Genomic DNA, 72,089 nt, shown 5'->3' on the forward strand with positions numbered 1-72,089 from the left:
ACCGACAAGCCCGGAAGTTCCGCTTTATCGACGTCCTGCCAGCCGTCCCAATAATCCTTGGCGCACACTGGACAACCGATCAATATGTTATTACTGTGGTCTACCAGGGCATGTCGAGCGTTTCCGCCACCGCGTGCCTCGTTCAACTGCCGTTGAAGCCAATTACAGCTACGACGATACGGAGCCGCAACAGCCAGTACCCTTGCATTCTCCTTCAAACACCTCATCGTCGAACCGCCGCACCTCCAACTCGTCTCGATCACCGTCCCTGCGCCGGCGCTCGCTATCGCCAATGCTTCGACGAACCGCGCCCGTCCACACGGAAAACTGCCCACCGCAGTTCCCGAGGCAAAAACTGCGCCACAGTCGAAATCTACAAGGCCTCATTCCCTACCTGCAAACGAAATCCCAATCTTCATTGAAGGTGTTGCCGTGTCCGCCTTAGTCGATACTGGAGCTGCTGTGTCCGTGTTGAGCGAAGCAATCTGCCGCAAGTGGAAAAAGACTACGACTCCGCCTTCTGGTGTTTCTCTCCGTACGGTGACTGCACATCACATACAACCTTCCGTCCCGTGCACAGCTCGTCTACTCATTCAGGACGTTTTGTATGTGGTTGAATTTGTAGTCTTTCCGCACTGCTCGCATGAAGTTATATAGGGCTGGGACTTTCTTTTTATGCATCATGCCGTTGTCGATTGTGCCCGTGCCGAGCTTGAATTACCAGCGATCTCGGACATCGCTCCTGCCAAGTCATCGTTTTCTTGTGTCGTCATCGCCGAGGACAGGGACATCCCACCTATGTCGTCTGCTATTGTGCCAATCTCCTGCGACTATGCTTTCTCTACCGCCTTGTTTGCGCCGTCAGCAAAATTAACTTCCCGTAAGCACGTTCTTCTCCTATTTGCTGTTATCACGATCGAAAACTCCTCCGCAACCATTTATGTCACGAACCTGCTTTCGGTCCCTACCACTATGTTCCGCGGAGAATTTATAGGGCAGCTTCAGGACATTGATTCAGTCTGTCCTAACTAGCTACCTAGTCGCACAGCCAGCCTCCATGTCGCGAGCGTTAATCTCGACACCATGGCCAACACATCTACCCAAGGTGCCTTCCTTTCATTCAATGCTTCGCACCTTCCCAGCGTCCAGCGGAGGCAACTCTTGAAGCTTCTCGGCTGCTTTCGGATGTCTTTTGATTACAACCAACCCAGTTTGGGCAGAACAACTTCGATCGCTCATCATATAGACACCGGCAGCCATGCATCCCTGCGCCAGCGTCCATACCTCGTCTCTCACGCTGAACGTTGGGTTATTGAAGACCAGGTGGCTAACATGCTTAGTCGGGGAGTCGTACAGCCATCCCACAGTCCCTGGGCATCCCCGGTGGTGCTCGTGAAAAAGAAGGATGGCAGCATTCTCTTCTGTGTTGATTATAGGCACCTTAACAAGATCACGCGTAAAGATGTTTATCCGCTCCCCAGAATTGATGACGCGCTCGACTGTTTGCAAGGAGCGGAGTTCTTCTCTTCGCTGGATCTTCGGCCGGGGCACTGGAAGGTACCCATGGATGAAGCCGACCGCCCCGAAACGGCATTCGTAACTCCTGACGGCTTATACGAGTTCAACGTGATGCCGTTCGGACTTTGCAATGCCCCGGCCACTTTCGAACGTCTTATGGACAACATACTTCGAGGTCTCAAGTGGCATACGTGCCTTTGCTATCTGGCGACGTCGTGGTTTTTTCAAAAGACTTCGATACCCATCTCCAGCGCCTCGCAAGTGTCCTGGGATGCTTCAGACAGGCTGGTGTGCAAGTAAATTTAAAAAAAATGTCACTTCGCCGCACGAAAGCTCGCAATCTTCGGGCACGCTGTCAGCAAGGACGGCATTCTACCAGAACCAGACAAGCTCTGCGCCGACACCGAGTTTCCTAAACCGTCGACACTCAAAGAACTCCGGAGCTTTATAGGGCTTTGCTCATACTTTCGACGATTTATTTGTAATTTCGCATCTATATTGATCCATTTAACACGTCTACTTGCTGACAGGCAAGGTATCTCGGCATGGTCGTCCACCTGTTAGGACGCATTTGCGAAATTACGTCATCTTCTGACATTGCCGCCGATTCTCCGTCCCAGACGCCCCTACCGCAATCCACACGGACGCTAGTTGAGTCTGCCTTGGCGCTATCCTTGCGCAGCCAAAGTCTCGCTTCCACGAGTATGTCGTTTCTTACGCGAGTCTAACTCTGACCAGAGCAGAAAAAAATTATTCAGTCACAGATAAATAATGTCTAGCCATCGTATGGGCAATCGCTAAATTTAGACCTTACATAAATGGTCGAATATTTGATGTCGTGACTGACCATCACACCCTCTGCTGGTTGTCGTCTCTAAACGACCCTTCTGGTCGCCTAGTTTGTTGGGCATTACGACTCCAAGGCTATGACATCCGCGTCGTCTCCAGGTCAGGGCGCACACATTCAGACACCGACGCTCTCTCTCTCGATCTCCGCTTCCCCATGACTGTGGAAATGCGCCTGTTTCTACCTACAATTCTGCCTCCCTCACACACGCTGACATGCCATCCGAGCAGCGTCAAGACCCTTGGATAGTGTCTTTAATGGAGTTCCTATCGAAGCCATCACCGAGTACCGCCAGTCACTCGATGCGGCGCACAGCTCGCTATTTCACCATGCGCGATCGGCTACTTTACTGCCCCAATTACCTCAGTGAAGGTTGCAAGTGGTTGTTGGTGATTCCTCGCCATCTATGTGCTAATATTTGCGCTCCGTTTTATGCGGACCCCCAATGCGGCCACGCTAGTGTAATAAAGACGTATGCACGCCTCCGGTTGTAGTACTACTGGCGTGGAATGTACCGATTTTTCCGCCAATACGTGCGTTCATGCTCAAAATGTCAATGCCGGACGAGTTCACCGCATGCCGTCACAGGACCGCTCCAGCCGTTGCCCTGCCCATTTCGACCTTTCGATCCCACCGGAATTGACTTATACGGCCCACTTCCATACACACCTGACGGGAATCACTGGGTGGTTGTCGCTATTGATCATTTGACACGGTATGCTCAGACTGCCGCGCTGCCAGAGGCTAGATCACGTGAAGTCGGCTTTTTTATTCTTCACAAACTTGTTCTTTGCCACGGTGCTCCTCACGAGTTACTCAGTGACCGCAGATGCACGTTCCTTTCAGAAGCCGTACAAGACTTCCTGCGTGAATGCAATGTTGTTTATTGAACGACCAGTGCGTACCATCCCCAAACCAATGGCATGGCTGAACGCTTCAATCGCACATTAGGCGACATGATTTCCACGTATGCATCTGCTGACCACACCAACTGGGACCGCATCCTACGATTTGTCACCTATGCGTACAACAGCGCCACCCAGTCCACAACTGGATTTTCTCCCTGCTTTCTTCTATATGGCTGTGAACTCTCCTCATTTATGGATACCATCCTGTTGTATCGCCCGGATACTTCAGAGTCTGCAACTCACTCAGAAGTCGCCACCTATGCGGAAGAATGCAGGCAGCTAGCACGTTCGTTAACTACACAAGACCAAGCACATTAAAAGGACCGCCATGACGCCAACCTGCATCACCAATCATATTTGCCTGGAACATTGGTGTGGCTTCACGTTGTCTCCTCAGCTCCAGGCCTTTCTTCAAAGCTGCTGCCTAAGAATGAAGGCCCCTACCACATCCTGTGTCAAGCATCCCCGGTAAACATTATTGTCGAGCCAGTGCAGTCAACCACAGACTGCCGCCGTCGCGGCCGTGAGACTGTTCACGTCGACCGACTGAAGCCGCACTATGACCCACGAGTCATACCTGTGTCTTAGGTCCCCAGGATGGCTCCTTTTCGCGGGTGAGTGATTTGTAGAATGGATAGGGTGAAATTAGCAGTGCCTGCAAAAGACGAGGAAGAGGACCGTGGTCCGTGCTCGTGATAGCTCTGATTCGGATCGCTGAGCGCTTGACCTGTGTTCGTTTTTTAATAAAGGCGTCGCGGACTCAAAGCTCAACGCGTACTATCATATAGAAGACGATCGGTTTCAATAACAGAGTTTGTGTTGCGTGGTAAAGAATCGCATATGTTTTTTATACCTCTACCTTTAAAAGAATTTTTCAGTTTCGATATCAAGTGGGTGGCTTCTCCGTGACATGACAAGGCAGTGTGCCGTTGCAGGAACTTTGCTGTTTGCAACGTACTAATAGCAGATAAGCGATTTGCTCGTGGCGCATGTAAACAAAGAGTGCATTGTCCCTATTGACCATGACAGTGATTTCTGTGGTTCAGGCTGCATGAAAATTGCGTTTCAAAACTCTGAGGAACCTTTTTCACTCGTCACAACAATGTCCACTCCATTGCTTCCCAATACTCTGGAACGAAAACTCTAAAATCAAAGTAACTATCTTATGCATGGTGGCTGACTATTGTGTGGTAAGTGGTAATACTACTTGCATACCGAGAAAACTAAAAATGTCTCTTTTGCGATGTCTCAAAATTGTCTCGGTACACCTTCAAAAAACGCTTAAACCAAAAACATTTTTTCGCGTATTAGTGACGTACAATTCCTTAATCCAGGAAAAACTACTTGTACCGCGAAACGACGCTTCGTAAGCGAGATAACGCCAAAAAAATGTGAGTGAGGATGCTGCCTTGATTTCGCATGAAACCACGTGATATTATAAATTTAATTGCGTAAATATTAATTCATCAAAATTAGGTACACTGTCGTCTGTTGGTGTGATGGACCTAAGATACGAAGTTTCAGAAATATTCATCAAACCAATCTTGCAAAAATACAATCTATTCCCGAAGTTTCAGCATCACGAAATTAAAAATTACACTTCAGCCCTAGTTTTCTCCGCCGATGATGAACTTGTGGCATGAGAGGTCTCTGTGTGCAGCATGCCAGTATAACCTGAGACATTGGTTCTTTTAGTGTACCTTTAAGAAAATATTGCCAACTGCTGGTGAAACACCAGTCACTGCAAACACTGCTTTGAAGCAATATTTGATTTTATTCAAGTAAAACATCAGAAATTCACTGACATTTTAGTCCTATAACTTCGTTGAACTGCCTTGTCATTGACCTCGTGTTGTAGCGCCTTAACAGCAGTCATGACTTCTTTTTGGGGCATGGCGTAGCGTTATGATCCCTTTCTTGTGCCCAATTCAGGGGCTTACGTGATATTTCTGCGGCAGGGTGATCCGAAGACATGCAGTGAATTTAGCTTAGATGTCAAGGACCTGTACTACCGTGAAATGGGCTTACTTTGTGACAGATTTTTCATGCTTTTTCCCTTGCTGGAAATCGTCAATATAAAGGCGAATGAATATTGGCAGAACATTTATAAAACCTTCCCTCGCACTATGGAGTGTTCCACTGATCCGCAATTTTAATACAAATGGCTCTATTGAGGTGGGGCAAATGACTATACATCGTGTGTGGCAGCTTTGTGGCAAAGTTGTTTTTGGCTGAATATGATTGGGAAAAAAAGGCTAGCACAAAGTTACACCATCAGAAGTTCATTTGAGTTATCTACAACTGGTTTCTGTTGTAGCAACCTCACAGTTGTATGAAAATTTATTCATTCATGTACCTCCTCAATCAAGATGTTTTACCTCAAAGATACCTTTTTTGCCAAATGAATTCAATTGAGTACAAAATTGCGTCTTCACTGTCCGGCCATCTCCAGTTCTTTAGGGTCCTCCCCATAGTGCTGATGATGTGCCTATCAGATTTGACTTCTGTCACTCATCCCAGGAAAAGGGGTCGTTTAAAGTTTGCTATGTTGAAGTTATCCTTCTCGAAGGTTTTTTCTCTGGAACCCGCACCATCGAATCCTAAAGGTTGCTGGTATAGAGAACCATTGCTATAGTTTCCACAGCCACCCTGGCGGTGAGAGCGCGCACTTTTTAGCTGCTCCTTCAGACGAGAGTGGCGGTTGGTACAGATGGGGTGTGCGCGCATCGCCATAACAAAACCAAAGGAGTGGCTACTGGGGCTGGTTGGTATTGCAATTTTTTAGAGAAATATACTTCCTTAGAGCGCAGAGATTGTTTCAGAGGGAAGATATAGCAGAGAGATAGGACAGAGCGCACACTTACAGCCAATTTTATTGCACAGATTTCGGGAATATAAATACGGTCAAGACGGCGAGGAGATCACGCTCAGAAAAAAAGGGCAAATAGTGGCGCATATGCAAGGCCACCTTATTTCAATCTTAAAAGTCAACTTAACTAAAAAGATACCTCTCAATCTGTCGAATAATAGATACAGGTATCTTTTCAGTTAAGTTGTCATTTTAAGACTGGAATAGGAAGGTTTGGCGCATGTGCAATCATTTTTCCTTTGTTCTGATTGTGATCTCTTTGTCCTCTTGACCGTATATATATTCCCGCTATCTCTGCAATAAAATTGGCTGTAAGTGTGTGCTCTGTCCTATCTCTCTGCTATCTCTTAGTTTTCCGATGGAGGCGGAAATAGTGTGGGCCCGTGTGCTCAGATTTGGGTGCACGTTAAAGAAACCCAGGTGGTCGAAATTTCCGGAGCTCTCCGCTATATGATGATATACGGTGTTTTTCGGCGCAAGGGCCATTTGTTGGCCAAAGAGCGCCATTTCATCTTACTAAAAATATGGACAATGATTGTGATAAGCGGCTGTATAAGGGCCATAAAATTCCTCGCGATAAGGCGGGTAAGAACATACAAGTAATAAAATGATGACCATGCCGTGAAAGGTGTGTGTGGTGTGAATGATGACAAAAGTTGGTGGTAATAAGACGATGGTGGATATGTATGGCATTAGCACAAGTGCCTCACTCGTTCATACCCTTGCGTCCAAGGGCCGTGAGGCAAGTGCTTTCTTGTGTAACCTCCGCAGCAAAAACCTCTCTAGAGAGGTCGTGCTACGGATTGCCCGGGTATATGATATGAAAATTATGAATTTCTTTTAAAAACGCTAACAATGATTTATGACTAAAAAGCGGTTCTCTACCGACGTACATAGCAGGGTGTAAAGGTATATGCTGTCGGTAGGGTAATGGAAAATGTCGTTTTCTTAGAGTTTCTAAGTGTTTGCACTGGATTAATATGTGAAGGACTGTCAATGCTTCACCACATCTGTCACACAATGTGGTGGATCACCACCAGACAAAAGATATGTGTGTGTCGTGTATGTGTGTCCTATCCTGAGTCTTGTTAGTATTACCTCTGTATGACGTGATTTCGATACGGGCAGCCAATGACCAAGGTGTAGCTTAATAACGTGTAGTTTGTTTTGTGTGTGTGTATCCCACTTGCTCTGCCAGTATACCCTGAGGTTTCGTTTGAGAGACGGCTTAAGATCAAGGGCCGGGATTGATATGGGTGTAGGGGCAGTGCTTTTGTGGACGGATGCAGCGAGCTGATCCGCCCTCACGTTGCCTTGAATCTCACGGTGCCCTGGCACCCAGCACACTACAACATGTTGGTTGAGTGTGTAGAGCGTCCATAAAATGGAGTAAAGTGAAATGAGGACAGGGTTTTTTTTGTTATTTAAGACTGTGCAGAGCCGTTACCACACTGAGGGAGTCTGTAAAAATTACTGCTTTTTGTATATGTAATTTTTTGATGTGTTTAGCTGCCACAAATATCGCGTAAGCTTCCGCTGTGAAGATACTTGTGCCTGGATGGAGAGGGCCACCATCCGAAAAGGAAGGGCCAACAGCAGCGTAGGACACAGAGGAGTTAGACTTAGAGGCATCTGTGAAGAACTCAGGACGTGTGTATTTGTGTTGAGATTCCAGGAAGCATGTTCCAATATGGGCAATAGGCGCATGTTTAGTAATTTCTAGGAAAGACACATCGCAATCTATAGTCTGCCACTGCCACGGTGGAAGGTATGCTACAGGAGCCATTAAATTGTGTTCGAGTGACACTCCAGTGTCCTCAGCTAGACCCTTCAGGCGAACTGAGAAGGGCTGCCTCATTGAAGGCCCGTTTTGAAACAGAATGGAGCTCGACAAATCAATAATAGTAGAGTATGAGGGGTGCCTCCTGTCTGCTTTCACCTTAAGAAAATATACAAAGGACATGTAAGTTCTTTGCAGATGAAGCGACCACTCATTTGACTCAACGTAAAGGCTTTCTACGGGGCTGGTGCGAAAAGCACCCGTAGAAAGGCGGATGCCTAAATGGTGCACGGGATCCAGCATCTTTAAAGCGCTTTGAGTCGCAGACTGATAACCAATGGCTCCATAATCTAAGCGGGTTCGAATGAGGCTTCTATACAGATTCATGAGGCATTTCCTGTCACTACCCCACGTAGTACGTGACAACACTTTTATAAAATTCATGGCTTTTAAACATTTTGTTTTTAAATACTTTACGTGTGGTACGAAGGTCAACGTGTTGTCCAAGATGAAGCCTAGGAATTTATGCTCCGCATTCACAGACAGACGTTGGCCGTTCAGTTCAATGTCGGGTTCTGAGTGCATGCCTCTCTTTCGGGAGAACAAGACACACGTGTTTTTTCCTGGGTTCAGCCGGAATCCGCTTTCCTCTGCCTATTTGAAGACCTTGTTTAAACCTAACTGAACCTGCCGCTCACACATTGCTAGGTTGCATGTCTTAAAGCCAAGCTGGACATCATCGACATATGTGGAATAGAACATGTTGAGGGGAATGGACAGGTGCAAGGAATTCGTTTTAATAATAAAAAGTGTACAACTAAGTACACCACCTTGCGGTACTCCCGTTTCTTGCACAAATGTTTGCGAGAGAATACTGCCCACACGGACACGGAATTTCCGATTGGACAAGTAACTCTCGATTATGGAAAGCATTCTACCGCGCACACCCAGGTGAGACAAGTCTCTTAATATGCGAAAACGCCATGTTGTGTCGTAGGCCTTCTCGATATCGAGAAACACTGAGAGAGAGTATTGTTTGTGGACGAAAGCGTCTCGGATCTGTGCCTCGATACGCACCAGATGGTCGGTGGTGGATCTACCTTCCCGAAACCCACACTGAATTTGGTCGAGCAGATTGTGTGTTTCAAGGAAATGTAAAAGTCGCCGGTTTATCATTTTTTCAAAACGTTTACAAAGGCAGCTGGTTAGTGCAATGGGCCTATAACTTGAAACTTAGGAAGGGTCCTTGCCCTGTTTCAAAATTGGGATAACAATAGCCTCTTTCCAGGAAGCAGGGGTGGTGCCTGAAAGCCAGATAGCGTTGTATTGAGAGAGTAAAGTTTTTCGCGTTTCGAGCGGCAGGTTTTTCAACATTTCATATGTGACACGATCGTAGCCTGGAGCGGAATTATTGCAAAAGTTTAGTGATGTTTGTAGCTCAGCTAAGTTGAAAGGTTGGTTGTATTCCTCGTTATTTGTGCACTTGGATTCTAGTTTCTGCTTTTTTATCTTTGCTTTGTGTCTTTGGAAAGCTTCAGTGTAGTGTGGCGAGCTAGACACCTGCTCGTAGTGTGCACCGAGGAAGTTCGCTTGATCTTCCAGGCTATCACCCTGTGTGTTTACGAGTGGGAGTGAGTGTACTTGTCTTCCTGCTACCCTACGAACCATGTTTCGGACTTTAGCTTCTTGTGCATATGAATTTATCCCTGATAAAAACTTGTGCCAGCTTTCTTTTCTGGCCTGCCGATGCGTTCTCTTGCCTCGAGATTTTATTTTCTTAAAGCTCTCAAGGTTTTCCGCTGTCGGCGAGTTCCGCAGCAACCTCCATGCCCTGTTCTGTTCCTTTCGCGCATTCTGCCACTCAGTGTTCCACCACGGAACGTGTCGTTTGCCGGGCAGTCCAGATGTTTGTGGAATGCACTTGGCTGCTGCGTCAGTAAGAGAAGCCGTGAAGTACTGCACAGCTTCATCTATGCCTAATCCGCATATGTCAGTCCAATTTAAGTGAGTAAGCTTTTGAAATTTTTCCAGTTGGCTTTGTTTACCAGCCATTTGGGAACATGTGGAAGGCATTCATTTATTATTGGTGTACTCAAAACTAAAGAGAAATGGTTACTTTCGTATGAATTATTTATGACTTTCCACTGAAGTAATGGTACAAGTGAAGGAGATGCGATACTGAGGTCTATGAAAGAGTAAGTTTTGTTAGCAAGGTTATAGTATGCTGCCTCTTTCCTCTTCAACAGACAAGCACCCGATGAAATGAGGAATTGTTCAGTGAGACGACCTCGGGCATCACAGCGAGAGTCACCCCACAGACCATTATGTGCGTTCAGGTCCCCAAGGACCAGATAAGGTTCAGGTAGTTCGTCTATTAAACACTCGACTTGAAGTTTTTCGAGACGGTGGTGCGGAGGTATGTACAAAGAGCAGACAGTGACAAGTTTGTTTAGAATAACTGCTCGGACAGCCACCGCCTCGAGGGAAGTTTGAAGGGGTAATTGTGTGCATGCTATACCTTGACTTACTATAACCGCTACACCACCGGATGGTAGCATGGCATCATCTCTATCCTTTCGGAAGATTATGTAGTTACGTAAAAAGTTTTTGTTAGTTCGTTTTAAGTGCGTCTCTTGTACACACAGCACTCTTGGATTGTGTTCATGGAGGAGTTCTTGTAAGTCATCGAGGTTTCGAAGAAGGCCTCGGATGTTCCACTGTTATATTTCTGTCTGCATATATAAACAAGAGAGATGCTGCTGTGTGTACAAAGAGCATCCTGTGTTGGAGTGAGCTCGTTAATTCAGGTAACAGGACGGTCGTTCGGCCCCGTTATTGGTTTTTTAATTTTCTTGGTGCACTCCAAGGTGGTGCACCGCTCTTTTGGTACCAAGGGTACCGTTGTATTCATTGCCTCCTCAGAGGCACTGGGTGTCCGCACATGCGAGCTGGTGGTTCGGATTTTAGGCCTCGCCTGGTGAGGAGAGGCCTTGAGACCAGAGGACCCTGGAGTCTCCGGCCTCAATTCGCTAGGAGGAGGAGTAGACTGAACTACTGCCGCTTTGAGGGCAGGTGCCACAGCCGTCGGCTCGCTCTGCGCTGGCCGAAAGAGTGACGAGGGATGGTGCGGCGTTGCCCCCTGACGCGCCACATCAGCATATGTAGCGCCATAAAATGGCGACACTCTTCGTCTTGCTTCCTTGAATGTGATATTTTCTTTATTTTCAATGTGATGATTTCCTTTTATTTTTCCAAAATGAGCAAAACCGTGAGTATGCGGCATGATTTCCGCCACAGTTCACACAGTGTGGTGGTTCTTCGCAATTGTCAGAATTGTGGATTGACACTCCACATTGTGCACAAGTTTGGTGACCACGACAGCTTTGTGAGCCGTGGCCATACTTCCGGCATTTAAAACAACGACGTGGGTTAGGTATGTATGGTCTGATCGACGTCTTAGTGTACCCTGTTTGAATACTTTCAGGCAGATTACTGGAAGCGAACGTGAGTATTAGGTGTTTGGTTTGTGTTACCTTGTTGTCTCTTCTAATGGTGATCCTTTGTACATTGGTCACATTCTGACTCTTCCACCCCTCCAGAAGTTCCTCTTCAGTCAAGCCGAGCAAATCAGCATCAGATACTACTCCACGGGTTGTGTTCATGGATCTGTGTGGCGTTACAGTGATGTGAGTGTCACCAAAAGTTGAAAGATTCTGTAGCTTTTCAAACTGTTCTTTTTCTCGAACTTCAAGGAGGAGGTCTCCGCTGGCCATTTTGGTAACTTTGTGCCCGGCTCCTAGAGTTTCTGTGAGACATCTGGCTACTACAAAGGGGGATACAGTTCTGGCTTGCTTGCTGCTTATCTCACTATGTATAACACGAAAATGGGGAAGTTTTCAGTTGATCGGTTGAAAAATCCCAAGTCTTCGGTGCGTACGCGCTTTAAGGTGGTACGATCACTTAATAATGGAAATGCTCTATGCCTGCCAGTTAAATTTTCTTCACAAGCGTTGGCAGCCACCCAACACGGAGCCCAACGAGGGGACGCTACAAGTTTGCGGGTGCTAAAACCTGCAGACGCCAGCCGTACAACGCTACTATAACCCAATGCGCCTAGACCAAGGTAGGCTATTTGCACAGGGTTAACCCTAGCCACCAGGAAGTTTGGAAGTAAACAGAAGAGAGGAGAAGACAGGACCGATAAAAAGTGAGAGATAAAGACGAAGATGTAGGGAGAGAGAGATAGGAAAAGGCGACTGCCAATTTCCCCTGGGTGGGTCAGCCCAGGGGTGCCGTCTACGTGAAGTAGGGGCCAAGGGTGTGTGTTGCCTCTGCCGGGGGGGCCTTAAAGGTCCAATCACCCAGCGTCGGCTCAACCCCCAGGATTCCCTTTTCTCCGGACACGGCAAAGCCACGCACGGCTAGGCGTGGGAGGGAGTAGAAACTTCCCCGCTAGCTCGGGTCCGTGGCGTCGCTACACACCAAACGCCTACTTGTGCAGGCGCCCCTACGGGGAGCCCTCCACTACGGCGTCTCTCATAATCATATGGTGGTTTTGGTACATTAAACGCCACATATCAATCAATGCTATATATCCCTTCTGAAACGTTTCCTGCGCACTAAAGAAATATATAGCTCTAAAAAAACCCCTTAGGGCGCTGGCGGTACTGCTGCGTATTTAAGTGCAACAGCATGTAAAAAGGAGGACGTATAGAGGAAAGGGAGAACGCAGGAAGCGGAGGCAGCGTTACATCCAAGCAATCAGCCGAGCGAAATTCTGCTCTAGCTCTTCTTTCCAGTGCTGTTGGGCTCGTTTCTGACACGCAGTTTCAGCTTTTTCAGCTTGCCTGTGTCGGCCTAAAATGAACTTGTCTTTTCAAATCGATAATTGCTAGGCTCAATGTGCCAACAAGATATCATTCTGAGGTACGCTGTAGAGTGTGTACCAAGATTGTGACCGCTTGGGGTTCTCCAATGCGCACATATCGTTTGGTTCACGGGTGTTTTTTTTTATATTTCGTCCCCATCTAAATGCAGCCATTGTGGTCGGAGATCCATCCCGCGCTATCAAGCACAAGACCACGACACTACCCGTGCTATGCTGGCGCAGTGGTTCGCTTGATAAACGTCCACCTACATACATACCGCAGACAGGATGTACATATGCCGCCAGAAAGGAAAAAAGTGATGCCGCAGCCATTACATATTCGTTTTTTTTACTACAGAAGTGCGCATTGTAGTATCGTCACCGCACGGGCATATGAGCTGGTACTACCATAGCACAATATCCCAGCCAGAAAATGATCACGAGGGAGTCGCCATCACTGCACAACGCTGCCTCTTCAATGCCACATGCATAGATGCAGCCAAGTCAAGTCAAGTTTATTTCCAACAACATCAAGTCGGAGGTCGTTTGGCGAAAAGATGTCGGAGACATCTTGAGAGAGCCCAAGAACCCTTCAAGAGCAGCAGGCATTTTACAAAACTATCGCGTAATTCACTGTACATGCATTAACAAAATAAAAGCTTAGTTCTTTTTTCTTTTAGTGAACAAAATAAACATACAATTTCGCATGGGTCACAAATCTTGTACGCACATGCGCAAAAACAACAATTTTTATACAAAAAAAGAACACGTAAAAAACATGATAACATAAGATAGCTAGGGCTATTTGAGCAGTTTCTATATCTGTATCAACATACTTCGCACATGTTTCTTGAATTTACGTTGAGGCAGTTCGAAGTCAATACCAGTTAAAAATTTGTTCAATACTGCTGGTATCTGCTGGTGTAGAAGGCATTCTCCGTAACGGGTGCGAGAAAAGGGAACTGGTCTTAGTTGATTTCGGAGGGTGTATTGGCATGAGCTCTCTACTGAATGCCGATGAAGTTTGTTTTTCTGAGTATAATGTATTAGTTTATATACGTAAAGGCCACGTGCTCTAATAAGATCATGATTTATAAAGAGCTGATGAGTATGTAGTTCGCTAGGAAGCCCATAAAAATTTTCGGATATTCTAAGAACTTTTTTCTGTAACATCTCTAGTTTGTTTAGGTTCTGAGCAGACGTTTTTGCCCATAATAGGGCGCAGTAAGATAACCTTGAATAGAAATGGGCGTAGTATAAAGCCTTTTTAAGCCATAATGGTACAAGGTCTGATAGCTTATACATGCAACCTACAGTTTTGCCTAATTCAGAGACCTGTTTTGACACATGCGTGATCCACGACATGTTTTCCTCAAACCATACTCATAAACATTTTTGCGTTTTAACACATTCCAGCGTGGTGCCCTGAAAGGAGACCTTTAGATTATTGCATGGCTTATTAGGAGGCCTAAATATAACATATTTTGTTTCACTTGCGTTTAAGTCAAGCTTGTTTGCATGAGCCACAGTTCCAGGTGTCTTAAATAACTAGATACAGTAACTTCAAGATCGGCCATTGTATCAGCACTGAAAAGTCATTCGTGTCATCTGCGTACATTACTAGTTTTTCTGTGTAAGAAATATTGCATATATATTATCTATATAAAGTATAAATAACAAGGGTCCTAAGATAGAACCTTGTGGAACGCCTTGCTTAAGTTCTGTTGCTGCTGACGCTAAGCTACCGAGTTTAACATATTGTTTTCTATCAGATAAGTAATTCATGATTAGTTTAGGAGCAGCGCCACGCAATCCGTAGTCAAATAACATTCCTTCTAGAATGTCGTGTTTTATGCTATCGAAAGCCTTCCTCAGGTCAAGGAACAGTCCAACTGTATATAGTCTTTTTTCAAAATTGTATAGTGTCACCTCTTTTACGTTTATTAGGGCTAACTCAGTAGACTTTCCTTTCTGGAAACCATACTGAGCAGTGTTTATTATTTGATACTTTGAAAAAAAGTTCCTTAGCCTGCAATTTATGGCACTCTCAGATACCTTCGATAGCACTGGTAAAACAGAAATAGGCCTATAATTTGAAATGTCATTCAAAGCACCGCCTTTGTGCACAGGACATACGCGCGCAAGCTTGAGTTCAGGGGGGAAAATACCAGAAACTAACATGCAATTATTATTATGAGCCAAGGGCTCCGATATAAGGTCCGCAACGTGCTTCAAGGGCCCTGCGCTTAATTCATCAGCGCTTGTTGCTACATTGTTTCGTAGTCTAATTATCAAGCTGTGAACCTCAGAAGGTGTTACTGGACTTAGACTGATTGTGTTAGGATCTCTCGTTCTACGGATAATCCTTTCTTGCGTACAATGTCCTGAAGGAGGCACATAATCACCAGAATGGGCGAAATATTCGTTCATAGTCGTAATAGCTGCCTCGTCGCTCATATCTCGAGAGAAGGCTTTTACATTAATACGCATTTGACAGTCGGTAAATTGGCCCAGATTATTCACTTTGTTTCACAGTTTACGAGGATCAATCTAAATCTTCGCGAAAAGGCATTCATAATAAATCTTCTTAGCTTTGCGTATGTCGGCATTTAGCTTATTGCGATACGTTTTGAATTTTTTCAGCACCTCTACGTCACGTGTTTGAACAAACTTATGATACATTTTGTTTTTCGTTTTGATACTTTTGTGAAGATTAGTGTTGATCCATGGTTTACGAATTTTCTTTTTCTTTACTGTGTGCGTCACCATGGGAAAACTGTTATCATAACATGCTTTGAGATAGCACGAGAAAGCGCTATATGCGCGATCTGAATCTTGCTCTGCGTTCACGAAAGACCAGTTCGTAAGGGCTATTTATGAGTAAAATTTTTCTAGGGTGAGCTGGTTTATGACGCGGTACGTTGTTTTTCCATTGTACCTAGGCTTATTCGTTGCAGTGGAAAAAAGAGCAAAAACGGGTAAGTGGTCACTAAGGTCAAGTGAAAGTAAGCCTGTAAAAGTCTTATTCGTCGGCACGTTTGTGATACAGACGTCCAGAAGGGTCGCGCTACGGTCTGTGATTCGGCTTGGTAGACCGATAGTGTTCATGACACAATAGGTGGACAGAATATTTTCAAATTTCATAGTGGCAACGTCATCGGTTAGCATGTTGATATTTACGTCACCCATCAGAAAAAATGGCACGCGGAACAAGTGATGCTTAGATATAATGGTTTCAAAAGTAGCGAGAAAATCAGGGCCCGGATTCACAAAACTCACTTACGAAAACATTTTTGCACAAGAGAAATTTTGTTGCGTAAGTCGATTCACGAACCGAAAAAACGTCGTAAGAGGCCATAGTTGTCACATCGGCCGCTTCGAATAAAGCGCGCTGTGACTGCCCGGGAACATGTCAGCGATGGTGATGCAGTTGCTATATTTGCTTACGTCACCGAAAAGTGCTCGTAAGTGGATTCACGAAGCGAAATTGTGCGTAAAAACAGCATGGCTGAGAGAAAATCCCAAGAGTGGTCCGGACCACTCTTAGGAACAATGTGGCTACTTAGAACCTGCTGCCGCAGCGGTATACTTTGGTGCCCTGGCTGGTTTGAGTTAATTCACACCCACTAAGGGCTGCCTGATGACTGCTGGTGCGTTTTTATTTCTTTCGGCGCTTTGAGCTTCGCGTGTTGTTTCCCTTATACGCAGTGGATGGTGTTGACAACCACCACTGTCCAATAAGTTTGAAGTTGCAGTAATTGAAGAATTCTATTGGGCGTCAATGGCATAAAACTACGCATGTAAAGATTTGTGGTTGGATGAAAACCAATGTGATACGTGAATGGTCGGTGCATTCGAACGCGACATGACATAGGATCAACCTTATTTGTTATGTTGTTGTGTTGCGCCCCATCTCATTCAATTAAAAGTGCGACTCGAGATCCTTGCCTCATTGGTGGAAATTACCACCAAAGAGGTTAATGGGAGCACATTCTTTGCACGCTATTGGAAATAAAAATGAGAGGAAGTTTTCAGTGAGTGGTTCCTAAAGTTTGTGCTCTAGTGTACTTTCATTGGCTCTAACTGTCCAATGGTTGCGATCTCTGAAATACAGCTGTCGATACACTTTAGGACGATCTGGAACAAAGCGTACTTTGTAAACCAAAGCGTATTAGGGGTGCGCGTGATTACGCATGGAACTACAAACAAATCATGCATCTTCACCTTCACTGTTCAGACATCGATATGGAGCGTGATATTATGGCAAACAATCGGAATGAAATGACCCCAGTAACTTTGTATGACACCGAAAATATGCAAACCCTCACGATTCTGGAGCAAACCTTGGCTGAATTCATCTCTGCGTCAATTACCAGCCATTCAACTTGGCGCACGAACATCATTCAAAGGTAGAGTGAGCCACTGACATGTATTTTGTGTGACGTAGCGACCACTTGACCTGAGAATAATAGCGTTGCGAAGGCGAATCCCCTGTCGCATGCTCTGATCGAAGCAGACGACAAACGCGAGCAGACGACGGCTTGGCCGACAAGCACAGCTTGTGATTGGTTGTGAAGCAATACCCTCGACATCAGCTCACTCCGTGACGTTGCCAAAACACTTCTTTCATCTGGCACGCCTGTCGTGTTCATCATACCACCCCCCTCGCACATAAGAGAAAATTTTGTCATGCCGTGAAAATTGTGCAAGTACTTTCTAAGAGCTCTCTTATCATCTTATGTGCTGCGCAGTTGTCGAAAACAACATGGCGTCGTAAACAGCATATCGGTGGACTTTCAGCAAACGCTTCTCGCACGAGTTACTTCAGCGTTTGACCGGATGTGTTGTGATTACAGCAGCTTTTTTGGTGCGTGTAAGCAGTGCGGAAAGCTGTGGCAGTGCAATGGTGTACGGTGAAGCGCAGCGAAGCCTGTGCGTCGGTGTGGTTATCAAGCGGGGATCGGCGTCGATGTGTCGACGGCAACTAGCACTCGAGAAGCTTGCAATGTGTGTTTGTGTGCCGGTAACAGTTCGTTCGCTTGACTTTCCAGTCTCTCAGTTTGGTGCTGTGCGACATTTCGGATTGACAGCGCTTTGACACGTTACTTGAGTGACCCCAAGTACGTACGGAAACGTATGAACTACGCGCTCGGTTCTTGCTTCGCCACTAGTTAGCCCGTACACTTCTATTTACTTGAGAGCAATGTACTGTTCGGAGGTGAAACGATGTTCGTTGTGAACAGTGGTGCTGTGTTGATGTTCCAAGACTTGTGAACAAGCTGTGCTCGTGTGACCGAAAATTGAAAGACAGCGTTGATAACTGTTTTGCCCTGCGAAGTCATGGTGGGGCAGCTTGGCGCTTTTGTTTGTTAAGTCGTCACTTCTCCTTTTTGTGACAACCATAGTCCTAGCGCTGTGATGTGATCAACCAAAACTGCGAGATGCTACAATCTGTTGTGGATCGTGTTACTTTGGAAGCGCGCCTAGACTGTTCTTCGGTAACAAATTGAGAGTTCAATGTGGCAGCGAGAGGCCGTGAACGCCAAGCTTCCCTCCAGCCCCCCCAAAAAAGCAAAGATTTCACCGGTGCCTTGCTTTGGATGAAGTTGTAGGCCAATATTGCCTAACTACAGGTTTCCGAGTTCGTCTGACCATCGTTTTGCACGGCACTAGAGCCTTGACAACAGCCGGTCATGGCCAGTTCTTACACTTTATCAATGGACGTGCACGCCTGGCCAGCCCTTCATTGCTGTCATTGGCAGCTTCCAGTCTGCAGATGCCCTTTGCCTGTTGGCCGTACTTGGTTCCTTATGACACCGACGGCTACTAAATGCTGCCATCGGTGAGTTCACCTTGCAGAACTAAATTTCACCGGTACTATAATTCACGCAGTTCTATAACGTGTGCAAGTTTTTAAGCCCATCAGATGTAATGTTTCTCTATGGTAAGTTGAAGCATGAAAAATTTACTATGGCTGTTATATACATACATATATTATGGAGCAAATACATAAAAAGTTTTTTTGTGATTTGATACAAGTGAGCTCTTGTTTGATTATGAGGTTGGGCCTGTCGATTGACCACGTTTGGTAGTTGGAAAGTTAATGTGAATTTATTTTTCAGGAGCCAGGTTGCACTTAAAAAATTTATGTTATTTTGGAAAATTAGTTCTATAGACGATTACCACTGTGGTAGTACTATACTTCAGTAGGACATATATATTGCGGTACGTAAATTTTACATGAGGCTTCAGTTTATTTCAAAGTGAATATAGCAGATTTTGGTCACTTTAACGAAGTGATAGCTTCCTGAAATAAGTATTAGAAGTGAGTGCTTTTAAAGATTGTTTTTAATTAAATATCTCATTTTTGGCTCTTCACAGATCGCAGAGATTGGTTTGTTAAGGTCCTGTGATGCATCGGTTGCACATTCTGGCACATCATTCCTCATCATTACTTGAAGCACCTGTACAAAAATAGGAAGGACACGTTCTCCCTAACTGTGCAAGCCTATGTCACTGCAGGGACTGTTATCATTCAGCGGATGTGGCGTAGAAGCATGCATGGCAGCCTCGTCTGGAAGGACTGCAATCTGCTTGGGAGCTTCGAGGGCACAAAACTGCCTAACGGCTGGCTGCAAGGTTAGTTTTTCTTTAATACATACGATTACGTGAACACCACTTACTGTGCACAAATTGAACACCCAAGCATGGTTGCTTTCAGTGGATACCTGTAATATTCTTACACATAATTCTTATTCAACATTTATAGTGTAGCGGAAGCTGCTAAGCACCACCGCATTCTTTTCTATCCCGTCTGCAGCCGGCCGTCGACAGCGCGCCTACTCGACATTCCCGGCCGCTACAATAGAACTAAATTGCAAGATAATTGAGAATGTTGAAAGCTGCAAGCCTCTAGCTTATGAATGAAACTCCAATAATCTGAGACTCAAAAGCTTGTGCTTTGAAACGAGCACAAATACTTTGATTCCTTATTGAGCTCTCGAGCTTGTGACTCCCTCTGTAAATCAAGTGCTCTGGAAGGTAATAGCAAGTGGGTGAAAATTGCCTGGCTGTTCACAACTTGCAAGGAGAAAGACCTATTGAAGAAGCCTCAGATGACATAGGGCCGGTAACTGCATCTTTTACCTAATGTAGCTTTTTCTCTCTGAGTGCTGTTGCTTGTGTTTCAGCCGAACATGTTCACCACGATTGCATAGTGATATATATTTTTCTACAAATTGTACCTGACCTAAGTATGCATTTTTGATCTCTAGAGGTGACGTTCAGTGTGTTTCAAATCCATGGCTTCTCATTTCTTTGTCTGTGGCTAGCCTATTTCAGCAGCAGAGCGATGCAGCTAGCACACACGCAATCCAAGTCATGGAGCGCTCCTTTGGTGTTCTGTGCAGGATGCAGCATATCCATCCGGCAAGGCACTGGTATCAACAATAATGGTGAGTGTTGGTGGCACCTGTAGGAGCCCGCTGTGTTTGTTGCGTATGATTATTTGCCCTGATGAAGTGCAATTTTAAAAGGTTTTCTTCATTTAGAATAATAGATGTCAGCAACAAGCACACTCATAATCCACAAGTTCTTTGTGTCTTCTAGACTGCCCATTTGCTCCTATATGCGGTATGGTGAGCTGGTTATGTTAGACAGCCTTAAAATTATGAACATTGGCTGTTGTGTTGTAATGCAGTCTAACTTGTGTTTCATAGAGAACTTATTTGTGGTCTACTTCTCGCACCTAGTGTAAAGTCGAAATAGAAGAAACTCTATTGGCTTTTTATGCCTGTCAGAAGTTTCATGTCTTCATCTACAACATTGTAGTTTTGCTCTTGTATCATATCATATTCTTCTTTTTTTTTGCTTTTGCCTGAAATAAACTTCAACTTCAACTTCAACATATTAAATATATTTTCAGTCTTCACTGTTTGTGTGTGTGTGTGTTGAGGCTTGTCATGGGCTTCTGAAAATACAATATCTGTAAATATGAGCACATAATTGACAACTATACACTCTCGCATGTAGCATGGTTGTAACAATGATCTGTATTTTTCTAAGTTCCAGCAGTAACAAGGGGTTCGGTGCTCCACGGTCATGAACAGTGTATCAAGAACAGAGCACAGAAGACCAACAAGTATAAAGGGACTGTCAGTGACTGTTCTCCTGCTCAAAGTTTACAACAGCAGAAAGAGCACATTGTGATGTCAGGAGCAGCTGCTGCTTAACTTCTTAGCAGTGCATTATTCAGCAGTTCATTTGCTTGCATTCGAAATTATTTAAATTTTGCATGGAAGATACCAAACTATGACACTAATTTAAAGACTGCTGTAGTGTTAGTGGCAAATATTTTTGAGATGAAGTTTTTAACATGTGTGTTAAGTGCCTGCGTGCCTCTACATTTACATGCCAGAAATCACAGCATCTATGGTTTGCATTCTTTGTAGTACAAAAAGTGTAGCCATGGATGCAGTAATTATGTACTTAGTCGATGTAATCCTTCAGTGTACACTCATTTGTATAGCACCAATTATGCCATGAGTGTATGAGCTCTGAGAAGTGAATCTATGTGAATTATTTTATTTGGAAGGAAGAGGATTATCACTACTCCTAGCATATCTTAACAGTAAATTTTAGTGCTTGGGTATTATCCCACTGCCTATCCGTCCTTCAACAGTCTACTTATCTACTGTGTAAGTGTAACTTTTTAAATGTATACTTTGCTCGGATAGGTTTGTTCATAATGTAATGCAAGTGACTTATCATCTATGCAGCTCTACTGAGACTAGAAATAAAAGTATTTATTTTTATATGTAGCTATAGCATGCATTCACTTGTGTTTTTCTAGGTGCCTGTACAATTGTTTAGCCCTAGAAAAGTGCTGGTATACTCTAATATTGAATCTGGCATATTAAAATGGTTTGTTAGTGGAAGTAAGAATGTGTTTACAACCAATATTACTATCCACAGATGAACTGTGAAAACTCTGTGGAAATTTATTTACATTTATTGAACTTTGTGAAAGCAAATGTTGTTATGTTCTTTTATTGTGGTCCCTGTTTCATGCAAATGACACATAATTACTTTTGCAGTGGCATAGTATTGGTTGTGATTTTACACATATGTGCTGAGCAACATCGCAGTTGATGCCAGCAGCAAGACATACATGCAGTGCACTGGAGGATCACCTCACATAGTGTACAGTCTTTGCCCACCAGTGAACTCAATATTTTTCAAGCAGACTAATAGACAGCTGTATGGGAACTGTGTTGATGCCCAAACTTTGAAGTCTTCTTGAGGAGTGTTTTTCATCATTTTTGTCCAAGTGAAGTAGCTACCCAAGGCCACAACTGGTGCGAATGTGGTGGTTTCCTCTCTCCAAAAGCACTCCTACCAGCTGCCTCAATGTTATTATGGGGTGAATTCACGAACTGGAAAAATAATTGGTCTTTGTTTTCTTGGCCGAAAGAGTCACTTCCACCGTTGAGCCACCACGACGCGCCAGAATAGAAACTTTTAGCTAAATAAAGTTGATTCTACTTTTGAGAAGTGTTTTGGGGAAACGAAATGGCACTTATAGCTGTCAATATAAACACTGTTTGCACCAAGGAGCTTAGTAGCTTATAATTGTATTATTCATATATTGTCTAGAATTTACTCGCGCTGTGCCAACTTTCAGCCCAAGTGTCCTAACATGCTTTGTTAGTGGGTTGTGAATGAGCCAAGCTATGTAAATAAACAGAGTGATATTGCAGACATGTACAAAATATTGATGCACAGCCCTTTTCTTTAGCATGACATGGTCAAGGGCTTTATTCTTGTGTTTTTTTTAAAAACTGCTTGTCACTGGGCAGCAGCGGAAAACTATGCATCAAGCTTTTGCGAGATGGTGCGAGAAACACCGTGTTCAGACATAACAGTGCCGGTGGATTTCTCTCGTAAGTTACTTTCTGTAGTATATTCAAAATGAGTGTATTAGAATTGTTGTTTTATAGCCATTCATTTTAATATTTACACCTGAGTGTGTGTATGTATGTATTTATGGGTGTACATATGTATATGTGTGTGTGCCTATATGTATGTATGTATGTATGTATGTATGTATGTATGTATGTATGTATGTATGTATGTATGTATGTATGTATGTATGTATCTTTTAAATGAGAATCGGTTTATCATTGGTGAGTAAGTTTGGTAATGATTTGGCTGAATTTGTTTCTAGTTATTTCTCTTTCGAGCCATTATACATTTCAATTTGTTTTGTACTGCATAAAAATAAATGTAACCTTACACAGAATATGTGTGTTCGAAGAAGTTTCATTTACCAACCTACAGTCATGGGCAAGAAATTGGGTAAAATGGAACGAACCTGCAAAGATTAGTTTCGAGCATAGCTACTCTACATGGCATATCTCGTACACATTGCGTTGGTTGAATATGTCGATTTCAACCTTTCCATTTTAATCAGAATAAGCAAGCTATCACCCGTGGTTGTATATGTGTGTGATATTTATGCATACTGTGATACCGGTTCGCAATTACAATTAAGGTCACAAACCTAGTCAAGCTGAATACACGAATTTTGTCCATACACCTTTCATCTGCACTGGAACTGTTGTTAATAAAAAATAAACTTCAGTTTAGAAATTTATTCTAGTAACCAAAAGCAGGGTATCTCTTTATCACACAAATCAAATTGCCATTGTTCTGTTCCATTCTGGACAATAGGGAACCCTCTCAGCAGAGCTCGATTAACTGCTATAGTTCATTTTAACCATTGACAGCGCTGAAGCGTGCAGCATGACAAATAGCGGGAGAGAAGACACAAACTAATCACTCTGTTTGCGTCATCTCTAACTGTCCGTGCTCTTTGGTCTTGCTGCATGAGATGAAGCCCACCAAATTAGCACGAAAGCGTGTCCCTACAAGGCAGTCAACTTGGCTGCAAACAGTTAGCTCACTGCATGTGTAGATTTTCTTCAAAACACCGTGAAGACTGATTGCTGGTCGAATAATCAAACACGTGAAAAGTAATATACTAGGTATGATATTGGTATTTCAGCACTGGACACTTTTGCGATAAGAAAGGATGGAGGAGAAAATTATGAACCCTGAATTGTTTAATTGTTGAAGGAGCACAGTACAGCGCTTTTGGGTCAAAAGGGGAGTGAAAGAAGCAAGTGCGAAAGCCTACTTCTCAAAAACTTAGTACCCGCCACCACGCATAATGTCAGGCCGGGCAACCTCTTGAAAAAAAAAGTGCTCAGTGATTCTGCGAATCGAACTAAGTACCTCCTAGATTGTAGTTGAGCGCTGTAATCGCTCCTCCACTGCAGCAGTGCTTGTGTTCGCCCTATTGCTGATATATCGTCATTCCTTCGAATGAAGCCAAATGCAAAAACGTCCCGTGAAACTTTGTCAAAAATAGAGAAAATAGTTAGAATGCGTTTTCCCAAGGTTACTAAAAGATAGAAACCGCCACGTGTGACTGTATAACCGTGCGCTATTTATTCTTGTACATTACTGTCATGAAGTTGGGATAGCCGGCTCTAGCGTACGCTACCTTCTCATAGTTTGCCAAATATAGATAAGAAAATAAAAATATATATCAGCCTGTGACAACGCTAATCAACTATTATGAGTTCACTGTCACTTTCACTAGATGAATGCTCAGTTTGCTTCCATTATCGTTATTTAGGAAAGTTTTCGCTCATTAACTCAACTCTCTTAATTAGCATTGATTCTCACACCTAAGGACAGTCACACTTCATCTCGCTTTCTGAGTGGCTGTCACTCCCATATAACGCGTACTCCACTTTTTTATGCTCTCCGAGCATCTGACCCTGCTTTGCGGAGACTTTCCCTGACGTCTGCTGGGCCAGAAAATTATCTTTATTATCTATCATTTTCAAGCTTTCGCGAAGCCGAAACGAGAGTCTCTCTCTCTCTCTTTTCATCCTTTTCGCACGTGTGATAACGTCTCTCGACCTCAAGACTCGTATACACGTCCCTTGCTTTGTTTGCGCACTCAAACAACGCTGGGCGAAATATTTGCACCGTGTTTTGTGAAAAGCATTAGCACTGAGACACCTCCCGACGAGTCTCTCTCATTTTACGTAGACATATACCTAAGCGTGAGCGTATGCACGTTCTCGCATTCCGGCTTTATAAAAATGCTGCGGTGCATGGAACCAGCGAAATTGCGCTCACAATTTCATTTGATTACTGCTGTTATCTACTTCCGCACCATTCGTCTGCAGGCACCAAAGTTGCTCATGTGTCTTGTAATAAGAATATTGTAACAAAGGCTACCTTTGACTATAGGTACAAAACACTCTTACGTTCACCACTATACCGTGCTAGATTGCACCGAATTAGTTAAGTAGCAGCGCAGCTTCAATGAAATGTAAGGTAACTGGTCGCGTTAAATAGGGGAAGACATTCGAGGCACATTTTCAAACATTGCATGCATCGATTTATGTGTGGTTTCATTTATGTGGTACACCTGCAGTGTTGTTTACTTGTACTTGGCGAGATAGTGCATGGATTGCTCGGTGGCTTAAGGTCATCGAGCAATTATTTTTTTTAGCTACAGTCGTTAATTAAAGGCGAGTGCTTGGCTTTGCACAGCCCACCAAAACGTCTATTACAACGTACGCGGCATCCCGTAAGCGCTGTAGCAGACGCTCGCGGAACTGAAACTTAGATGCAGCAAATCATTGGCTATCATCGTATACTCTCGATGCTAGACGCTTTGCGTGCTACCTTGATATTATCGGCACACACTTCTTTCTTTCCTTGTCGTTTCATCGGCTATCGTGTGTCCTCCTTGCCCTCTTAAGTGCTGAATAAGTTAAATTCATACCCGCGCTATAGTAATCCCTCCAGATAAGAGAACGTTTGGCTAAGAAAATGCGTAGCCAAAGAGAAAGCTTTGTGAATTCGGCCCCAGACTTGCTGCTTGCGGGTGGCCAATACACTACAGAACCTAGAACATTTGGTAACCGGATTGTAACACATTCAATGGTAGTGGTCACAAAAGTTAGCTCATCAATAGTATCATGAGCAATACAGTTCTTCACGTACAAAGCAACACCTCCGCCACGACTATTAGTCCTGGTAACACCATTGTATTTGTAAGACTGTAGTTGTGGAGGACTGTCATTAAAAGCGAGCCATGTTTCGGAAGGCAAAAGTACATAGAAATATATAGCCAAGGAGTCAAGGAACATGCTGAGATCATAAACCTTATTTTGAATACTGCGCACATTCAAATGTAAGGCACTGAAGTGTCTTCCAATATGCCTGACCGCTCTGTTAAAACTGTCTGCATCATGGTATTGACAACTGTCAAAATAACGCCATTTCGCAGCAGACTGTACCAATTCAGAGTGCCAATTCAATACCTAGTGGCACATCTAGTCCAAATCATCGCGTTCAGCAATTCTCAGTACCTCTGATGATTCCGTTTTCCTGGCAAAAAATTTTTCATTGCGCGTCCACATGTATTTCCATCCAACGTCACGCTTCTTAGCTGTGGTTGCACCTAGGAATTGTTTTCCAAGCTGGTTTAGGTTTTCATTGACAAAAATAGGATCGGTTGACTGGAAACCAATTTTGTTAGCAGAAAATCGCACCCTCTTGACCTTAGCCAAGACGGCATTTCGTTTCTCCCGGCGAACAAATCCTACAATGATATTCTTTACATCGGGATCTTTTGTTCCAATTCTGTGACAAACATAACTATCTGTGAATGTGATGGGTTCCCCGACTGCTGAGAAAGTATTCTGGACTACTTCGAAAGGCTCATCTTCATTGGGCATGCCCTTGATTGCAAGGTTGTTTGCTCTGGTATACGCCTCCAAGTCCTCAACTTTCATACGTAGTTTCTTCGTTTCCATCACGAGAACATCGTTTGCCTTTCGTGCATCTGCGAGTTCTTTTCGCAACGATCTTATCTCTTCGGATAGTGGCTTAATGTCATCACAGACTGCACTACGTATAGTCTACACTTTTTTTAATATCGCGAAGTTCCTTCCGTATCTCTCGCTGAAATACGTTTAGTTCCTTATTCATCGTTCAACAAGACAGCAGCAGCAGACACAACGTACACATTGGTGCTTGGCAGCAGTGCTAACAATAACAGAAATTAGGTGCACTAGTAAAATTCTCACCTGCGTACAGAGAATACTTCTTAGCGACGTGAAGCCTGCGAGCACTGCTGCCAAACTGCCGTCCAAACTAAGACTTCGGAGCAATGGAAGTCTCAAAAAGCGCGTGGAATTTTTGAGGTTTATTTATGGCGAAAATAACAACATAGGAAACCACATCAGCACATCTTTCATTGCAATTGGAGATACCATTTTAAAATTATTACAGGAGCCTTGCAATAATCCACAAGTGTCAGTGCTGAAATTAGTTTTGCATAGATTCTTTCAACTTGTGTTGTCTATCTAATGGTCAGTCATCCTTTTGTACAGTATTAGCTTATGTGGGCCCAAGAATAATCCAGAGTCGAAAGTTCGTGCTGTCGGGTGCCTTGTGCTGTTATAAGTTTGTACAGCCATAGGCTACAGCTGCAGACTAGTTCACCTGGCTTGCAACCCTGTAAGCCATGTTTAGAAATTATGAAAGAACTTGTGTTTATGTGTAAATTAGTCAACCAAGCTTCTTTCAATCAACTTTCATTGAAACCCATTCCTAAATATTTTGGTCGGCGAAAAAAAATTGAATGGAATGAAAAAACTTTATTCCGTGCATATTTTTTTTGCACAATGACTCTTGAAGTATTTGTTCACCTCTTTTTACAAGGGCCACAAGGCAATTGATCTGGGTAGTTCATTATATCATCTGCTGTCATTGTTTTTACTGTGTTTTATTGTTTTATGTTGCATATATGTTATACAGCAGTACTTAGAACTTATTTTGAAGTGTTTATTTCTATTCGCGTATGCAGGTGTTTGAAAAAGCTCAGCGTTTTATCAAGACGTGGCTGTTAAAGTTTGTTGGCCTCAATGGAGGTTAGAAAAGGCACTACACACATAAGTTCATTGATTTGCAGCCCAATTGCTGCTGCCCCTCATAGCAGGGATCTGCGACAACCTGTGATGGTTGGTTTCCTGCCCAATCGCTGCTTGCAGAAGCCTGGGCAGCCAACCGTCATTGCCTCATCTCCTGCTGTAGGCTCTAAATCATCGCCCCATCTCTGCTGCCTTGGCCACCCCGATGATCATAGAGCCTTGCTTAACTCGCCTCCTAGTTTTGGCTGCATTAATGAACAGCAGTAACACGAAAAGCTGAACTGAAAAAAAATGGTTTGACTTGGTGTAGTTAGAAATAAAGTTACAACAATTGTGTTCTGGTATTCTTCTTTACAAATTGCTTGTGTGCGGAATATTTGCACCGAGCGGTTATTTCAGTTAATGTTTTTTAGCTAATACTTGATGGAACAACCTATGACATTTTCTCGCGAAACCGAGGAGGAATGTGTTGAGAAAACTAGACAGTCACTAGACTTGTGCCGTCTTATGCTCTCCCTGTGGGGAGAGTAATAGTCAATGCAAGAAAAAACGCAAAAAAGGACGATTTAGTGGAATCGTGTAGTGTCTTTACAATAGTCATCCAGTGGTGAGTCGCCTTGAAGTATACTACAACGTGAAGCTCGTACGGGGCTGCTATAAGCTGCTAGGGGAAGTTCTGGGGGTGTAATGTAAAGTTTACCTGCGAAGGATACCAGTAGTAGAAAGCCCATATTAATAACGGTGGTATATTGGCAAGCCAATGGTAGCCGATATTCGCCGTAAAGCGAATGCTGGCGTAATTATGGCATTTCATTGGCAACAAAGTGGCCCGGTAATGGTCCTATGTTGGATGTATGTTGGCAACTATATGTCGGCGAAAGGACGGGCCTTCATTGGCATATGTAGAGAGGGCCGGCGTCGGCTGGATATTGGCGATTGAAACGGCAGAACGTCAGCCCCAGGTCGGCTTGAACAGCGGTCCTACATCGAAGTTGCACTTGGCCGAGATGCCGACCTTGGGCCGAAATTGCGGCCGACATTAGCAAATACGGGTCCAAGATTGGTACAACGCCGGTGTGCTGCCTAGGCATGGTCACTCTAAACTGAGGTTGGCCACCTCAATTGAGGAAGGTGAACTCACAAAATGGCGGCTCCCACAACAGTGGTTGACAGTGTCATGGCTCCCATACAGGCCAAACCATCTTCCCAAAGGCGCGTCAATTGGTCCTTGTCGAATACAGAGAAATTGAATCAAATTGGGAAAATAATCTTCGCGGCCTGCGATCCAACTCGCGTAATGTGCGTATATGCGAAGAGATGAACCGCGACCGGAATACGCACTTGCCTGCAGGTGAAGTGTCGTTTACCGCCAAGCAGGTCCGGCAGAAGTTGAAAAATTTAATCAAGCGCTACCGGTAAGTACAGAAACTTTGTTACTAAGCTCGTTGCGATATTGTGTAGCGGGTGTCTGTGTGCTCTTAAGGTGCCTAGACATGTCCGCACCCCTGCTGTTGCAGCCACTGTCAGATGGTGCACGTAGGCCTAAATTTACGTGCAAACGAAGCTCCGACGTGCTTTTTGATTGGGCAAACCACATGAAACGCGTTTCTTTACAACGCCTTGCATCAATATCTTCTGGGTGACTTCAATTATCCGCTAATTGATTGGGTGATACTAGCATCTTCCTGTCATACACCAAACGAATTTATCAATTTATGTTTTGATGGGAACCTATTTAGAACTGTTTCTAAACATACACGTGGTACCCATGTTCTAGACCTTATTCTCATGAACGCTCCTGAAACTATAAATCATAGAACACGTCGATGGTTGCAGCGATCACCATAGGCTTCAAGTGACGATAAACATAACACCACCCACAGCAGGTCCCATAACTAAGCAAATTCGAAACTATAATAAAGGTAATTTACTGCATTAAATACGGAACTACTAAACATTTTTTTTTCAAAACACAATGTGGCCCTCGTTTTACAGTAGATCTGTGGAAGAGAAGTGGTGTTGTTTAAATTGATTTGTGCGCGTTGGTAGACAAATATGTCCCACTCGTTTCTGTAACAAACAATTACGGAAGTCCACCTTTTTGTACTGCCCCTCTTACACAATGCCTCAACGGAGGCCTGTAATGTATCTTTAAATAAATAAATAACTAAATAACGAACATGTGCGCCCTCACCATGGCAATTGTGGGATATGCCGATCTTCTCCTCGATGTCTCAGCCAACAGTGATAATGCCAATAATAAATACCTTTTCAGCTGCTGGTAATTGCTGCTGACTGTGAAGCAATAAAATACTTACAAAAATTAGCGTTTCCCTCGTGCTGGCTCGTGATTGCCCTTGTAAACACTGTTTTTTGATGCTTAAATAGGCATACAACGAAGATAAACCCACGCAATTAGCGTCAATTTCCAACCTTGCTTGTAACCTGTGTTATTTGATGCAGCTCCATTCCATCTCCAGACCCTCGTTCACCAGAACAAAATAATTGCGTAGACGCCAATGTATGCGAAAATGCTCAATAAGCTATGTTGTAGTAGTAATCGTGTACATTCTGAATGCACTTAATGTGCGTATGTATTGCATTGTCCCTCATTATTATTGCACGTTCTCTGCGGGCACTTTCAACTAGGCAAAAGTCTGATTTCATAACATCTTTGGACAAAAAGAAAACTGGAGCATTTTGATGCCAAGGCTTGTCTTGTGCATTAAACAAGTTTTTCTTGTTCTTTAGGACAAGAATTTTGCCAACAGACATCTTGGACATGGCCTAGGAGCAACAAAATGATCCTTGGATCGCCACAATTCTAAACTTTTTGTCAAGCCCACTGGCCACTCCAGCTCCACGAGTGCTACGCTACCAAGTGCAGCATTACGCTATCCGCGATGGTTTTATATACCACCGTAACTACGACAATGATGGCCGCACATGGTTATTGTTCGTGCCCCGCCATCTTCGTCGCGATCTGTGCTCCGCTTTCCACAATGACCCTCAGTGTGGTCACGGTGGCGTGTTCAAGACGTACACGCGCCTTCGCCTACGCTATTATTGGCGCGCAATGTAGAGCTTCGTCTGCAAGTACGTCTACTCATACGTCGCCTGCCAACGACGCAAACCAGTCTCGCACCTCTCTAGAGCACCTCTCCAGCCGCTTCCCTGCCCAGCCCACCCAATTGATCGCGTCGGCATTGACTTGTACGAGCCTCTACCATGCACTGGCACTGGCAACCACTGGATTGTCGTCACCGTGGATCACTTGACAAGATACGCCGAAACCGCTGCATTACCGGCCGCAACAGCCAAGGACGTTTCTTCGTTTATTCTACGCAGCTTTGTTCTCCGCCATGGCGCCCCTCGTGAACTGCTCTGTGATCGCGGCCGTGTATTTCCGACCGACGTGCTGCAATCACTCCTATCCGAATGCAGAATTATTCACCGCACCACTACTGCATATCACCCACAGACAAACGTATTAACGGAACAATTTAAGCGAATTCTGGGTGACATGTTGTCGATGTACGTTGCGTCAGAACACTGCAGTTGGGATGTTCATCTTTCGTTTGTCACATTCGCCTACAACGCCGCCTCCCAAGACATCACCGGATTTCCATCATTATTCTTGCTGTACGGCCGTGAACTCACTAGCATCATTGATACGATTCTGATATATCATTCAGGCGTCGACGAATACCAGCCTGTGTCTGTGGTGGCTCACGACGCCGAAAAATGCCGACAACTAGCCTGTTCTTTCACGTACGACCAACAGTGTCGTCAAAAACAGCGTCACGACACCGACATTACTCCTGACCCTTTCACCGTCGACTCTCTCATTTAGCTTTGGGCCCCACCAGTTGCTCCTTCCGGCCTTTCGTCTAAGCTTTTTCCAAAGTATCACGAACCCTATCGCGTGGTTGCGCAGACCTCTCCTGTTAAATATGTGGTGGAATTCGTTACGCCATCTTCTGACCTTCGTCGTCGGGGGCGAGAAACAGTCCACATTAACCGTCTCAGGCCGTAATATGACCCTCTGACCTCTCTCTAGGTCGTCAGGATGGCTACCTCTCGGTAGCAGGGGTTATTGTGAATGAGAAGATGGACACATGCGGAGGCGCATTGCCATCGCGTTGCTTGCTCGGCTGTTCGCTCACTGGCTACGCTTTGCCTGCTGCTGCTCCTATCTTTGCGGTCGCTGTTTACCTCAATAAACCCTCGTAACAGTTTCTTCTTTCTTTGCGAAGTCTATTTTCCTGACTCCTTGTAGTCAATTAGAAAGACTTTCGTCCCTAAAGTTATTAAATAAAATTACTGCCGCTGGTTATGATGACATTAAGTTAGAACCAAATAAACACGTCGAATTACTGTGGGGCCCACTGCAGCATATTCGCAATCAAGCTTTCGTCACTGGTACTTTTCCCGATGGTATGAAGATAGCTGAGGTCAAAGTCATACACAAACGTGACTCTCACAAAGGTTTGAAAAATTACTAGCCTCTTCCCGTGCTACCTTTGTTTTCTGACGTTCTGAAATCTCCTTTATTATCGCGGCTAATGAAGTTCTCTGGTGACCATCATGTACTTTAAAGGCAGCAATTTGGTTTTCACAAAAAGTAATCAACCGAAATGGCACTCTTGAATAAAAAAGAAGAGATTATTTAGTAACATTGATAATAAGCAATATGCACTTGCAATTGTTATAGACTTCAAGAAAGCGTATGATTAATTAGAGCATTTGATTTCGTTTCACAAACTCCCTTACTTTGGTATAAGAGGTACTGTAATAAATTGGATTTATTTATCCTTCAGGATACAAGTCATTAGTCTAAGTGGCTACTGTTCTCAATCTCAAAGAACGAAATATGGCGTTCTGCATGACTTTATTTTCCAGTCTTTATTTTTTTATTTTTTACACATATACCCATGTGAACATACCATGAACTTCCGAAATAATTCTTTACTCAGACGACACGAGTACGTTTTTTTAGATAAACATTAACTTCAACTTCAAAGTGCAGCTAATTGATGGCTAACGGAACTGTCACACTGGCTGCATCTAAACCAACTAAATATAGTAAAAAAACGAAATATATTATTTTCGAAAGCTGTCATAAGCCTGACACCCATATAGCCTGCAAAAAGTTTCAAAAATGCACAATCGAACGTATTCCTAGTTATAGATTTGTCGATGTTGTTTTCACATAAAATACGAGCTGGACACCTCACGTAAACAAGTATTATGCAACTTGTCCAGGTCCATCTCAATAACAAATAATGTTAGATGCTTGGTATCTAAATGGTTCAATTTGCAGCTATAATATACCCTTGTTTACTCCCAGCTGCAATACTGTCTCCTAGTCTGGTGTACCAGTACTCAAACAAACTTTGATAGATTATTTTTTTACGAATAAGAGTAGTTCATTCTAACAAAATACTAGAACAAAATGACCACACAGCGCAATTATTTTCCCAGCTTTCTATACTAGGAATTGATCAGGTTTCAAACTAAAACCAAGCATACATACACGTTGGCAAATTTTACATGACACCAAAATTCCTCCTCGATCATCGCCATTTGTCCATTCCTAATATCGCCTTAGGCACAATCTACTCAGAACGCCTAAGTTGCGAAGTAATTGTGGTATTCAGCCTCACGCCTACCTAGTGCCACAATTCTTAAATAACCACCAATAAATCGCCAATACCATTCAGGCCAAATATTCAACATACTACCTACGAAAAAAATAAAGAGTACATTTTTTGTTTACTCCTGATCCTTCTTTTTTGCTGTGCAATTGCCTTATGTTGTTTCTGCCTCCCATTTCTTTTCAATGTTTTCTTCCAATCAGGGCTCGTATAAAAAATTCATACTCGTGTCATTATTTTTGCGTAATAAACATAGCTATTTTACTTATAGTGTTTTTAGAGCCTGCAATCTGTATTATGACTACATTTTGTTACCTGTGTTGCGCATGCTCCGCAGTTTTTCACCCCTCGACAATGTATGGGTAGGGGGGCCTTGGTCACGCTGTTGTATTCTTCTTCAGCTCTTTCAACCAGGACAATGACTGTCTGAATAAAGTTAAATTTCAATTGAAATTTAATAGACTGTGAATAAACTTTAGCTGGATTCTTCGGACAGCTTGTTTAAAAAATTAGCTTAAGTTGACTCGGAAGATGCTACTCTACAGAAAACTATGCCACGAATAATACTCATTCAAAGTACCGACAAGTAGCCAGAATGTGCAATTATATCCTGTTGGAAATAAGAAGACTGCAAACGGTAGTGCATGCTTTTCATAATTTAGGCAGGATTATTTTTTAATATTGCGTTCGAGGTTCCAACAATCTGCATGTCATAAAGCCTGGCAGAATAGGCTTCGTGCGGTGCTATTGAGAACTTTCGTTTGCTGTACATGGTTTTATGCTTTTGTGTGCATCATAATTTGTGCTCAAGGCCACTCTGTATTATTTTATTATTTATCCGTGCTCTAGTTTGTGATGCCTAGGAGACAAAGGAGTTGATCCTCAGAATCAACTTTGCCTTCGTAACTAGTGCAACATATCGAGACACACGTGCTCTTAAGCAAGAATATGCAGTGAACTGCAGGGCCAAAACGTGTGCCACTGTCGTGCTCACTGTCCATTATTTACATCCGGTTGTGGGTAAAAATCTTTATAGTGCTCTTAGGTTCTACATTTATGAAGATGTTTCATGGTGCAATAAGTGTTACTCTCCATGATTGGACACTAATCAGTTAACTTTCCATTGAACGAAAGCAAAAACGTACCACTAAAACGGTTTTCAGTGCCTTTATTTGTTTTATGCTTTGAACCGTGTAAACACATTAAAAAGAGAGTTACATACAACAGAATGTGGTAGGCATGGGCTGTGAAACTGGGGTCCTATGCTGCAAAGCACACACAGCTCGAAACAAATATTTTAGGGGAACCTAGATTTATGTTGATCATACTGTAATTTCCGTCTTTTTAGCCTTTCTCATGACATACTTTTCATTCGTGTAAGACCTGTGACACTTAGTTCATGCAATGCTGCAAAAACAAATGAAATGAAAGATTGTCCAATTCATAGCGAACAAAGTGCAATCAACACCCCATCATGTAAACATTACTCATGAAAGTGGCGAAATGACTGATGATGCAAAGTATACCTTATTTGCATGCACTACAACACTGATTTATTTCTGAACTCTAACACTGATTTAGTCTGCCGAATTCAGATAATGAGGCATGCATTGTAAGACAATAACAGTCTACAAGAAACATGGTGTGAGAGGCAGCGTGCACCTCTTCAGCGCCTGTACTCCAACCCTATTTCAAAAACCATCGCCCTTGGGTACCACCGTTCAGAGCCATGCCTGTTTATGAGCCTGTATGGCGCTGGCACTAGCGCCTCCCAGCGCTGGTACTGGGATGCTTGAGCAGCAGTGTCCCAGTACTCTGCGCAAAATGGCTTCAAAGGGTTAAGGCGGGGGTGCCCATTCACCACAAATAAATAAATAAATAAATAAGTAAAATACCCCCAATCAAGTAAAAATAAAAAAGTGCAAAAAATAAAATGTCTCCGGATGAGATTTTACTTCGCCACCTTCCGATTTTGATCCAAGTACACTAATCATTAAGCCACGCCAGGACGTGCTTGTTTAGTTGCAAATGGACTATTTATTCAAACATAGCGCCGTTCGACTTCATGTTTACAAGTTGCATGGTCAAGATGTACGTGATATTTCTTGCGAAGTAAGAATTGCGTCTTGATTCGACAGTGACGAACGGCTTCGGGGCACTGAATGATGTGCGGATAATAGCAAGAGCGCAAAGCTTTTAAGCTTTTTGAAGCATCCACATTTTAACTCTGAAAAAAAAATCTAATTTACTGGAGGACCAGCAACAGATTGTCGGCTGTTGCTGCCGTCAGTTTTTTTTTTCTTTGATAGTCGGTTCCTCCACTTGCTACTGGTCAACATGTACAGGTGATTTAAAATGACTTGTTTGGTAGATATGCACGCGCACGAGTGAATATTGAGTATTCTTTTGCGCAAGCGACTATTTAGCAGTATACATCTGGCGTGCCAGATTACATAGTTGCATGCAGTTATACCGATACCTGCAACTAAGAAACCGCCGAAGAGAATACTAATGCAATCCGCTGAAAAATTATGTCCATGTGTTAGTTCACTAACGCGTACTAAATTCCCTACTAAAAATTGCGTGTTTTTATATACGAGTCAGAGAAGTACCGGCTACTGCACTCAGAAGAAAGCTTTCAGTGACAGCCTCCGTTACAGAAAACACGACACATCGATTATTGTCGCTCCTTGTGCTGGCACCGCACACGCGGAAAAATGGTTTTGTTAGGCTCAGAGATGTTTACACTATACTTTACAGTCATTCTTACACTTTAGAATGGAGCCTATCCAAAGTAAAAAGCGGCGGCAGCATAACACTGACGCGGACGGCACGATAGGCCTCGCTGGGACGGGGCACTGGGTAAGACCGCTTTCGTAGCAGCTGAGTTGCGATGCTTGAAGTTTCTCCATTTGAGCTTCGCAACATTTCTAACTGTTACCTACACTGTACCTCAAGTAAGTAAAAGGCCAATCATTGCCAGGCATGCATTTATGAAGTGGAGATACCGAGCGACAGTCGGTATCTAGCCTCCTAGCCTACGCTGGCAGTTTACAATGGCCATGCCAGTGTACAGATATATGCAATTTTATCAATAACAACAATTAAAAAATGCCCAAAGAATTACTAATGCAATCCACTGAAAACGTACGCCAGAGAGTCAGTTCAAGAAGGCGTACTGAATTACCAATTTTAAATTGCGTGTTGTTACATACCAGTCGGAGAAGTACCGGCTAAGTGCGGCCGGCAGCATTCGGTGACAGCCTGCGTAGCTGAAAGCGCACTTGCTACTGGACGCATCGATCGTAAGCGCTCCTTGTGCGAACATCGACACAAGGCAAAATAGTTGATTCAGGTTCATGTATGTCTAAACTATACTTTACAGTTATTCTCACACTCTAAAATTGTGTGTACACGAAGCATGAAGCGCCGGTAACCTATACACACACGCGGCCAGCACGATGATGCTCGCTGGGTCGGGTTTGCATGGGTAAAACCGCTCGCGACGTGGTGAGTTGGGATGGTTGAAGTTTCTGCACTTGAGCTTCGGAACATTTCCAACTGTTACCTGAAGTAAGCAAGAAGATAAGCTTGGCCAGACATTCGTTTACGCGGTGTGGCGGAATCGAACGACGGCTATTTCTCTCGTCTCCGCTGGGAAACCTTGCGAAGCGATCGAGAGAGCTCATTTACGTTTCGTCAACTTGGTGGCAAAAAGCAATTTTCTTTTTCTGTTAGGAGTGGCGTCAAGCTCCAGGCTCATAAACACTGCAACTTAGAATTGTTCCAGCAATACACGGCTGATGCGAATATGGTCGGTATACGCGGGGGCATATGCGAAAAAGGCGCAAAATATTTGCCTCGATACCTACGTGCACCAGAAAATGTACGTATGCTCGGTATGTGTTAAGGAAGCACCTCTCCGTGCCGTCGATGCAAGTGTTTTACATTCAATGACACCGAAACATACCATGGCACACGTATACAGTAAAGTGTACACTGCGCTGATAGAAACAGTGCGTGCTCCAGTGTTCATTAGCGTTTCGAGTGAAAAATCCAGCGCTTCGCTGTGTGCACCAACATCACAGCGGTTAAGCCAGCGCCCCTACCAGTGCGACACAGCTATTTCTCAGTGCACCCAGCGAAGTGCAGTAAAGACCAGCGTATACCAGACCAATAAAACGTACTCGCCGCGTGCTGGGGACGTTGTTTTTTGCTATAGGGAACACACCTAAAAAAGGGCGACTGTCACAGTCAAGACTAACGATATCAGTGTTTCGGATTAAGGAGTAACCTGACAAAGGTAGAAGATGGTACTGATGCTTTTTTTGACCATCCGGTAATGGGATGAGCCAAAAAGAGCAAAAGTTTTTGTTCTCACATAGTAAATAGGCCACAATGTTTTGTTTGAATTAAAGAAAAATCTGTCCACGAACTATTATCATATTTTAGAGACGTGTTGTTGCACATAGCCAGTAATTTTAGGGACAATGCTTGTTGTGCATAATTGAAAAATATTACCTACTCATTGATCTTTGCAATGAAATGAGTTGAACAATACATGCATCACAACTATTCTAAGTGATTTTCAGCAATACAGGGAAAGTGACACCAGTTTCTTTGTCTTAAAAAACCCCTCTATCTGTAACATAGAATCAAAGCACCTGAAGAATCCTATTTACGCTGCTTGTATTGTTGTGATCAACAGATTATGTCTATCCGCCTCTGAGAGGCATCAGACAATCAAAAAGCAACAGCTCAGCCTGCTTTCAGTAATGAAAGCGACACATTTAAAATGAGTTTGGTGCTTTTCATTACGACAGATTTATTGTGAATAGTTTTGTTACAGCCGTATTAGCAGTGCAGTATATATTTCAGGGGGTTCAAGATAGCTGGCATTAGAGCAACAAAACCGAGTTATTTTCGATTTTTTCATTGTGGAATTGTGTAAGCCATCCGACAAACATGTTGCATGCGTGTGGAAGGTAAGAGGTATAAGCAAGCTCTCTTCTTTTCTGAGCGAAACTTGAATCTCTAAATATTTGCTTGAAGGCCACCTAAACCAACTCTGATAGTTTCTTTCACATTTAAATTAAACACATGGATCGAACTTTGAATGTCACCACGAACAACAATGCCAAACGCGACAGCACTAAAAGCAGCAGACACCCTAGAAACAACCTCTTCTCTCGTATGAAACTTGGCAGTGCTTAGCCTTTTACTGTTTACCAAAATGTCAACATTTTCACCTGCTCATCACCCGCAATGCCTATTCACGTCCGATAACCACTCTACCTACTTACACGGTGAGAAGGCGGGGGCGTACTTGGCTTGTCGGAGAGACAAGCTAACAAAATTTGATGGTTCTATTTATGCACCAATTCAATGACAACTACAACTAACTTTTGCCTTCTAGGTGGTTTCAAGGCCGTTGAAAGTGGCAAGCTTGAGACATCTGGATTTCTTGAACACGTGAGAAGTCACGATCACATGCGGCTTGTTGATGCTGTTTTATTGTACGTCATCTGGCTTCATTGTAAACGTAACCGCCGATAACCATCGATGCGGAGCAAGATGGCACAGCCCTTGCTGCCATGACTGCCCGCTTCAATCCTAAGTGATGCTTTCTACTAGACCACTTTCATCACAGCCAAAAATTAATGTGAAATCAGTTATAGCTATCAGCCACTTACGGGTAGAACAAAGCATTATGTGTGTTTTGTCATTATGGAGATTATTTGTTTGTTTGGTCACACCTATAAGGCCTCGTTTCAAAAAATGTATAACTAAAGTATGAACCAATGGAAAATAATCACAAATACATTTCTGACGAAGAATCAGCATACTAATATAAAGCAAACAGAAGTTGAACTTCACGAATTGCAAGCCATGAGAATGTCAGGATGGTGTCATCAATGGAAGGTGGAAAGCACTTGCTTCAAGCGTGGCTGCGACGTTTTTTTTCTCTGCATTGCAACCAGCTTGCTTTACTCACGCAACATGACTGCACAGATGCCACGAGAAGACCGAACAGTTGATGCGGCGTAGATGAACGCATGTTCAGGGCTTTTCGTCCTTCCTACTGGCAAACAGCTCTGCAGCCCTTATACTGCTGCAGCTAAATGGTAAAGTGAGCATAGTTTCCCTGATGTTTAGAAGTCACAGACATACATGCATACGCAGAAATATTTCACAGGGAGCCTGGGCCTGCAGGGGTGGCACTTAGGCGGCTAATTTGTTGCCTCAGTCAGTGGAGCTGACAATCGAAACAAGTACTGTGGGCTGTAGTTGTTGCATACAATGCAAGGCAAAGTTGCAATCACAGAAATGTGGTGACAGTATCGCCGAAAGACTGAGGGTAACCAATTCAAGCATGACAAGACACAGAAACAATCAAATAAATGCTATTGTGGGTGACTATCAACCGCAAACATGCACTCATAAGTCGACTCCTTACCTCGAATCACGCTTTGAGTTTGATGCAGAGTGTGTAATAGGAGTAACATATTAGGGAGTCACAATCCAAGTGATACCGGTTGAAGAAAACATTGCCGATTCTGAAGGAGCTCAAAGTGAAAAAAATATTTCTTGAGTGAGTCCAAGTGAAATTCACCTTTTTGTCGACATATTTTTTTACCCACTGAACTTAAGCATCACCCTCAGCGTTGTGTCATTTCACAGTTGTACTCACACCGGCTCACACACACTAAGAAGCACTAGAATTCATACGCCAGCCGAGCATTTATTCATTAGAGACTTGACGTACTGGCGAAAAGAAAAACTATATGTATGTCGTAACCTCTCGCACCTCGGTAATCTTTTTCCCAAGAAGATTTTGATCAAAATATTTTTCAAGTCTTTTTAATGTCTTCCCAGAAATAATACAACTGATATCCCGTACTTGAAGGTATGTGATCAAACATTGTCTAGTAAAGCTCCGAATACATGATATATTGGTAATAAAGAGCATGGATACCATGGTTGAAAAAAACAATTATTTGGTAACGAACTCGTGAGTTGGAACACTCAGACTGAAATAGAGCCGGAAGTCTGGGCGAGTTCAAGTCAGTGATATTTTTGTGAGCTCGAGTTTGAGTGAATCTCAAAGGCAAAATATATTTCATGAGTGAGTCAGGGTGAGTTCAACATTTTTCGTCGGCGTACGTGCACAGACAACCCCGACAAGCATCATGTATGTCCTCGTTGCTTCATTTAGGTAGGGAAATCATACTTGCCTTTCAGAATTTCGCTGTTTTGGCACCTCAGTTTCGTCCACGTACACATGTAACTAATAAAATACTGCTGCGACATTGACATTTTATTGTCCCCCACTTGCAAGGTGCGTTTTTATTGCAGCGTTCACTGTTTCTTAAAGTGAGTCACCGTACAAACATGCAAAAATATAAAATAACAATTACTGGAAAGTAGAGTGTCTGCACAAGCTTTCTTATGTGACCATGATGCTATCGGCCACAACTTTTCTCGTAGACTATTGTACCAAGCCATTTCTCTTGTCTTGGCCTAAATCTATCTGTGACTTCAATGTTCTCACGTAACAAAAGTCATCCGCAACACAAGTATTTCACCATAGTCCTAGGCGTCGACATATTACCAGAAGTCCACGTCACAATGCAGTCTGCTGCATCAAGTTCGAATGGGTGAGCCAACATAGATTTTTTTGTTGTATTGCCAACCCTTGTTTCAGGAAAGTGGTGTTGCAAACACACTTGCTGACCTTGTACTCTCCGCTCAATAGTTCCTCAAAGATTGCAAACTAGATATTGTCACAGTGATCATACCAGTATACACTGCAAGCGTGTTTTCTGGAAACTAGCACCCGTACTACCAAATAAGCTTTGTGAAGTCACTGAAGAAGCCAAAATACTTGATGTTTAGGTGGACTACTACCAACGCAGATACACTGCAAGCATAGTTTGCCTACCGGAAACTGTCGAGTACAGACGGGACTGTTGTTCGTACTGCTCATGTACTCAAGCCATAAACCATGGCACTCAACCAATAAGTCCTTTATCTTGGAATTCTCATTAAATCACAGGGAACGACAAAATTTTTCAAAATTGTCAGCTCTTTCTTCTCCGCAATTTGTGCAGTGAGTGTGCACATTTGCGCTTTTTTATTACTTTTTGTAGCTGGGAACGAAAATTTCTGAAAGTAAGTATTCAGTGAATGCATTCCTTAAGAAAACCCATTACACCTCACGCTTCAGTTCGTTTATTGAGAGAAAAATAACCTTCCTGTACAAAAGCGTATGTGCTTGTATAGAGTTAGCAGAATATCAATATTTATGTAACTGATTGCACACCAATATTTCAGCGAAGACAATAGTAAGACGCTGTGTGCCTCTTCATTTGAGTTTGTGATTCAGAGCACATTACTTCGCGTGCATCAGCTCAGACAATTTCAGCCCTTCATTGCATCTTGTGTGTGTCGTGCTGATCGATATGTTTAGATATTAAGGGAAAGAACGCCTTTAGCAAGAGAAAATCTCTGAGGAAATAAAAGAAATGACAACGCACCACATGCAATTGAAAACAAAAACAAGTAATTCCTAACTATCGTATGGATTGCTTCGGCGTAAATTATTGTTTGCAAAAGAAAAGATCCACGTCTGTAATAAAAAAAGAGTGCCACAAGTTTGTAAAATTATTTCGAAACAAAAACTAATGGCTTATTTTGAAGAACAACTTGAATGAAACAAGCTAAATATGTTAAAACAAGCTTTCTGTTCCTTTTTTTGTTTTAGCACACGACAGACTTTCAGTGCTTCTACCAAGGACGTAGTAATGCGGCTTTTCGTTAAACATTTGCCACCTCCAGTAGTTGTATGTGTTTCTCAATGAATCAGAGGATGTCTGTAAAGCAGCATCACTTCTACGAAGCGCAGTGTTTTATCTTCTAAGGCTAGCTTTTTTGATGCGTTGAAGCAAAGGGAAGCTGCCGTGCTCAGCTGATTTTGCCGGCATGCTCGGCACCACCTGCCCCGCCGTGCGCATTAGCCTCGTTCTCCGTGCAGCCTTCGTGGTGTACTCAATAGAACACAGCTTGATGCCTGGGTTAACCGGGTGTCACTCAATATTCGCATGATAGCCGACTAAGTTACAAGAAGGCTTCAACAAACAAGCTTCAATTGCTCAAGCTTGTGTGCAAGTGGGAAAATTCCTGTTTTTAGACACGTTTCATCGGCTATTTAGAGTGAAAAGATACCATAAAAGTGTGTGGCGTAGGTGCAGTCACAAAATTTATGTCCGCATTATTAGGTACAATTGCATATCGCACCACAGTAAACCTTGAAGGTAGCTGTGTGGCTTGTTCGTCTATTAAAATAAATACCACTTACCAGTGATAAGCAAGTGGCTTAGGAAGCTGACGCAGCAGTTTTGCAGCTGCTGGTAACTGCATTTGACATCGGGTGCCAACAGCTTCCTGCCCATGTATCTTGTGTTTTTGCTATTTTTTAAGAAGTCGGGTGCTGAAACTACAGAAAGTGAATATTGTCACCAATCTTGTCTCACTCAAGGAAACCTTCCGCAGAACTGCTCGTCAAGCTAGGACAAAAAGAAAAACTGCTCCAACCCAACCTCTTCGTCCTCTTCCACACGAAAACCACGCGAATTCATGCGGCATTAAAAAGCGGCTCAATCCCAACCTCTTCGTCCTCTTCCACACGAAAACCACGCGAATTCATGCGGCATTAGTCCCCCCTTTTAAAAAGCATCGACTCGATGCTTCTAAATAAAAAGAAGAAGAAAAAAAAAAACCCATAATTAGAACACGCGTTGACGCAGAGAATGACAAAGTGAGTGCCAGGGAAAACAAAGAGGGCGCACAAGCACTTGGACCATGCGCGAACACAACAGCACCAGTGGAAGAGTCAAGAAAAAAAAAAAACACCACATGAGATCACTGTCACGTTTGCGAAGTAACTCGCAAGCACAGAGACTATTGTGTGTAGTACGGCTTGAGTCGTACGACATGCACAGTTTCGGGCCGATGTTGTCGACGTGACGACACTGTGCCGTCCGGAAGTACTTCGTATGTAAGGTCACTCACACGTCGGATAACCTTGTATGGTCCGAAATAACGGCTCAGAAGCTTTTCAGACAAGCCTGGTCGTCGGACAGGAGTCCACACCCACACTCGTTCACCCGGGTGGTATGCGACGTTTCGACGGCGAAGGTTGTAACGTCGTGCATCTGCGTCTTGTTGGTGACCGATGTTCACGCGAGCCAGTTGACGAGCCTCTTCGGCGTACTGCGTGTATTGCTCGGCTTCTGGAGAAAGAGCATCGCTATTATCGTACGGCAGCATAGCGTCAAGCATCGTTTGTACGTTGCGTCCATAAACAAGGTGGAAAGGTGAAAATCGGGTTGTTTCCTGCATTGCCGTATTGTATGCGAACGTGACGTATGGGAGGATATCGTCCCAGGTTTTGTGCTGCACGTCCACGTACATTGACAGCATGTCCGCTATGGTCTTGTTGAGCCTTTCCGTCAGTCCATTACTTTGTGGGTGGTAAGCCGTTGTTTTTCGGTGACTCGTGCAGCTCAGTCTGAAAATGTCCTCTAGCATTTGTGCCGTAAATGATGTTCCTCTATCCGTAATCACACATGACGGCGCGCCGTGCCGGAGGACGATGTGCTGCACGAAGAACTTCGCCACTTCAGACGCCGTGCCGCGGGGTAATGCCTTTGTCTCAGCATACCGGGTCAAGTAATCGGTTGCCACTATAATCCATTTGTTACCAGTGGCCGACAAAGGGAAGGGTCCTAGAAGGTCCATTCCCACGAGGTCGAAAGGTGTCCGTGGTGGTGTAATAGGGTGGAGAAGGCCCGCAGGTTTCACGGGTGGCGTCTTGCGACGCTGGCACTCGCGGCAGCCTTGCACGTAGCGGTGTACACTGGTCGAAAGTCGTGGCCAATAGTACTGCTGGCGCACTCTGGCGAGAGTCCGCGAGTAGCCCAAGTGTCCCGACGTGGGCTCGTCATGGCACGCGAGGAGGATGTCATCCCGCATGTCGGCTGGTACAACGAGGAGGAAGGCTTTGTTGCTACCTCGAGCATTTTTCTTGTAAAGAATGCCCCTCCTTAGACAAAAGGATGACAATTCGCGAGCGATGCGCCGAGGAGTGTGAGAATTTCGGCCTTCTAAGGAATCAATAATAGGGCGCAATTCCTGATCGGCTCTCTGTCTAGACATAAAGTCAGAATCACTGAGGGCTCCGAGAAAACCATCAGCATATTCCGAGTCCATATCAGGATGTCCCACGGGTGCTCGAGAAAGTGCGTCGGCATCTTCGTGCTTGCGCCCAGACCTATACACAATCATGATGTCAAACTCTTGCAAGCGCAAACTCCACCGAGCGAGACGACCAGACGGGTCACGGAGATTGGCCAGCCAACACAGCGAATGGTGATCGGTCACCACCTTGAAGGGACGGCCGTAGAGGTAAGGTCGAAACTTTGCCGTTGCCCACACGACTGCGAGGCATTCCTTCTCTGAAGTGGAGTAGTTGGCCTCGGCTCGAGAGAGAGTACGACTGGCGTAAGCTATGACATGTTCTACGCCGTTGTGCCGTTGTACAAGGACAGCGCCAAGTCCGACGTTGCTTGCATCCGTGTGAACTTCGGTATCAGCGTCCTCATCAAAATGCGCAAGAACAGGTGCCTCTTGCATTCGCTGCCGTAACTCTGTGAAAGCTGCTTCTTGCTCTGTAGTCCAGGCAAACGGTACATCATCTCGGGTGAGTCGCGTGAGCGGTTCGGCTATCGTCGAGAAGTTGGTAATGAATCGGCGATAATAAGCACACAAGCCGAGAAAACGCCGTACCGCTTTTTTGTCTGACGGCACAGGAAAGGTGGCGACTGCTGCAGTTTTTTCTGGGTCAGGCCGCACTCCATCCGCACTCACAACATGTCCCAGAAATTTCAGCTCATCGTAGCCGAAATGGCACTTCTGGGGTTTTAGCGTGAGTTCGGCCGAACGAATAGCTTCCAGAACCATTCTTAGACGCTTCAGATGTTCTTCGAAACTCTCGGCAAAGATGACCACATCATCAAGGTATACAAGGCAGCTTTGCCACTTCAAGCCAGCGAGGACGGTATCCATCATTCGCTGGAATGTTGCGGGAGCCGAACAGAGGCCGAAAGGAAGAACTCTGAATTCATAAAGCCCATCGGGAGTTACAAACGCTGTCTTCTCTCTGTCTCGCTCATCGACCTCTATCTGCCAATAGCCGCTCTTCAAATCTATCGATGAAAAATACTTCGCGTGTCGTAGCCTGTCGAGAGAATCATCAACCCGTGGAAGCGGGTAGACGTCTTTTTTGGTGACGCTATTGAGTTTCCTGTAGTCAACACAGAATCGCAGCGTTCCGTCTTTCTTCTTTACTAGAACGACTGGCGAGGACCACGGGCTGCTCGACGGTTGTATCACCCCGTCGTCAAGCATCTCCTTTACCTGCGTCTGTATAGTCTCGCGTTCTTTAGCCGAAACACGGTAAGGTTGCTGGCGGATTGGGCGAACATCATCGTCGGTAATAATTCGGTGCTTTATGAGGGGTGTTTGACCGACTCTAGATGAAGAGGCGAAGCAAGATTTAAATTCCTTCAGCAGGGTATGCAGTGCGGCCTTCTTCTCGTCCGAAAGCTTCGAACTGACGTCGATGTGGTCCAGAAACTTATCTCCATCAACCATTTCCTCGGATGCGAAGCACTCGGTGACATCCGCTACACGGTCTCCGAAGGCCACGGTGGTGCCGCGGAAAAGATGTCGGTGCTCGAAGTTAAAATTTGTGACGAGTATCTGCGACCGTCCGTCACGCACACGCAGAATGCTTCGCACTGCACACACACCTTGAAGCAGTAAAAGGGATACGTTGCTCTCGGCGACCACGTCACCGTCTTGGAGGTCTTCACAGGTGACTTCTACGAAAGCAGTCGCTCGGGGAGGCAACGTCACGCTTTCGTCGGCAACACGCAGCGCAGGTCTACGACAGCTATCAGCGCCTCGATCGGTTGCAAGTTGCGTCGAGAAAGTCACCATTCGCTCGCGGAGATTTATGATCGCGCCATTCTCTCGAAGGAAGTCCATTCCAAGGATGAGCTGACGAGAACAGTCGCGTAGTACGAGGCAGGTTACCACAAACGTTGACTCGCGTATTTCCACTCTTGCGGTACAGCGACCCAATGGAGTAATAACGTGGCCTCCAGCAGTGCGAATACGCGTCCCATTCCAAGGTGTCATCACTTTCTTAAGACTGGTTGCCAATTTTCCGCTCATAATAGAATAATCTGCACCTGTGTCCACCAATGCGCTGACCTGAAGACCGTCTATCAGCACGGGAATGTCGAGTGAGACTCGGCCACTGGGTTCAGACGCACAATCCGGCATTTCTCTCGCACTGCACTCAGACGTCAATTCAATGTCTGCAGCGTTTTGTGGAAGCGTCGATAGGAGGTCTTCCGCACTTTTAGTCCCAGCGACCTCGCCCCCGAAGGTCGCTGCCTTCAGTTTTCCCGACGAGGGCTTGGGGAACGTCCCCGTGCCATCGTACTGAGACGTGGTCCAATAGCTGCGGGTCGTCGTGGAGATGGAGACCGCGATTGACGCCGTGGGAAAGGCAGACGTTGCTGCGCGAGGTAGTCCTCAATTTCTCTTGGCCTCTGACCAACTAGGGGACGAGGCGAATGAATAGAGAAACCGCGCAGTCCAAGTTGTCGGTATGGACATTCCCGGTAGATGTGACCGGCTTCACCGCAATGGAAGCAGAGGGGTCTTCTATCCGACGTACGCCAAATATCGGACTTCCGCGGAGGGGCACGGCGACCGTCGATGTCCAAACCAGCATGCGCAGATTGAATTGAAACTGGCGGCATCGTCTGGATTGGGACTGCAGGGCTTGAGACCGGCATGGAAGTGCGCAGAGCTTCGGCATATGTGCGGTTCCCAACATCAGTGGACGCAGGAGGTGGTTCTAGATTTGTAACCGTTGGTTGAGGGCGACGGCTGTGAAGCACCTGCTGGACCTCGTCCCGAATAATATTGGTGATGCTGCTTACCTCCGGCTGTCTCGCCCCGTGTAGTTTCGCGATTTCCTCGCGGACGACGGAGCGGACGATTTCGCGAATCCACTCAATGCTGTTGCTCCCGAAGCTGGCGGAAAATTCAGTAGGTGATGCAGAATTCACTTGCCGGTTGAGTAGGGCTGACCGCTGATGAAGTACCCTCTCCATCGTAGTGGCTTCGGTCAGGAATTCTGCTACACTCTTCGGAGGACTCCGCACTAGACCAGCAAAAAGCTGCTCCTTCACGCCTCGCATCAGATAGCGTAGCTTTTTTTCTTCTGGCATTGCCGGATCCGCTCGCCTGAAAAGCTGCGTCATGTCCTCCACGTACATGGTGACGGTCTCATTAGGCATCTGGATGCGTGAATGCAATGCACGTTCAGCACGATCGCGGCGGTCGGGGCTCCGGTAGGTCTCCAAGAGGCGATGCTGGAACTCGCGCCAGGATGTCAAGACATCACTTCTGTTCATGAACCACGTTCGGGCGCCGTCTTTCAAACACGCGTAGACGTTGCGGAGTTTGGCGGCTTCGTCCCAGTAGTTGATCGCTGCGACGTGTTCGAACTCGCTCAGCCAGTCGTCCACATCCTCAAACAGCTCTCCGTGAAAGGGACTAGGCATCAGCGGGTTCTGGACAGTGCAATAAATTGGTGCCGACGACGTAGGAGTTTCCATGACGCCTTGAGGCGAAGTCATAGTCGCTCTATGGATAAGCTGTGCCGGTGTCTCTGGTGGTAGGCCTCGTTGGCGGCGGCTTGTTCTGTGAACTGGCGTGTCCACGGGCACAGGGCTTGTGTTCCGGCTCCTGGATGGGCTCTTGTGCATGGGGTGCGTCGTCAGTTGTCGTACCCAGCACCTCCACCAATCTTGTCACCAATCTTGTCTCACTCAAGGAAACCTTCCGCAGAACTGCTCGTCAAGCTAGGACAAAAAGAAAAACTGCTCCAACCCAACCTCTTCGTCCTCTTCCACACGAAAACCACGCGAATTCATGCGGCATTAAAAAGCGGCTCAATCCCAACCTCTTCGTCCTCTTCCACACGAAAACCACGCGAATTCATGCGGCAATATTACGGTGGAATACGTTTGTGGCACCATGTTTGCTGGCAAAGTTGTTAGTTTTCTCTTTTTTGACCAGGTCAGTTCATAGTATTGCAAAAATAACGTTTAAGTGATTGAGCTGAGCCCTATATTGTTAGGACAACAGATTCAAAAATAGAAAGAGTGAAATGTTCATTGTTTGAAAATTCTCGCAAAAAGACGAACCACAGCATATTCCGCATGATAAAACGGCGCTTTGAGTATAAATTCAGGATAGTTTGAAAAACCCAAACTTAGGCACAAAGACGTTCATTTTCTTGCAGCATGTCTGTGGCATCCACCGAGAACTGCTGGCCGGCTAGAAATAAAGGAGGTAAGACACACAGAGCCTATATATACTTATGCGCTATGTCCTTGAAGGTAAAGCTGAACCGTCCTCACTTTATTGCAAAATAATGTTTGTAGCACTTGTGCGTCCACACAATCAAGATCTCAATATTAAGGCACCTGCTACATCTGCAAACTTTTCATCAAAACAAACCCCTAAATCTCATCGTACAACACGCGATTCCAATCATGATTTGCACTGTGGTTAAAAAAAATGCTCTGGCATTTTTCAAAAACAACCTAGCTCGATACTTGTTCATGCGCTCATCACCGACGAGCCCTATGTTGCATCCATGCAGAACAGCCGTGCGTTTACGTGAAATTCTTTTTCTGACAACGCCTATATCAACGGATTGCAAATAAGTTCGACCTAGTTAAGCTCCCAGAGTTTTTAACCACGTTTTTTTCTTTTTTCAGTTTTACTTCATGTAGCTGTGTTGTGGAAAGAGGTATTAGTCACATAAGTCAAATCGTGGCAGACGATATAGAACAAATTCACAGGGACAACGTAGACAAAGAATTGGCTAGTCTAATCAGTTTATTTACTAGTTTGCAAACTAGATATAGCACTACACATATGCGAGTGTTCTATAACTAGCCTATTTGTCCGTGGATGACTACCCAAAATTCAAAAACACTAAAAGTTTCAGAATATTGGTATTATCAGTGATGGCATAAAAGAAGTAACGCTTACAATTTAAATCAATACTGAACATTGCGCAACGAAGCGGTATCTATTATGAGAGTTCAAAAGCCAAATTTTTATATCGTCAACGTATCGATGAAGCTGCTTGTGATTCGAAACAGGTGTGGCGAATCCTAAATGAAGTTACAGAGAAAAAAAACTAAGAAGGATGTTTATCCACCTACTTTAGATACGGCCACCATCGAAGATTTTAGCACGTATTGCACCACAATCTGCCCAGCACTGGAAACACAATTACCTCGCTTGAATGAAGTTATTCTCGCTCCTAAATCAGTTGTAAATTCATTTATCGTAAGTGTGATTGGAGTCGTTGTTCCAGTTGTAATAAGTACACCCAATAATAAAGCATCTGGGCCCGACGGCATTTCTGTGAAGTTGCCTAATGAAAAAATTCTTATTCTAAGACCAGTTCTATGTTGTCCATTCCATAATTCAATTGTGGTGGCACAGTGTCTGTCCTCTCAGAAAATTGCCTAAGCCACTCTTATGCATGGAGAAGGTGATCCTGCTCACCCTGAAATATATAAATCAGTGTTTGTGTTAGGCATAATTTTTATATATTTAAAAAGGTTTTTGATCAGATGAAAATATTTGTCGATAAGTCAATTGTGCTCTGCCACCAGAAACATGGTTTTAGACCACGTTTTTTGACAGAAACCGCTGTTATCACGTTATCAAAAAAAAAATAAATATGACCTTCAATCTCAGCAAACTAGTAGCTGTCATATTTCTAGAATAAAAGAAAGCCATCGACACAGTTAATCATTTTATAGAAATGGACATGCTTAAACATTGTGGGTTTCGTGTCAAACGTTTGATGTTTCATCATATTACATGGAAGATCAATTAAAGTGTTGAAAATATTAACATTACATCGTCGAGACAAATTATTGTTAATAGGGTTCCACAAGGCTTAGTATTAAGTCCCTTTTTTCTTTATTATGAATGACCAACAACAAATAATCGACTGCGCAAAAATTATCATGTATGTGGTGAAACATGCAAGATGGTAACTACTGATAATACTACAGAACCTAATCAGAAGGTAAAATATTTTTAAAAGGGAACTCAGACTGGTTCAAATAAAAAATGCAATAAATAAAATAAATAGAAACCACGTAGTTTTTACATCACGTTTCAAGATAGTAGAGTTCACACCTTCAAATATACAGATAAATAACATTCCATTACAAACACTTACTCTTAAAGATACATTGGAGTGATTTTGTAGTGATGACCCCTTAAACTGGATAAACACTTTAAAAGCGAAAACTCCAATGGCGTCTGGTTGTTAGGTTTTAACATTATCCTGTGAGTACCTTGATCTAAGATATTGTGACATGTATTTCGCCTTTATTTAAAATCACTTGAGACATTGTATCAATTCATTGGGATGGGCGTATCGAAGCTTAATAATTCCGGCTATCAAACTCCGAAAACGTGATATTAGAATTATGTCTCATTCAAGGTGTTACGACCATACGGCCCCGTTGTTCAGCCCATTAGGCATATTACCATTTGAAAGCTTGCGACAGCTGAGTCAACGAGCATTTATGAGGTCGTGAGATTCAATCATCTATTCAGTTCATCCACATTTTTTTTTGTCGTCGCGCTGTACTAGAAGTGAAACTGCAGACCATTTGAATCTCCCGCTACGTAATAATGTATACAAAGAACTTACACTTTTGAATAGATGATAGAATCTCACGACCTCACAAATGCACATTGACTCAGCTGTCGCAAGCTTTCTATTGGTAATATACCTTATTGGTTTAACAATGGGGCCATATGACTGTAATACTTTGAATGAGACATAATTCTAATATCACGTGGTCGGAGTTTTAAAGCCAGAAATAATAGGGTTTTATACGCCCATCCCCACAAATAGATTCAATGTCTTTAGTGACATTCAATAAAAGCGAAATACATAGGTCGCAATATTCGTATTTCAAGGTACGTACGGGATAATGTTAAAGCCTAACAACCAGACGCTAACCTACAGTATTCGCTTTTTAATGTGTTCATCCAGTTGAAGGTGTTCGTCAGAAATCACTCTAAGGTATTTGTAAGAGTCAGCCTGTTTTAATGGAATGCTTTTTGTCTGTATATATTGTGGGCATTTGTTACTTGCATTGTCCTCATCCCTGCATGATCACAATCACCATCATCCGCTTGTCTCTTTGTCCTCATTGCCACTCTGGTTCATCATCATCGTCATCGTCTGTGTACTGGCTCTGCCCGTTCGTTTTGCGAGGTCTTTCCTCAATTAAACGCTGTCGCAACCCAGACTACCAAGACTTCATACGTGGTGGAGGTGGATTTTTGGTCCTCTTACCTCCCGCAGCCCGCTCTACCCGCTGGAGCTTCGTTCAGGCCGCCGATTGCGCCCACTGTCAGGCAGCATGTCCCAGACCGAGCCTACCGGCGCTCATGTCATCAACCATGCACCGACGCAAGCTGCCCCTCCTATTTACATACACGGACATCAGCGGGAACCCCCGCTCTTCGCTGGTCATCGTGGAGAAGACGTAGAAGACTGGCTCGACAACTACGACCGCGTAAGTGTCGCTAATCGGTGGGACGAGGCCGCCAAACTGCGTTACGTCCCATTTTATCTGACTGGAGTCGCAAAGACATGGTATTTTAACCACGTCATTGACTTACCCGACTGGGCTACCTTCCAGCAGCAGCTGCGACACGTTTTTGGCACCCCGGACATTCGATCCGCCGTCGCGAAGAGGACACTTGATACTCGCCGACAACATCCCGGTGAATCGTACACATCATACATCGAGGATGTCCTCGCACTGTGCCGGCGTGTCAATCAATCCATGCCGGAATCGGACAAAGTGCGCCACGTATTGAAAGGTATTGGGCCTGTTGCCTTTAATGCACTCGCTGTGCAAAACCCAGCTACCATCGCTGATGTCGTGACGACATGCCAGCGCCTTGATGCGCTGGACTCCGTTCGCCTCCAACCAGACATTGGCGACCACCACTCCACGTCAGATGGCCACCTGCGTGACCTCATCCGGGACATTATACGCGAAGAATTGCGGTCCATGGGCTTCACACCTCCTACACCACGACCTACACAGCCTTCGGGAATGCCCTTACGTGACATCATCAGGGAGGAACTTACATCCCTGACTGGCTCTGCGCCCGTACAGCCACATGCTTTACGCCCCATACCCACGTACCCTGAAGTTGCTGCCGTGCCTCCCAGTGACGCCCACGCGACATTGCCGCGTCCATCCTACGCGTCAGTTGCTGCCGCTCCCCCGGTCAACTACCATTCCGTACCCCCTGACTGAAAGCGCCAGCAAGAAAGCGCCAGCTTCTGCCGAAAGCGCCAGCAAGATGAGCGTCGGAACGACGTGCGTGAACGGGATTTGTACGCCGGGGCGTCTTATCAAGGTCGGCGTTATTCGTCTCCCCCGCACCGTTCTCCATCTCCTCCTGCATCGACTGCACCACGAAACAGCCGAAACACGAGACGCCGCTCGCCTTCGCCCTTCCGCCGTTCCACTTCTCCACTTCGGCCCGCCTCATTCACCTCTGAAATTCATTCGGAAAACTAAGTGATGCAGTTTGTGGAGGAAAAACTGCATTCGGAATCAGAACTGAAATTCCTCCATCGGGCCCGTGTAACATGGTTTCTGTGGAAGTGGAAGGAGTGCGAGTCGATGCTTTGGTGGACACAGGTGCGACATTGTCTGTGATACGTGCTGATTTGTGCGAACATTTAAGGAAAGTAATGACGCCTTACGATGGCCCCACATTAGTTGCTGCCCAGGGGAACGTCATTCGCCCTTCCGCGTTTTCTACTGTGCGTGTTTTCATCGACGGCATCCGCCATCATGTCCAGTTTGCTGTCCTGTCCCGCTGCTCTCACCAACTAATTTTAGGGTGGGATTTTCTATCATCTGCTTCCGCGGCGATTTGTTGTGGACAACGCGTCGTTCACCTCGCTGACACGGACTACATGCTTGACGACGACAATCAGAAGCCACTTCGTCTGGTCGCTGCGAAAGACATCGAACTGCCGCCACTACAAGAGCAAATTGTCAGCATTACGTCCAACGACATCTATCACGGGGATGTATTGGTCTCACCGTCACCACTTTGCGTTCGCAAAGGTATAGTTCTTCCGTCCGGTGTCGTTCGTTTTTGCAATAGCTCGGCACTTGTCACCGCTGTCAACTCTACACCGGAGAAGATCTTACTGCCACAGGGCACTACTGTGGCCCATGTTGCTGACTTCGAGCCTGTATTTGTCACGCCACTTCAGGCCATCGCATCCAAAGAGCCTTGCCTCGGTGAGCATGTTTCTTCCTCCGCCTTTACCACCACTATCAGCAGCGAATTGACATATTCACAGAGGCAGCAGCTGCTCGCATTATTACATAAACATGCAAATTCTTTTGACATTTGCTCGTCTAAGCTGGGCCGCACTAATACTACAGCACATCGAATTCAAACTGTTGGGACATCTATCGTACACCGCCGACCCTACCGCGTGTCTCTGACTGAAAGAAACATTATAGAAGAAAACGTTGCGGACATGCTTAAACGGGAAGTCATCCGTCCTTCATCTAGCCCTTGGTCGTCTCCCATTGTTTTGGTCCGCAAAAAGGATGGCTCTGTGCGTTTTTGCGTGGACTACCGGGCGCTCAATAAGATCACACGCAAGGACGTGTACCCTATGCCACGCATTGACGACGCCCTTGATTCCCTACAGGGCGCGGAATTCTTTTCAAGCATCGACTTGCGTTCTGGGTACTGGCAGATTCCCATGCATGAAGACGATAAGCATAAAACGGTGTTTGCGACCCCCAACGGGCTATATGAATTCACCGTGATGCCTTTCGGGCTCTGCAACGCACCCGCGACTTTTGAGCGCATGATAGATACCGTGCTGCGCGGTCTGAAATGGAAAAGTTGCCTGTGCTACCTGGACGACATTATTATCTTTTCGTCAACGTTTCCTGAGCACCTAGAACGACTGGATCAAGTTCTGACGTGCCTTGCCGGCGCCGGGCTTCAAATAAACACTAAGAAATGCTCTTTCGCTAGCGAATCTATCAAGGTCTTAGGACATGTCGTTAACAAAGATGGCATCCGGCCCGACCCTGACAAGATTTCTGCAGTCCTTCACTTTCCGCGTCCCGAAAAACCAAAGGAGCTTCGCAGTTTCCTTGGCCTCGCCTCCTATTTACGCCGGTTTATTCAGAACTTCGCTTCTATTGCTGCTCCATTACACCAACTACTCGCTTCGAACGTCCCCTTTCTGTGGTCTCAAGAATGTGAAACGGCATTCGAGCTGTTGAAGCGGTCACTCACGTCTGAACCTCTGCTCTGCCACTTTGACGAAGCCGCACCGACTATCCTTCATACCGACGCTAGCGGCCTTGGTATAGGAGCCGTTCTTCTACAACGTGACAAGTCTTCCCTAGAGAAAGTTGTTGCATATGCCAGTCGCGTACTCACCCCTGCTGAAAAGAACTACACTATAACTGAGCAAGAGTGTCTGGCTGTGGTTTGGTCGGTCCAGAAGTTCCGTCCCTATCTCCACGGCCGTCACTTCACAATCGTTACGGACCATCATGCCTTATGCTGGCTTTCTACACTGAAAAACTTGTCCGGACGCTTGGGTCGGTGGATACTACGCTTGCAGGAGTACGACTTTGACATAACTTACAAGCCAGGCAGAAAACATCGAGACGCCGATGCTTTATCTCGTTGCCCGCTTCCAACTACCCATATCAGCGTTGGTGAGAACTCAAACGCCACATCTACCAAAGTTCATACGCTCGCATCAATAACGCAACCCTTTTCGGACGACCAGGCAACGTTTATCTCCCACCAGCGGTCCGATTCATACTGCAGACGCATGATGGACCACCTTTCGGGAGTTTCTCATCCACCAAACGCGCGACTCCGTCGTCAACTCCCGCACTTTAAGCTGGACAATGGGGTTCTCTACCGCCACGTCTACCACCCTGACGGTCAGCGCTGGGTTCCTGTACTGCCACGCTCTCTTCGACTTCAGGTGCTCGAAGCCTTCCACGACGACTTGACTGCTGGTCATCTTGGTTTTAAAAAAACTCTTGACCGCATTCGATGTCGTTATTACTGGCCTGGCCTTTCTTCTAGTGTAGCGCGGTACGTCAGTTCCTGCTACCCATGCCAGCGTCGTAAACTCCCCACGTCTGCACCTGCTGGACCTCTCCAGCCACTTCCGTGCCCGTCAATGCCTTTCGAGGTTGTAGGTGTTGACCTTTACGGGCCTCTCCCCGTCACCTCTGCTGGCAAACGATGGATAGTGACCGCCGTGGACCACCTGAAACGATACGCTGAGACTTCCTCTGTTATCACAGGCTCAGCTGTGGAAGTTGCAGACTTTATTCTTCACGCAATAATACTGCGTCATGGGGCTCCCCGTGTACTGCTTAGTGATTGCGGCAAAGTGTTCCTGTCACAAATGGTAAATGAAGTACTCCGCGCTTCTGGAACTACTCACAAGACCGCTTCAAGCTACCACCCTCAGACAAATGGTCTCACAGAAAGATTTCACCGAACCCTTGCAGACGTGATAGCCGTTTACGTCCAACCCGACCACAAAAACTGGGATACTCTTTTACCATTCCTGACATTCGCTTACAACACCGCCGTTCAGCGAACAACTTGCTACTCACCGTTTTACCTCGTGTACGGACGCACCCCGACTACCTTTCTCGACGTCTCCTTCTTTAGCAGCCATGGGAATTCGTGTCAGTCTTCTAGCGAAGAATACATTTCCCGCCTGGCTCAGTATCGCCATCAGGCTCGCATCAATACTGAAGCGAGACAGCACGAGCGAAAGATCACCTATGACGAATCCCACCGCGTTGTGTCTTTCCAACCTGGTGACGAGGTGCTGCTTTTGACACCTATTCGCACTCCTGGTCTCTGTGACAAATTCCAACCACGCTTCATCGGCCCATACATTGTTTTAGAACAGACTTCTCCAGTTAATTACCGTGTGACACCAATCGTCGCCCCAACAGACTGCCGCTACCGCAGCACAGAGATTGTCCACGTTTGTCGCATGAAACCTTTCACGCGACGTTCCCCGTCACTTTGACTTACGGCGGCCAGGATGTCCGCTTCCAAGTGGGGGGAATTAGTGTGGGCATTTGTTACTTGCATTGTCCTCATCCCTGCATGATCACAATCACCATCATCCGCTTGTCTCCTTGTCCTCATTGCCACTCTGGTTCATCATCATCGTCATCGTCTGTGTACTGGCTCTGCCCGTTCGTTTTGCGAGGTCTCTCCTCAATTAAACGCTGTCGCAACCCAGACTACCAAGACTTCATAATATGAAGATGTGGAAGCTACTACCCTGAAACGTGACTTAATGAATACAATTTTTCATTATCTTGATTGTAATTTATTACTTGTAACCAGTCCGACTTACTTTAAAACTATAAATTTTCCTTCTGATTAGGTTTTGTATTAATATAAGCAGTTATCATATTGCATGTGCCATCTGCATACATCACTGATTTCGCACAGTCAATTATTTGTTGGTGGTCTTTTATATATAAAGAAAAAAGAGGACTTGAAAGTGAGCCTTGTGGAACACTAGTAACAATATTTTGTCTTGTAGATAACATGGTATTATTTGTCACAACTTCAAATTGGTCTTCCAATTAACATAATAAAAAATCGAACGTTTACCACGAAACCAACAATGTTTAAGCTTGTCCACTTATATACAATGATTAACTGTGTCGAAGGCTTTTTTAATATAGAAAGATGACAGCTACTAGTTTGTTGAAATTGAATTCCATATTTACCTTTTGTGATAACAAGATAACAGTGGTTCCTGTTGAAAAACGTGGTCTAAAACCATGCTGCTGGTGGCAGAGAACATTGGACTTACCGACAACTATTTTCATCTGATCAAAAACAATTCCTTAAAAAGTATATAATAATTATGCCTAACACAGATACTGGTGTATATTTTCCCGGGTCAGCCGGATCACCTTCTCTATGAATATGAGTGACTCAGGCAGTTTTCAGAGAGGCCAGACACTGTGCCTGCGCAATTGAAATATTGAATGAACGACATAGAACGGGTTTTACAATATCAAAGTTTTCGGTAAGTAACTTCACAGAAATGGCGTCAGGCCCAGACGCTTTATTGTTGGGTGTACTTAATACAGCTGCTCTACGTCACAGACATCCATCTCACTTATGATAAATGAATTTGCAACTGATTTAGGAGTGAGAATAACTTCATTCAAATGATGTAATTATGCTGCCAGTGCTGGGCCGACAGTGATGAAATACGTGTTGAAACCTTAGACGGTGGTCGTATCTACAGTAGGTGGATGAACATCCCCTTTTGTTTTTTTTTGAAATACGATAATCTTTCTTGGAAACCACCGACGCAAAAATTTTGGTCTTTCTGTCTGTACATTTGCCTATCCACTCTTAACAGCATCGGGTACTTTAAACGGCCGACCATATCCACAGCCCCCACCAATCTTGCTCAAGATTCAGAGTTGATATTTGTGCAATTGACAATTAAAAAGCAACTGTTCCGCATGTCTGTGGCAGCACAACAACACGTATATAATCTGCAAGTGCGTATTTTACTAGAAAAGACATACACAAATAATTTTAGGGACCATAGCGCTTATCACGTGGCGCTGACCACGCCACACATGCACGACACGGCGAGCGTTTCCAACGCTTTGCTAAGACGAGACGGTGGTGGAACCCACCCGTCGCCTTGCGTTCTACACCTTATCACAACTGAGACGGGTGCTCACACCGTTCTCAGAGCCACGCGCTTTGGTTTGCAAGAAAACTGCCAGATGGCGCTCATGCCTCTCTTGTGACGTGACTTGATCTGCTCGTTCGCCTCCAATGCACGCTCGAGGTACTCTAACGCAGCGCCTTCAGAATATCATCCACCAGTTTGTTTTTTTTTTTGGCGCAAAACATCAAATCAATATTTTGTTCACTCTCTCCTCACGCAAGATTATTGTCTTTTGACAACATTTGCAGAATAACATAAAGACGCGGGGCCATTTTTTACCCGTAACTTCTTTAAGAATTCGCAACACCTGTTTCGAATCACAAGCATGTTCACCAATATGTTGACAATTAAAATTTGCTTTTTGGACCCTCACCATATATACTGCTTTGTTGCGCAATTTTCAGTGTTGATTGAAATTGTTAGCGTTACAACTACTCTGCCACCACTCATTATTATACCAATTTTCTTAAGCGTTTAGTGTTTCAAAGTTTGGGTAGTCATACACGGACAAGTATGCTAGTTATAAAAAAGCTCCGGTATGTGTAATGCTACATCCAGTTCTCAAACTAGTAATTAAACTGATTGGATTGGCGAATTCTTTGTGTAGGTTATCACTGTATATTTGTTCTATGTCGGTCCATACGATTTCATCCATGTGACTAACACCTTTTTTGACAACACAGCTACCTGAAGCAAAACGGAAAAAAAGAGTAAAAAAGGTGGTTAAACAATCAGGGAACCTAACTAGGTTGAACTCATTTTCTAGCCTTTATTATAGGGGGTGTCAAAAAAAGAATTCCACGTGAACGCACGGCTGTTTTGCATAGACGCAACACAGGGCTTATCAGTGATGCGCAGATGATATCGTATATAGCTGAGATGTTATTTTTTAAATTGCAAGAGCATTTTTTTCCAAACCACATTGCAGATCATGATCGCAATGGCATTCTATACGATGACATCTAGGGGCCTGTTTTGATGAAAAGTTGGCAGATGCAACAGGTGCCCTAGAATTTAGGTCATGACTGCTTGGACACACAAGTCTGACACAAATTATTGTGCAATAAAGTTATAAAGGTTGAGCTTTATCTTTAAAAATATAGCACAAAAACATATTGCGGCCTTGTGTGTATCACCTTCCTAATTGCTAGCCGGCCTGCGGTTCACGGTAGATGCCTCATACATGCTGCAAGAAAGAGAACGTCTGTGTGCCTAAAGTCTGGCTTACCATCTATCCTAGAATTTCTACTGAAACCTCAGTTCTATGGTACTGACCATGCTGTGGTTATTTTTTTTTTGCGAAAATTTTTCAAACAATAAACAGTCGACTCTTTCTATCTGTTGAATATGTGCTCTTAACGTTATACTGCTCTACTTAGTCTCTAATTCAAATGTTATTTTTGTAATACTATGAACTGAATAATATCAGAAAAGAGAAAACTAATCGCTTTGCAAGCAAACATATTGCCACAAACGTATTCAATTGTAATATTGACTTTATGTAGTTTCAGCACCCCACAGTTTAAAAAAATAGCAAAACAAAACAAGACTCATGTGGCATGTCGCAGTTTGAACCCGACATCAATTACAGTTACCAGCGGAGTGCGATACTGCTGCGTCAGCTTCCTAAGCCCCTCGCACACCACTGGTAAGCGGTGTTTATTGTAATAGACAAGCATGCCACACAGCTATCTTCAAGCGTTAGCGAGGTGCGATTTGCGATCGTATCTATATGTGGACATATATTTTGTGACCGTATCTACGTCAGACACTTTCATGGTATCTTTTTACTGTAAGTTGCTGACGAAACGCGTCTGAAAACAAGAATTTTCCCGCTTACACACATGCTTGAGCAACTAAAGCTTCTTTGTCGAAGCTTTCTTGCAACTAAGTCAGCTATCACGCGTAATTCGAGGGACACCCGGTTAACCAAGCATCAAGCTGTCTTGTATTCAGTCACTGTCTCGCTCCATCAAGAAGCCTGCATGGAGAACGAGACTAATGCACATGGCGGGGCGGTGGTGTCGAGCATACCAGCAAAATCAGTTGATCACGGCGGCTTCTTTTTCTTTTAACGCATTGAAGTTGCTTGTCTTAGAAGATAAAAAAATGGGCTACGCAGAAGCTTTACTGCTTTACAGACATCCTCTGATTCATTGAGAACGCATATACAACTACTGGAGGCGGCAAGTACTTAACGAAAAGCTGCATTTATACGTCTGTGGTAGAAGCACGGAAAGCCTGTCGTCTGCTAGAACAAAAAAAAACTCATTTTAAAATATTTAGCTTGTTTTATTGAAATTTTTCTTCAAAATGAGCCAATATTTTTATTAAGAAATGATTGCCCAAACTTGTTTCACTCTTTTTTGATTTCACAAGCGCAAGTTTTTTTTTGCGAACAATAAGTTAGGTCGAAGCAATTCACAGCCAAAGCCAGATGTTACTTGTCTTCGTTTTCAAGTGCATGAGGTGAGCGCTTATTGATAATTTATTTTTTACTAAGACATTTCCTCTTGCTAAGGTCTTCTATATCCTCAACATCTAAATATATTGATTGGCACGACACACACAAGATGCAATGAAGGGCTGAAATTGTCTGAGCTGATGCACACGAAGTATTGTGCTCTGAATAACAAACGCAAATGAAGAGACACATAGCGCCTTTGAATTGCCGATGCTAAACATTTGGTGTGCGACAAGTAACTGGACAGTTTTTTTATAATCAGCTAACTCCAGACAAGCATTTACGCTTTTGTACAGGAAGTTTTTTTTTCTCAATAAACGAACTGAAGCATGAGGTGTAGGTCACGTATTCAAGACCCGAGCCCTACACCAAGAACATCCCTTTATGCCGACTGCTCGTGCCTAAATTCGTTCTTCGGTTCTCAGGCTTGTTGTCGCGCGGCTGCATTCATGCGCAACATACTCCCAACCGGCCAAGACGATCACGAGGCAGTTTATTTGCGATGGCTTGCCTACAGAATGCATAACTTTTGAACTGCTCCTTTTATGGTGTGTCCTGATGCTAGTTGAAGGGTTCAGATGCGTGTGATGCCATCGCTAACCGGGGCATTGCCAGAACCTTTCCCAGCTTCTTTAGTAGCGGAAGTGTGCCTTAGTCCTGCACAAGCACCACATCGCCTTCTCCAAGTCGAGGTAATTTACGATGAGGCGCGTTATGCGCAGATTGAAGTAGAATAACGTAGGACCGCTTCCATCGGCTCAATAGCTCCACTGTAAGACGATCACAATAACGCGCTCGACATAGCAGGTGCTCTATCGTTGATGATATGAGATGAGTAATGCTGCCTTCTTGAGGAAGGCATATGAGGCGTCTCCCGATCAAGAAGTTAGATGGAGTCGGGGGTTGCAGTACATCAGGGCTGCTATCAAAATACGTAAGAGGTCGGCTGTTTATGACCGCTTGCACTTCGCATAACTTCGTAGCGAGTTCCCCGGCGTCCAGATTGTTGCGCCCAGACTGTTTCATAGCGTTCTTTATCGATCTGATGAGGCACTCCCATCAGCAGCCCCACCAAGGAGCTCTCACTGCGATGAATTTCCAATTGATCTTCCTTTTCGCTGCATATTCCCGCAGAGCTTGCAGAAAGGTCTTGAGAATGCTCGCTGAGCTTTGAAAAGACAGTGCATTATCTGAGTAAACGGTGTCGGGGACTCCACGCCGTGAGATAAAACAGTGGAAGGCGAAAAGAGCTGTTGTTGTTGTCAATTTGAAATTGACGACCGACAGGTCGTCAATTCCAAATGTTTTGCTCGAGTGACAGTACAAGAGAACATGAGTACGTATGCCTTTTTGCTCGTAGCAGCCGTGTCACGCGTGTAGAGGGGTCCACAGAAATTTAACCCAACAACTAAGAAGGCGCTTGCTTTCGTGATGCGTTCTCGTGGCAATGGGACAAATGGACATGTCTCAGTGACAGGCTTGTAGCGTTTTCAAGGCAAACAATTTCTCGGTAAACTTTTAACGGTCTGTCGTCCCTTCACAACCCGAAACTTCTCTCGAAGCTCGCAAATTGTGGCCTCTACTCCGCTGTGAAGGACGCGTTCATGCGCGGTTGAAACCACAAGATGGGTCAAGGGGTGCATCGCTGGTAACAGTATTAAGTGCTTGACATCAAAAGAGTCGGCAAGCTCCTGCAGACGGCCTCCTACGCGAAGCAGGCCACCTTCATCCACGAAAGGATGTAATTGAACAACTGGGCTTGTGGATGGTTGTTCCATCGCTGCGCGAAGCGCGTGCATTTTTTCGGATAACATTTCTTATGGACTTTTTGCAACCAGTAGTGTTCTGCCTTGCAAAGCTCTGCTGCTGTTATAAGTCCGGCCGTAGAACACTGTTTCCTTTACGCGTTTGCGGCGAAGCAGTACGCCCACCCGGTGACCCTTAGCAGTCTGTTCAGGTTGCTGTACCTGCTTACAGATAATATAGTGTTCGCAACAATGCCCGCGGGACACACCGACATTTCTTTTACACTTAGTTCAAAGAATGCGAATTGTTCTGTCAATTCAGCCTGGTCAGTAGGCATTGGCTCTCCAGGTTTATGAAGCCAAGTTAGACCATGCCACCACATTGTTGACGCAAGAAGATGAGGCGATGAAACCCCTCGTGTAACCAAGTAAGCGGAACTGTCATTTCCGTAACAATGATGCCACTGGGTCGGCGATGTCAGGCTATGAATCTTGGAGACACGATGACGGACAAACATTTGTCTTTTGGTAGAAGTGTTCCGAATCCAATGCAACGTCACGAGTGAGCCTGTTCAGAATTGTACAGGAAAAGAGCTGAGCACTGGTACTGTCTCCACGTATGCGCACAACCTTGCGCCAACAATGCATGCCAAAAACACTAGACGTGGCAGCAAAGTATGTTTATATGGTGCCACGCGGCTCTTGCTTTCGAGGAGCTGTGAGTTGCAGGCGCCATTCATTGAGCACGCCCATATGTAGATGCAGGTATCGTACGCTATGGGACTTGCGTCGGAGACCACGTGTAGTTCAATTGAAATCGTCGCATTAGCTACTTGCAGGAATAAGTAACGGTCGACAGAATAGGGATTCAGGCTGTCCATTTGAGTGCGCCAACTGTTCCAGCTTGCTTGCTATTCTGGCGGAAGGGCATCGTCCCATGCGCATTTCTTCTACCACAAGACTTGAAGTAGTAGCTTTGCCTTGAGCGAAAATGAAGCTAGATACCCCAACGGATCGTACACTCTTGTAACGCCTGGAGCACAACACATTTGGTTGAAGGCTTGCTCGCAGCGAAGTCAGACGCTTCGCGAACCATGAGGATTAATCTGAGGCCTTCGCGTTCCCAAGGTACACCAAGAATTTTGATTAGGGTACTGTCTCCGGCTTTGTCTTCAAAAGTAATCTTGTTTCTAAGGAAGATTCTCCGCGAGGTATGTGCATTGAAAGCCCACTTGCGCAATTCTATGCTTGCTTGCGAGAATATGTTGCACGCTTCATTGTACATCATGGCAGCTTCGTCCACACCTAAAGGCCCACGATAAAGATATCGACGTTAATGGCCTGCTAGTAACGCTACAGTCTCCGGATATCGTTCGCGACAAAATGCTAGGTGATGTCGAATGGTTGCTGCGAGCGAAAATTGGCTAGTAGAGGCTCCGAACACCACCCGCGTCTTTCTACACGTCACCACAGATGGAGATAGATAATTTTCCGTTGGCGACCGATCAATGCAGAGCAATCGCAGCACGTTGCGGTCTTCCAGGCGAATAAGCATCTACAAGTATGCTTTTTTTATATCCGTAATGAGGACCACTGAGTGACACCGAAAGGTGTGCAGCAGTTGCACAATGTCTACTCTCAGCCTTGTACTATTGAACTAGACATCATTCAGGCAGGGATGGCCCGGCGCGGACGAGGAAGCGCCAAAAACAACCCGAAGTTTTGTCAGTTTTGTCGTAACCACCTCTCTTCTTATGTCGGCATGACGAAGCATATAATACACATAATTTCTCTTGGTAGTGGCTCTTCTTCGAATCACTCTGCGTGCTCCTCGTTAAATTACACCTTCATGGTTCTGTCATGCTGCGCCAGGAACCTACTTAATTCTGCTTGCAGCCGACACTCTGCCAAAAATTGTTTGTCGCTGCCGGCAGGTATTTCTGGATCTTTTAACATCAGTGGCACCCGATAGCGCCCGTTTAGCTCGATAATGCCCTTTTGAAAGGCCTCAAGTTCTGGTGGATCCTTGCTCTTTTCTTCAGCAGGGGTCTTGATCCTCCGGACGTCGAGACACCACATCGCAGAAAGATCAGCCTGGAACAAGCTTTGTGCTATAGTCAGGAATACAGCGCTCGTGGATGCTGAACATCTCTCTCATTTTATAGCACCCTGAATGGTCCAGCCAAACTTGGTTTTGACGGCCGTCAGGTTGCTGGTTAAATGATCAACCCTTCTAGTCGCGACCTTCCAGTAAACGTCGGAACCAAGTAAGACGCTCACTTTCTGTGGGTGCCAGGTGTGGGGATGAAAGTTGTTTGCAGCATGATAGTTCTTATCACACAAAAGTTGCAAAACATCAGCACTGAGCGGTGGACTTGTAACTGCACACACGTTGGGTACCTCCAAGGCATCCACGTTTATCGCTATGTCCCTACGTTGGCCTTGTAGCGTCATTGCTACCCGTCGACTGCGTGTTACTTCGCGGGGCTTCCAGTTGCCAAACGTGACCGAGGAAAGTTCTTCGGTTCCGATAACCGGGAATTTGAGGTCCTTTAAAACACCTGGTCGGACGAATGTGTGCTGACTGCCGCTGTCAAGAATAATGCGCCCGAGGCGCTTTCAGGACCCGCACTCGATACAGAGTCGTCCTGTTTGAAGAAAAACAATGTAGATTCCATTGCGAACGCGTAGAGTTGGTGTTACTGAAGGCGTGCTAGTGCCTCGCCCGGCGGTGCGCGGATCGTCCTGGTTCACTGTCGTCGCGTTTGTACGGGTTGGCGCTGCCGGTGTGAACAATTCACAGATGATACTGAGGTGACGTCGGTTGCACTTAGCACAGATGATGCTGCTTGCACGTCGGCAAAAACGCGCCATGTCGTTTAGTAAACCGCAACTGTAGCAGCAGTGAGCAGTGTGCAACCAAGCCTGTTTTTTCTCAGCTGAGAGTTGAACGTTGCAGTCTGCGATGGTGTGCTGAGAACTGCTGCATAAAGGACACACCTCTCCACAGAGGCGTGTCCTTTAACAGATTCGGCAGCAAGCGCGGATGCCGTAGCTAAGTTTCCTACCGGTGCTGACGGAGGTTCGACCTCTTCGAGCCCCAGGCGTGAGAAACCAGACGCTGTTTGTTCTGGCCTGCTTTCCTCTCGAACCTCAATCTGAAAGCGCAGAAACTTGAGCGATTCGGCAGCCTGGTGAGATCTTTATTCAGATTTCGCGATGCCGGAAGTTCCCTGCGGCGCATCCTGCACCTTCTGGCGGTAGAGAATCGCAAGATTGACTGGCCGACACTTCATCAAGACGTGGTTGAGGACAACGTTGTACATATCAAGTGGAACGCTCAAACCGGTCACCGTGGAGACTCGAAAGTTGACCTTGTCCTAGAGCAGGCGAAGCTTCTCCACATCTGCCGACAACTTGCTTGGCGCTAAGGCGAGCCGGTGGTAAACTTGCTCGTTAACAAGCAAGTCGCGTTGACCAAATCGATCCATCAAGGCCTTTATTGCAATGTTGTAGTTGTCTTCTCTAAGTCGGATGCCCTCGATCGCTCTCGTTGCTGCACCGCTCCAATAGGACGGATGGTACTCTGACCTCTCGATCTATAAAAGAGCTTGATTAAGGTGAATCGTTAAACTGAAATGGACCGAAAAGGACTGCCGATCATGGAGGGCGCCGGAGAACGTCTCAATCTGTAGTTTCGGCAAGACCATCGTCCGATGACTCGGCATCGTTCCTTGGATGTGAATCGTATTGGCTACTCGAGACAAGTCACTGTCCCGGCTTTGGGCTGCGGTGCTGGGCCCACTAGCGTCAGCGTTCGGTGATGTGGCCACCAACCTCGCAGCGCTCGTTACTGACGCCTTGTCTGCGGCCTCACGGAGAAAGAAATGAGCTCGTGACATGGCGTAAGAGACCCTTCGGCTGTTCTCTTCCGCGACCATAAGCTCTTGCTCGTAGTCGTCGTCGTCATTCGTAACCAAGAATTCTTTGTTTAGGGTGACGAATTCGGCGTTCTTCTGAGTGAGGTAGGCAATGTGAGAGTCGACCTGGTTGGCATTGGGAACGGAGGCTTGCAGCTTCGCGGTTAGGAGCGTGATAGTTCGTGTGACGCTGGCCCTGACGACGCCAAGGTTCTTGCGCAACCGCTCCAACGATGTCATCAAAAGTAGAAACCTTGGAAGGGCGTTACTGGGGGGTTTCGGCACCAGAAAGTTGTCGCGTATTAAAGACCCAATACCTACACCAAAAACGTCCCTTTAATCCGACTGCTCGTGCCTAACTTCTTATTTCTTCTGTTGTCCTGCTTGTTGTCGCGCAGCCGCAATATTCCGCAACAGTGTAAGGGGTTTCCTCAGGGCAAGTTATCACTGACTATTTGCTTCCAGAAAAGTGAGTTCCCAGCAACAAAAATACTAATAAAAACGCAAATATGCACACACTGCACTGAATGCGAAGAAGAGCCGACAATTTTGAAAAATTTTGTCGTACCCTGTGAGGTAAAGAGAGTGCCAATACAATGGGCTTATGGGAACAGTGTTATAATTAATAGCTTGAGTACATTATCAGTACCAACAAGCATCACGTCTGTCCTCGACAGTTTCTGGTAGGCAAACTAATCTTGGTGTTTATCTGCGTCGGTAGTAGTCCACTCAAACTTAAAACATTTTGGTTTTTCAGTGACTTCACAAAGCTTATTTGGTAGTGTGGGTGCTAGTTTCATGGAAACACACTTGCAGAGTATGGTGACATGATCACTGTGACAACATCGAGTTTGCCGTCTTTGACGGTGCTATTGAGCGGAAAGTAAAACTTGAGCGAGAGTGTTTGTGCAGCAGCACTCTTCTACAAAAAAGGGGCACCAATACAACAAAAGAATTCATGTAGGCTCGCCCATTCGAACTTGATGGGGCATACTGCCTTGTGTACGTGAACTTATGTTCATATTTCAATGCCTTCATTGGTGAACTCCTTGTGTTGGGGAGGACTTTTGTCATGTGAGAGCATTGAAGTGATAAATGGCTTTAGGCCATGACATTGTGAGAAGTTGCTCGGTACATAAGCCTACGAGGAAAGTTGTGGCCGATAGCTTGTGAAGACATGCTATCAATAGCGTGTAAATAAAGCTTGTGAAGACGGTCTACTTCCCTGTAATAACTGATTTATTAGTTTCATTTTTTGTACTATGACTCACTTGAAGAAACAGTGAATGCTACATTGATAACGGACCTTGCAAAGGGGTGAGGTAATACAGACTTTCAATGTCGCAGCAGACTTTTATTTATTTCTTGTGTACGCAAACAAAATAGAGGTGCCAAAACAGAGAAATTCTGAAAGGCTAGTACGATATCTCTATCTAATGAACCAACAAGGACATACATGATGTCTGTCGGGTTCGTCTGTACGCGTACGTCGGCGAAAATTGTTGAACTCACTCAGGCTCACTCATGAAATATATTTGGCCTTTGAGACTTACTCGTACTCGGGCTCACAAAAATATCACTCACTTGAACTCGCCCTGACTTGCCGCTCTATTTCAGTCTGAGTGTGTCAACTCTTGAGTTCGTTACAGTATACTTGGCCGTTTCAATCATGCTATCAACGCTCTTTATCACTAATATATCGCGTAATCGGAGCTCTACAAGACAATTCTTCATCTCGCACATTCAAGTATGGAACATCACTTGTATCAGTGCGGTAGATACATTAAAAAAGACTCGAAAAATATTTGGTCAAAAACTTTTTGGGAAAGAGATTTCGAAGATGGGAGAGGTTACGACATACCTATATTTTCCATCCTCCCTAGTACGTCTAGGCTAACCAAGAAATTGATTTTTCACTTTGAGCTCCTTCACAATCGGCAAACTTTTCTTCATCCGGTGTCGCTTGGATTCGGACTCCCTAATTTGTTACTCCTATTACAAACTCTGGATCAAACTCAAGGCTCGACTCGAGGTAATGAGCCGATTTATGAGTGGATGTTCATGAGCAAGAGACATCCACAATGGTATTTCTCTAATAGTTTCTCTGTCTTGTCATGGTTGCAATGGTTACGCTCGGCCTTTCGACGACACTGCTACCATATTTCTTGGACTGAAACTTCGCCTTGCTTCGTATGCAACAATTACAGCCCACAGCACACGCACTTTTTCGATTGTCAGCTCAACTGACTGGGGCAACAAGTCAGCCCTCTACTGTGCCACCCCTGTTGGCTCAAGCTGCCTGTAAAATCCTTCTGCGTATGCACGTATGTTTGTGACTCCTAAACATTGGGTAAACAGTGTTCATTTCACTAATTGGTTGCAGCAGTGTAAGTGCTGCAGAGCTGTTTGCCAGTAGAAACGACGAAAAGCCCTAAAGGCGCATTCATATACGCCAGATCAGCTGCTCGTCTTATCGTGGAATATGTGTGGTCATGTTGGGTGAGGGAATCAAGCTGGGTGCAGGGCAAAAAAAAAACAAACATGGCAGCCACGTTTCAAGCAAGTGCTTTCCACCTTGAATTGATGACACTTCCTGACATCGACTTGGCATGGAATTCTTGAAGTTCATCTTCTATTTGCTTTATAACATTATCCTGATTCTTCGGCAGCATAGCATTTTTTACTATTTTGGATTGTTTCCTTATTATAGTTACAAATTTTTTGACACGAGGCCTTAAAAGCCTGACCAAACAAACTATTTCAATAGTGACAAAACAGATATAATGGTTTGTTCCTTCCGTAAAGTGGCTCACAGCTTTGACTTACTTCACTCTTTATTTTTGGCTGTAATGAAAGGGGTATAGACGAAAGCCTGACTTCGGAGTAAAGTGGGCAGTCATGGCAGCATGGCTATGCCATGCTGCTTCGTGTCGATGGTTATCGGTGGTTACATCCAGATTGAAGGCGCATGACGCAGATATAAAACAGGCTTAACAGGTCGCCTTTCATCGGGACTTCTCATGTGTGTAAGAAATCCAAATGTTTCAAGCTTGCCCCTATCAACGGTCCGGAATCCACCCAAAAGTTGAAAGTTACTTGTGGTGTTGTAGTGAACTTGTGCATGAATGGAACCATCACATTTTTTGATTGGTTTAATAATACAAAAAAGCTCTCACTGGTTTTCTCTTGCAGTCTATGTTTTGTACAATAGCTTGTGTCTGCTTTTAGCCGAGTACGCCTCCACCTCCTCACCTTGTTAGTAGTCAAAGTTGTGAGTGGACGAACAGGTATTGCGGGGGATGAGCGAGTGAAAATGTGGACATTTCGGTGAAGAATAAAAAACTGAACACTGCCAAGTTCCCTATAGGAGAATATATACGTGATAAACTATACCATACCTTCATTTGAATGCGAAACATGTCTATATTACACGATTAAAAACAAGTACGCGATTAATAAACTCACTTTAAAAGGAGCCGATATCCGGTATTGCCAGGCACAACTTTCAGAGGTCTCTTGCACTCTTTCAAAACCATGAAACTTGCGTCATTCAGTCATAGGAAGAACAAAAGGTTGCCTGCCATCAGAACAAACCATCTACAGTGTTGAGTTCAGATAAGTTTGTCTAGAGGAATAATTCAAGAGTCATTTATCTCCAGGCGCAGCAGCTAAGACAAGTGAGGCAACAAGCAATTGCCAAAGATACATTTCTTCTTTCTCTGCGATGTCTATTTTCATAACTCCTTGTAGTCAATTATAAACAGTTTCGTCCCTAAAGTCAATAAATTAAATGACTGCCGCCGGTTATGATATGGTAGAACCAAATATACATGTCGCTGCATTACTGTGTGGCCCACTTCAGCATATTCGCAAACAAGCTTTTGTCACTGGTACTTTTTCCGATAGTATGAAGATAGCTGAGGTCGCAGTCATCCACAAAGGTTACTCTCACAAAGAATTGAGCAACTACCGGCCTATTCCCGTGTTACCTTTGTTTTCTAAAGTTCTGCAATCCCCTTTAAAATCATGGCTAATGAAGTTTTCAGAAGATTATTATGTGCTTTCAAGGCAGCAATTTTATTTCGCAAAAAGAAATCAATCGAAACGGCACTTATGAATAATAAAGAAGAAATTACTTAGTAACATGGATATGAAGCAATATACTCTTGCAATATTTTTAGACTCAAGAAAGCGTTTGATTTCATAAATAATTTCATTTCGTTTCACAAACTCCCTTACAATGGTATCAGAGGTTCCGTACTAAATTTAATAGGCATGTATTTATCCCGCAGGGTACACTTCGCTAATCTAAGTGGCTACTGTTCTCAATCTCAAAAAATGAAATATGGCGTTCTGCAAGGCTTCAGTCTGCAGCCTTTATTCTTCACTCTTTATATATATGACATTGTGAACATACCGTGAGCTCCCGAAATAATTCTTTGTTCAGACGACACTAGCACGTTTTTTTTTAGATAAACGTTGAATTTAACTTCAAAGTGCAGTTATTAGATGGCGGCTAATCGCGGCTAATAAAGTTCTCTGGTGACCATCACGTACTCTAAAGGCAGCAATTTGGTTTTCGCAAAAAGTAATAAACAGAAATGGCACTCTTGAATAATAAAGAAGAGATTATTCTGTAACATTGATAATAAGCAATATGCACTTGCAATTGTTTTAGACTTCAAGAAAGCGCATGATTTAATAGAGCATTATATCGTTTAACAAACTCAATTACCATGGTATTAGAGGTACCGTATTAAATTGAATGCGCATTTATTTATCCTTCAGGATACAAGTCATTAGTCTAAGTGGCTACTGTTCTCAATCTAAAAGAATGAAATATGGCGTTCTGCATGGCTTTATTCTGCAGCCTTTATTATTCATCTTTTACATATATACCATTGTGAACATACCGTCCACTCCCGAAATTATTCTTTACTCAGACGACGCGAGTACGTTTTTTTAGATAAACATTAACTTTAACTTCAAAGTGCAGCTAAATGCTAACAGATCTGTCACACTGGCTGCATCTAACCCTACTAATATAAAGTAAAAAATAAATATGTTATTTTCTAAAGCCATCATGAGCCTGACACCCATATAGCCTGCGTAAAATTTCAAAACTGCACAATCGAACGTATTCCTAGTTATCAAATTGTCGATGTTGTTTTAAAAAAATACGAGCTGGACACCTCACGTAAACAATATTTATGGAACTTGTCCAGGTCCATCTTAATAACAAATAATGTTAGATCCTTGGTACTTCAGTGGTTCAATTTGCAGTTATATTTTGCCCTTGTTCACTCCCTGCCGCAATACTGTCTCTTATTCTTGGGTACCAGTACTCAAACAAAATTTGATAGATTATTAATTTACAATAAAAGGTAGTTCACTGTAACGGAATTCTGGAACAAAGTGACCACACAACGCAATCATTTTACCAGCTTTATATACTAGG

The 72,089-nt window shown here is 44.6% G+C and overlaps 1 protein-coding gene across 4 annotated transcripts; it reads left to right on the plus strand.

The window, feature by feature from the left end:
• The first annotated feature begins 17,472 nt into the window (after positions 1-17,472).
• Positions 17,473-26,903, plus strand: LOC142814709 (uncharacterized). Of its 4 annotated transcripts, none has more exons than XM_075893900.1 (4): positions 17,473-18,631; positions 19,312-19,428; positions 20,199-20,243; positions 20,854-26,903. In XM_075893900.1, exons 1-4 carry the CDS (start codon positions 18,620-18,622, stop codon positions 20,863-20,865), a joined length of 186 nt encoding a protein of 61 aa, XP_075750015.1. In that variant the 5' UTR covers positions 17,473-18,619; the 3' UTR covers positions 20,866-26,903. The 4 variants fall into 4 exon arrangements, 3 of the variants coding, with proteins under 3 accessions (XP_075750015.1, XP_075750013.1, XP_075750014.1); XM_075893898.1 differs by having other exon boundaries at positions 20,121-20,243; positions 20,854-26,902; XM_075893899.1 differs by having other exon boundaries at positions 20,199-26,903.
• The last annotated feature ends 45,186 nt before the right edge of the window (positions 26,904-72,089 follow it).

The sequence above is a fragment of the Rhipicephalus microplus genome, chromosome 4, assembly GCF_043290135.1.
Source record: "Rhipicephalus microplus isolate Deutch F79 chromosome 4, USDA_Rmic, whole genome shotgun sequence".
Classification (NCBI taxonomy): domain Eukaryota; kingdom Metazoa; phylum Arthropoda; class Arachnida; order Ixodida; family Ixodidae; genus Rhipicephalus; species Rhipicephalus microplus.

Excerpts from the sequence above, each read along its gene's own strand:
- LOC142814709 (XM_075893898.1), top strand. The coding sequence starts at position 19,332 with ATGTGGCGTAGAAGCATGCATGGCAGCCTCGTCTGGAAGGACTGCAAT. Across the intron at positions 19,429-20,120 it reads GCCTAACGGCTGGCTGCAAG|CCTATTTCAGCAGCAGAGCG; the intron begins GTTAGTTTTTCT and ends GTCTGTGGCTAG. Across the intron at positions 20,244-20,853 it reads CACTGGTATCAACAATAATG|TTCCAGCAGTAACAAGGGGT; the intron begins GTGAGTGTTGGT and ends TATTTTTCTAAG.